Source organism: Sapajus apella, unplaced genomic scaffold (assembly GCF_009761245.1).
Source record: "Sapajus apella isolate SASKATOON/1434 unplaced genomic scaffold, GSC_monkey_1.0 scaffold192, whole genome shotgun sequence".
NCBI lineage: Eukaryota > Metazoa > Chordata > Mammalia > Primates > Cebidae > Sapajus > Sapajus apella.
Window position 1 is genome coordinate 1094773 of NW_022437132.1, and position 66808 is coordinate 1161580.

The window sequence follows — 66808 nt, forward strand, 5'->3', positions numbered from 1 at the left end:
CCTCGCCGGGCGGGGGTGGGCATGGGCAGACAGGGAGAAGTGGCCGTTGGCGGCGGGGCAGTGAGAGCCCCAGGGTTTGATTAGTAGGGACGGTTGATGAATGTGCTAAACTAGGTCTCCTTTGTGCTTGTGGGAGCGGGAGCCGTGGGTAGAGAGAGCCTTGGGTGGGTGTGGCCACCGCCTGCGTTCAGAGGCCCAGCGCAGCATCAAGCCAGGACGCCAGAGCGCCCCGTCCTTGGGTCGGTGGCCGACGAGGACCGAGCTGTCCTCCCAGTGCTGCCCACCCACCCTTGGTGCAGCCCTGGGTCCTTGCCCAAGTTGGGAGCAGGGCTGGCAGGGGGAGGACCTGGAAGCCCCGTGCGCTCTCGGGGAAGAGGCCCCTCTGGCCCCCGAGGGGTGTAGACCACCTTAGGCAGGGGCGCCCCCAGCCCGGCTTCAATGCCCGCGGACCCGGCTCCTACAGAGAAGGTCTCGGTTGAGGCCTCAGCCTTGGCCGGCCCCGCTGGACTCGTCTGACCTTGGGCGCCTCTGCCACTGGCGACTGATGGCAGCGGAGCTGTTGGGTGACACAGGGTGTTGGTGTTAATAAAAGCCATCACCGAGCAGGTGGCAGAGGTGGGGGCGAGGCCAGGGGTCTGGGGGCAGAGCTGTCTTGGGTGGCAGGGGAAGTGTCAGGAGCTGGGCGAGCCCCCGAAGGCTGGTGAGCAGACCACAACCGAGGCCCTAAGCCTTTTCAGGCGCGTGTGAGGCCCGAGGTGGGGGCTCCTGGTCACTGACTGTCCCACCTGGGCTCTGCCTGTCCCCGAGGGCAGGCTCCAAGTGGGGTTGGCGTAGGGAGGGCTTGGAGCCCCCCTCGGGGAGCCCTTGCCTCTGTTGGCCCGGAGCCACCCTGCGTTCTCATCCCTTCTCCCCTCCACAGCCGTCTGTACCTGGGTGAGCACACTGGCGGGGGGTGGTCATCTGGGGGCCCCTCTCTGGCTTGAGGACTGAGGTGGGGACACCCTGAGGTCTTTTTTGGGGAAGCCAGGCTTTAGTAGCCCCAGATGTTACTCAGCGTCACCTGGGTGGAGCCCCCTGGGGTCTCCCTGGCCACAGGACTGGGGCCAGCAACCCCTGCCTGCACGGGCAGTGCCTCCACGCGTGCCTCAGTTTCCCCATTACACCATATTGGTCTGTCATCTCGGTCACTGATGGAGCGAGGCAAGGGGCCGGATGCAGTCCCGGGAGAGAGGCTGTCGGCCCCATCCCGTCGTTGGGGGCCAGCGCGGCGCCTGCTGGGGCACAGACCTGTCCCCACCCTGCCCTGTCCCCAGCTCTGAGCGGCACCCGGGCCTGTCCCCAGCTCTGAGCGGCACCCGGGCCTGTTCCCTTGCCACAGCTTGCCGGTGGGGTCAGACGCATTAATGGCGGTGCTGGTGAGGCTCTGGGGCAGATCTTTCTAGAAGGCAGCAGGGCCCTTGCGGTGGGCCAGGCTGTGTCCCGTGGAGTCCCAAGTGGGCTGGCAGAGGTGACAGCGAGGCCCCTGCTCCTGGCCGTGTCAGGTGACATCATCTCCTGGGCACTGCTCTCCTCGTCTGTGAAGTGGGCTTGCTGCCCTCGTGGCCTCCAGGTGCATGGCAGGGACTCCTCATCCCCACCCAGTCACCGGGCCGGTGCAGGGCATGGTACCCCTCCAGGACTGAGACCCCCGCCCTGGGCCTCCAGCGCTCCATGGGCCATTGCTGTCTGAAGTCCCCGCCTGTGGCGCTGCCTTCCCACCCTGGCCAGGGTGTCCCCACCCACCCTCACAGCTGCGAGCAGGGATGCAGGTGCCTGGGGAGGCCCCCAGCACCTGCTTGTCCCCTTCTTGCTGCACCTCGGGCCCCCTGGAGGGAGAGAAATGGCCGGTGAGCAGGGGGAGGTCCGCACAGGCACAGTACGGGGAGTCGGCCTCTTGCAGCGTGAGTCGCGGTTGGCTGTCCGCTGAGTCAGGCTCCTCTATTGAGGAGTGGCCCCGGGGAGGGCGCACACTGAGGCGTGAAATCGGTCGTTCTGAGCCCTTGTCGGCGCGGGGGCGGGGCTGCCATTGTCTCTCTGTGCCCTGGTTAGAAGTCGCCCCCCACGGGCCCCTGCCGTCCTAGGAGGAGCCGAGCGTCTTGGGACCCTATGAAGGAGTCTGGGGCTGCACTTGGCTCTGGTGGGCAGGGGTGGGGGCCACAGATGGATGAGACCTGGGCCCTGCTGTGATACAGAGGCCTGGCCCCACTGATGCTGGGAGGCAGCGTCTAAGGGGGGTCAGTCCGCCAGGGTTGTGGCGTGAAGGCCCAGGAGGTGTGAGCATGAGGGGGATGGCCCCGGGCTGCTGGCCGTGGCCGGGCAGGCCCGCAGTGGTCATCGGCCCAAGGCCCCCGGAGCCCCTCTTCTCACGGCCACTCTGTGGGTACCTGGCCCTGCAGCTACCCAGAGCTCCCTGTGGCTGTAGCCCCAGAGGCTGTGGGGGTGCCGTGGCCCCTGCTCCTGCCTGCCCAGGACTTGAGCGCGGCTGACCCTGTGTTTGCTGTGTGGCCCTTGCTGGTTACCTAGCCTCTCTGTTCTGTGTCCTGGGCAGGTGAGGGAGCCTGCAGAGAGGAATAGGTACGGGTCAGTCTACCCTGGGGGCCGACTCCGGGTCCCGAGAGGCCACAGCCTCCTCCACTAGCTTTGCCATGGACCTGGAGGCTCAAGACTGGGCCCTGGTGTGCAGGGCAGTGGTGGGGGCGTCAGGGGCCTCCAGTGGGGCCCAGGTGGGGTGGGGCCCGGGAGGCAGGTGCAGGGGCACGGTGCAGAGCTGCTCGTCTCCCCAGGGTGCCTCGTGCTCTCAGAACGGGGTGCTGGTGTGGCCTGGGAGTGTCTAGTGAGCAGCCGTCCTGTGCCAGGCAACTCCTGAGCCACAGCCACACACAGCCCGGCCCGACCCAGAGGGGAAACCCTCTTCCAGATGCCCAGGGAGCAGACACAGCCTGTCAGGAAGGTGTGGAGGGCGTTGTGATGAGCCAGCCTGCATTAGCGCCTCGTTAAAATGCTCGGTAGCTTGTCCTGGGCTGCTGGGGGCAGGAAGCTGGCCGCTGTCTCTGAGGATGGCTCGGGGCACTGCCTTGGCTGGTAGCTGGGAGCACACTCGCCCAAGCCCACTGGGCCCTGGGCTCTGGTGCCAGTGCTGACCACACCCTCAGGGTGCTCCCGGCAGGTGCTGGGGTGGGAGGCCCTGGAGGCCGCCTCCTCTCCCTGGGAAGTCTGGTCGTCCGGAGGAGGGGCTGGACGATGTGGCTGCCACCTTCAGTGCCTGTCTGGGGACCCTCCCGCCTGTGGCTCAGCGGCTCAGCTTCCTGTAGGTTAGTGAGGTGGGGAGAGGCTGCGTCTGGCTTAGCTGCCCCGTTCCAGCTGAGGTGCAGCCGGTGGGCGGGGCCTGTCCGTGGTGCTGGGGCGTGAGGCTTCGCGGCCGCCTGCCGGGTATGGAGGTTGGCACAGGCATGGGGGCACCTCTCCCTCCTCTGGAAGCCTCACATGCCGGGGCCCCAGGCCCGCGTCCCCGACAGAAAAAACCCAGGACGCCCATTTAATTCCCTTTGTGTTTCAGGTAAAGAAGGTGGTTTTGGGCTGGGGGTGTCCCTGCAGTGTTTGGGGCGTACCGTTGTGCCCCAGCTGCAGGGGTGCAGCGCAAGGCCCCTGGGATCCCTAATCCTCAGCTCCAGGGAAGCCTGTCCTGTACATGCTGTTTTCTGTTTTGGAGACAAGGCCTCACTCTGTGGCCCAGGCTGTGTGCGGTGAGGCAGTCACGGTGCCCCATCTCCCATGTTCAAGCAATCCTTCTGCCTCAGCCTCCCCAAGTGCTAGAATTAGGGGTGTGAGCCGTCATCCCTGGCCTCATACTCTGTTCTTTTAGTCTGATAACCAAGACAGCTGTTAAGTGGCCGTCGGGTGGGCAGTGGCTGGGCACGGCCGCACCAGCATTCACTGCTGCACAGCGTGGCACACGGTTGAGACCTGGGAATGACCTGGCATCAGAGACCCTTTGGACTCCCCGTCAGTGAGGCCCCAGCCCTCAGGCCCACAGAGGGGCTGTCAGGGTCCCAGTGGTAGAGCTGGGGTCTGGTGCCGCTGCCCTCACTGGCCGGGTTTGGGACACGCTGCTTCTGGTGGGGGCGGCCGTCCATGGCCCTGGGGTCTGGAGGAGGCATGGGTGAGCCTGTGGCACCGTTTGGGGTTTTGGGGGGTGGGTTGAGTCACCCCTTTTGCTGCCCCGGCTTGGCAGATATGTGTTTTCTCCTTGGGCACAGCAGACGGGGCCCCTCTGTCCAGCATGGGCTGACCTCAGGGTGGTTCGGCTCCATGAGGTTCTGGGGCGTGAAGGACGCCCATGCGAGGTGGGAACCACGGCGCTACCTGCAGGGTGAGGAGGGCCTGAAGGGGCAGGAGGAGCGGAGAAGGTGTTGGGGTGTCTGTGGCCCGGGAGTGGGTGGGGGTGTGGCGGGCACCGGCTGACCGCCTTGGTGCAGTTGCTGGGGAGACGCGGGGAGGACCGGGGGGCACACGAGGCACAGGCCCCTGTGGAGAAAAGTTGTAGAAGCCAGAGGCGGTGTCTCGGGTGGCCAGGGCGGGCCTGGGGGCAGAGACTCAGAAGCCGCAGACGCAGACCATGGAGCGTGTGTTTGGAAGCTGGGCCGCCTCCCTCCCGGGCCACGCTCTTTCGTGATGCTCCGAAGCTTTTATTTTCTAACTTTCCGTGGAAATCTGGGTCACTCGAATAAGGAGGATGCAGATGATGGTCTCAGGGAGCCGTGCAGGCTGAGCCCCCGTCCAGGAGCCCCAGGTGGGGAGAGAGGCGCCTGGGCCCCGGCACATCCGGGCGTGGGGGTCAGACAGCACAAGCCTTTCCGGAGCCACCCTGCCTTCCGTTCTCCTCGCCAGATGCAGCCATGTCGCCCGGAGGCCATTGCCAGGTGGCTCCACCCTGGGGACACCCCTCCTGAGAGCACGGCGGCCGCCTCCCCGCCTTCACCCGGCTCATTGTTCAGGTGGCTCCCGGCTCTCCTGAGGCGTGCTGGCCTGCCCGCCAGACCCACCCACCAGCCCAGGGTTTCCTTTCTTTCTGGGAGGTTTGGGGCTGGGAGATGGTGGCCCTGCTCTCCTTGAAAGGGTCCAGTGGCCCCTGCCTGGGAGATTGGCAGCATCTGGGGCCCAGCTGGCTGTGTGGGGTGAGGGTGGCGGGCATGCCGGCCCGTGCATCCTGTAATGGAGGTGCCTCCTTCCGCGCTGCGGCCCCTTCTTGGTCCTCCTGCTGCTGGCGCTATCGGGTCGTGTTCCCATTTGTGGGTTAGAACTGGGCGACTCTAAGAGCTGAGGCCGACATTTCTTGTTTGTGTTTTGAGTCTCACTCAGACTCAGAGGATGATGAGGCCTGGGGAAGGGGCAGGCAGGCCTGAGAGGCCAGTGGGTGTCCGGGTGAGGGTGCGTCCTGCCCCTGGGACAGCTGGGGTATCCACGAGGGAATCCTTCTTATCCTAGAGCAGGGTCTCCACTGGCGGCTCTGTTCTCCTGTGTCTAGAGCAGAAGACAGCCTTGCGGCTGAGACTCTGCCACCGTCCACAGTGCCCCAAATCCCAGCCCCTGCGTTTGTCTCAGGCCCGACCCTGCCAAGGGGGAGGATGAGGCTGGAGGGGCTCCGGCTGGCAGCACCATCTCTTATCTGTTCTAGTCTTTTCCAGTTTGATTGAAAGGTAATTCGTCCACCACCTGACCCACTGAGAAAGCATCCACTTCGGTCGTTCTGTATCCTCGGGTTGTGTGGCCCCAGCAGGTGTGGGTCCCAGAAGGTTTCCCTCGCCCTGGGAGGAAAGCCTGTCCTTAGCTGTCCGAGACCTCTCCCGCTGGCCTGCTTTCCGTCTCCCAGGATGGCCTGTTCTGGACGTTTCCTGTACGTGGAGTCCCACGAGGCGTGCGCTCCTGCGGCGGCTTCTCTCCAGCTCCATCCTCGCCGCCGCGGCACCCTGACCCTTCCGCGTTGGACGCGCCCCTGTGCGGACGTCCGCGGTGTTGATTTGTTCACCGCGGGTGGACTTCTGGGCCGTTTTGCCCTTTGCTGCTGTTCACGGTGCTGCCGGCACGTCCCCGAACCACGTTCTGTGGAAATCCCGGCTCCATGCCTCTTGGGTGTAGATCTGGGAGCAGAGTTGCTGGGTCAGGCGGAAACCCTGTCTGGTCCCCGGAGGAACGGCCAGGCTGTTTTCCAAAGTGCTGCCCACCTGCTAACCTGCCTCTCACCCCCAGCTTTTGGGTCCCTGAGCGATAGTTCTGCAGGAGTGAGGGCTGGCAACCACACCCAGCCTGAGTCCAGGGCTGGGGGCGGCAGACACGGCCCTTCCTCTCGTCGCCCACCCTTTGGGGCATCTCGTGTCGGAATGGCAGCACCTGACCTGCCCAGTGAGCTTTAAATGGGGTCTCTGCAGGGGCCTGCGGGGTTTGAGCCTCCTGTCAGCAGCCTATCCTGGCAGGTGGGGACCTGCCGGCCGCCCACGAGTGTCGGGAACCTTGGAGTCCTGACGCACGGGTGTGGGGGCGGTATCGGCGCGGAGCTCGGAGCAGGCGGGGTGGCGCCCGGGCCGCGGGTGGGAGAAGCTGGCGTGTGTGTTTGCGAGGCATCCATCCCTCCATCCGTCCTCTGGAGAATTTCAACACCCACACTTGGAATAAAAAAAAATTATTAATGAGCTTGGTGCGGTTGCCATGGGAACCTGTTGCTAATGAATCTCTGGGGTTTCCTGTTACCTTTGCCGAGGAAGGCCGGAGCCACACTCCTCGCTGCCGCAGTGCTAGTGGTGGGGTTGCCGTGGCAACGCCTGTGGCTAACCCCCAGCTGCTCCCTGTTGACCGGCCCGGCCCGCATCACATAAAGCGGTTTGGCCCCTGCAGGCCTGCTTCTGGCTAGAGACCCCCAAGACCCCTCCCCCGTTTCTCAAAGGAGCCCACCCCTGCTTCAGGGACACAGCTAGACACGGGAGACAGAGGGGACACCTGAGGTTCCCGTCCACGGGGCCGGGGTGCAGGTGCCCAGTAAATACTTGCCAGGCCAGTGCGCGGAGCACGTGGGGCCTTGGGGCCCAGCTTGTTCCTCGAGGCTGCCTGGAGGTGGCTGCTTGTCCCCAAGGCCTGGCGGGTGCACCTCTGTCTGCCCCAGGCCCTCAAGTTGGGGGATGTTTTGTAAGGAGCCGCTGTGCCTGGGCCAGGGATGGTTTTTGTGGCGCCTGTTCCCTGAGAGATAGACCAGAATTCCCCTGAGGCATGGGGTTGGGAGACCAGGGGCGCTCCAGTTGGGGAGGTGCCTGTGGGACCCCCCACAACAGTCTGTGCTCACCTCACCCCATGAGGGGTCCCACCATGTGTAGTCTGTGTGGATGATGGCCACCCAGTAGGGAGTGTGGTCTAGGATGGGGCCCATGATACGGAGAGGCCCCTGGGCAGGCGGGGAGGCTGCCGGACTTGGGACTGTGGCTCCTTGGTGGCTCAAGCCACTCTGGGGGACCTGTCAGCTGCCCTGCCGGTGCCCAGGTCACCCCATAGCTGGGGAGATGCACCCTGCCGGCAGGGAGGGCTCCCTGGAGGTGGTGACCCCAGGATGACCCAGTGTGTCTGGCAGTGCCCCCCAAGGCCCTCACACATTGTGTCCAGCTCATTGCTCTCCGGACCCTTCCAGAGTCCCAGGACACTGTGCCCCACCCTGGGTGCCTTGTCGTAGGGGGATTGTGACACCCTCCCCAGCCTTCTTTGCCTCCCCTGGAGCCTGCGGCCTGAGGAGGGGTGAGGCTGAGGAAGAGTGAGGCCCGAGGAGGGCTGAGGCCGAAGAGGGCTGAGGCCCGAGAAGGGGTGAGGCCGAGGAGGGGTGAGGCCCGAGGAGGGGTGAGGCCGAAGAGGGGTGAGGCCCGAGGAGGGGTGAGGCCCAAGGAGGGGTGAGGCCGAGGAGGGTTGAGGCCCGAGGAGGGGTGAGGCCGAGGAGGGGTGAGGCCCGAGGAGGGCTGAGGCCGAGGAGGGGTGAGGCCCGAGAAGGGGTGAGGCCGAGGAGGGGTGAGGCCTGAGGAGGGGTGAGGCCCGAGGAGGGTGAGGCCAAGGAGGGGTAAGGCTGTCTGCATTGGACCCGTCTATCTTCCTCAGCTCCCTCCCCACTTTGGGGGCCTCGGGGTGTCCTGCTCTGAAATACCCTGGCCCATGGTCTCTAGGAGGTGGGCTGGGGCCACCCCTGCCCGTCTAGGGTGAGTCTGTCCACAGCGGAGTCTTGGGGTGAAGCCGAGGAGTGCTCTGACCAGGGTCCCAGTGGGTGGGCGGGGGTGCAACGTAAGCACACAGTCTTGGCAGCAGGCGAGGGAGGGAAGGTTCTGGATCATTCCAGATAACAGTACGCTGGGTGCACATCGGAGAGTTTGCCTGGCAGTGGCCGGTCTTCCTGCGGCGGTGTGGGCGCAGGGGTCAGGCTTGCCGGGGGGGTCTCAGCTCCGGACGCAGACGTGGACAGGCACTGGCCCGAGGCTTCCTTTGTAGCTGCGTTGGCTGTGGGGTGGCAGCATGGCCGGCAGGCAGGTCCTCCTGCCCCAAACAGCACTTGGTGAAGGGGTGGGTATCAGATGATGCCTGAGCTGTCCGGACACCCTGACCTGCCCTCCCACTGTCTGACATGGGTATCATGGGCAGGGCTGGTGGGGTGGGCCCCAGGAGGGTCAGGAGGTGTTCGCCTTGGTCCCCACCAGCATGGCCACAGCCCCCACGATGCTCCCAGCAGTGGCTTGGCGGGCGCAGTGTATGTTTTGACTTCTCTGGAAGCCCCGTGGGCAGCGGCCCCAGGCCCCAGCCTCTCCCCCTGAGAGATCTCCAGAGCTCTGCGGGCCGTGGTCCCGCCTCCGCCCCATCAGCTGGTTCCTGGGGTCCTTGTGCTTCCCCTCAGAGCTCTGAGAGGCCCCAGCCAACTCTTCGAGGCTGGCCACAGGCCCGTGGGGACAGCTGATGGCACTGTGGGTGCTGGGGGTGCGGGGCCGGCCAGGCCGTGCTTGTTCCCAGGGTCATTTGTCCGTCTGCCTTGCAGGCCTGGTCCCCAGCCCCAGGGTGAGGGGGACGCGTCCAGAGCCCAGGAGCGGCTCCCTCGTGAGGCCATCCAACGCTGCAGTCCTGTTGGGAAGCGCCGGGCTTTGGGGCTGGGCAGCCCGGGTGTTTTTCTGAGCATGTGAAATATGGCCTGCCTGCGGGTCAGGATCAAGGATGTTTTAATTCCTAATTTAGACTGTTTATGTGCAGGGCTCAAGTCCCGGTGGGGAGAGACAGTGTGGGCTGAGCACCCGCCACCCCGCCTCTCCAGGGCGGCCTCTCCAGGGCGGTCTCCGGCTTACAGAGAGCTCCCAGCCTGGGTGGGTGTGGGGTCTGCCCCTGGGCGTGCCAGAGGAAGGGCCTGAACTCTGACCTCTGCACCCTGACCCCAGGCCACCTGGGTGTGTCCAGACTACAGGGCCACTCAGGCCAGCTGGTCCCAGCCCACTCCCCCCGCAACAGGCAGAGCCCTCTTTGTGAGGGGCAGCCCCTCCCCACGCCTTCGGGCCTTTCTCTGGGATGGGGGCCTGAGGTCGCGCCACGGCCATTGGAGGTCAGGGCTCCCTGGGCCGGAGCCAGTGGGACGGCGAGAGAGGCTGGGCAGAGGCGTCTGTCGGCCTGGTCAGAGTCTACCATGAAAGGCCCGTAGAGACAGGAGGCAGGGGAGGGGTGGGTGCGGGAGGAGGGGGACGGTCACAGACCGTGAGCACCACGCCCCCCACCCCGGCCTGCGCCCCCCAACAAGCCTGGCGGCCGTCCGTCAGCCTTGGGATCTCGGGGTTGTGTTCCGACTTTAATTGGGGAACATCTCTCTCTGCCCAGTGTGAATGATCTGCGGGACTGGGCCGGCTTCCTTGTCAAGCCGACCGAGTGTCGGGGTCGTCCTCATGCCCCCACGATCTGGACTGGGGCTTCCGGTGCAGCGGCCAAGAGACGGGGCACGGTGGGTGGGGCAGGTCCCCACTGAGCGCCCTCTTTCTTGAGGGCTGTGCAGACTTCATTTCGTTTTTTTGGCTGTTGGCTCCAGCCCCGAAGCTCAAGGTTTAAGGAGCTGACCCCACGTTGTCTCCTCGGCCCAGCGGCTCCCATGCAGAGGGTCGGGGTGCCTGGTCTGAGGGCCACCTGCTGCCCGAGGGGACAAGTGCAGCCCGGCGCGGGTGCCCCAGGACTGGTCCAGAGGAGACCCAGCAGCCAGATGTTGGGACAGGGCAGCCCCTCCCTCCAGCTCTCCCCCCACCCGCCCCGCCCACCACGCCTCCCTCCCTCTCCCCGCACACCCTCAGTTCCTGGTCACGGCCACGGCCAGGCCTTCGTGGCTGCTCAGCCCCTCCCCTCCCCCAGCTCGTTCCCACCCACACTCTGCGGAGCCCCGGAAGCCCCGACCCTGCCCAGCTGTCTGCTCGCCCTCTTGTGGCCCAAGACCACCTTCTCGTGGGGAGGTCTCTGTGGGGCCCTCCCTGGCAGTCTGGGGTGTCTGTGGAAGTGGGGGGTGTCGTGGGGCTTTGGGGGCTGTCAGCAACCCAGGGTGATCTTAGGGGGTAAGAGGACAAAGCCCAGACCAGCCCGTGGCCCTGGGACAGGCTTTCCTTAGAAAGGCGCCGGAGCCCTGGACGGCAAGCTTCCCCAGCCCAGTGGCAGGGCTAGGAGCCTGGAGGAGGCCACCGTGAAGCTTCTGGAATCCATGTTTGAATGGAGATGGGGTGGCTTTTATTTCCCAGGCAGTAAATTCCCTTGGCCGCCATAGAAAAGCAGAGGAGCCTCAGGCTGCTTCTGCCCCTCGGAGCCAGTGGTCCCTCGTTTCCAGTTTGCCAAGGCCGTCTGGGACCGGCTCCATCCCTCCACACTCCTGGGCCGCCCTTCGGCCTGCGGCGACCACGCCCCCGCCCTGGAGTCCCTGCAGCTCTGGGCTGCCTCCTACCATCCATGCCTTTGCCCCTCCTAGGCTGGGCAGACGCTACCCCCACCCAGCTCCGTTTCTGAGCACCCACTGGATCTGAGGGCACTGTGGATTCAGGCCAGGCTGGCTCAAGGTCCTGGGGTCTCTACTGGCCTTGGCTGAAGTCTGAAGCTGGCCTGCAGGTGCCAGGGCATCCCCAGGAAGATGCTGGGTGGGTGGGGACCCGGGCTGCAGGTAATAGGTGTTGGGGGCGAGAATGGCCACATGCCTCGATCCGGCTGGCCCAGGGTGAGTCTGCTTTTCCCGCCTGGCAGTGCCACTGGAGCTTGGCAGGGAATGGGGATGGGACACCCCCACAGTGCGTCACCTTGGGGCTTCCCGGTTGAGTGGAAAGGCTGCTTGGGAGCCAGGCCATGCTGTCCCCAGCGCCCCAGGCTGCCCTGGGTCCCCTGCCTTGTCCTTAGGCTGCCTCCAGGTACCCTCCTTCACCTGGTGCACTGGGGCTGGCCTGCCTCCATGTGGGGTGGCCTTGGGGTCCCCAGCAGGACGCGTGTGCACCTGCGTGTCATCACACGAATCACCCACTCTGTGGAGGGAACCCCGAGGCGTGGGAGCCCAGGTAGCCCGCACTCGGGATCCTAGCAGGAGCTACCGGCTTTCCTAATTGAATGGTTTATTATGAAAGGGGTCTCTTCCCCATAACTGGCTTACTGCAGCCACAGGGGCAGAGCTGCTTGCATGGGTGTGTGGCGTGGAGGTACATGGGGTGGCCTGGGGCACCCTTTTCCCCGGGACACCCAGGGGCGGGGTGGACGGCTGCTGCCTGGGTGCATCCCAAGGGCTCCCGTCCGGGCCCAGGGCTGTGGGCCATGAGGACTCGGAGATACTCTCCTCCGAGGTGGAGCAGGGGCCGTGATCAAGGTCGGGACACTCCGTGGGGATCCTGGCAGTCACTGGCCATAAGCTGTGACTGTTCTTGGCAGCCAACCCCAGGACACCAGGGACCTGCCAGGTGGGCACTGCCTGGAGGGAGGGGAGGTGTGGGGCTGGAGTTCCAGGGTTGCAGACCTGCCCTGGGCATGTCGTGGCTGTCCCGTATGGCTGTGGGCCGAGGGGCCTGGGAAGCCCATGCCCTTGTGGATATCGGGGTGTCAAGGTGTGGGTGTTACCTGGACCAAGGCGGAGCTCCTGGTGTGTTGAAGTGGCTGATGGTGCAAAGTGGAGGTGCCCGAGAGGCCAGGGCTGGATGGGGGCAGCAGATGATGGGGTGCTGGTGGCCACGCTGGGAGGAACGGGGTGCAGTTTTGTAGGGGTTTGTGCGGGTGACATTGGGAGGCCCAGGAGGCGCAGAGGTGGCCAGAGCCCCAGGGTAGGGGGCCGTTCTGGGGCATCCGACGAGGTGCGCTCCCCAGTGGCCCCCAGAACAGTGGCTGCGCCTCTGGGCCGAGGGACCCTTCACCCCGGTGTGGATGGACTCCGGATTAAGCTCAAGGGCCTCTGCCACTGGGCTCTCTCTCACTGTTTACTTTTTTAGTATTTAACACGAGGAATTTTGAATAATTATTTACTAATTCACTTAACCACAATAATAAGCCCTTTGTGTGTGAGTGTAACGTGGTCTTTTATGAAAAAGGGTTATGTTTCTCAAAGCATAAAGATTCCGTGAGAAGAGGGGCTTTGTTTTGCAATTTTGCAAGACTCTGCTGCCTGGCCTGGTGGAAGCATGGGGGCGGGGGGCTGTCAGAGGGTCGAGGGAAGGAGGGTGGGACTCCCCGGCCGGCCGTGCGCAGAACCAGCAGGCTCACCCTGGGAGAATTTCCCCCTTCCTTCTGCAATGCCTCCAGCTGGAACGCTTTCCAGATGCAGGGACGAAAGCAGAGTCCCCCGGGAAGGGCAGCACTCCTTTCCTGGCAGCCTCAGTTTGCCCCTCCCTCTCATGGCAGCTGCTTGAAATCTCCTGGGGGGGCTCCTGGGTTCCAGGCCACCCCACGGCCACGGGCCCGGTGCCTCCCTCTCACTCTTCCTGGAGCCCACCCTTAATGGGGGCCAGAGCCCAGGACATGGAGGTAACTAACGCTCCACAGCAGCCAAGCGTGAATTGCTGCCAGGATGGGGGGGCTCCATCTCGGGGTGCTGGCATGAGGCTGTCACCAGTGTAGTCAGCCCAGCCCACCTGGCCCAGCCCAGACTCTATAGAAGCTGGGGTGTGGCCACGGGGAGGGAGGGCGGTGTCCCGTGGCTCTCCGAGGGAAGCCCCTCCTGTGCTCAGGGCTGTCTGGCCTCCTTCCCCAGCAGGGGCCGCAGCACCTTCCAGAATACAGCAGAACAGTGTGTGTCCAGCCCCCCGCTGGGAGAGGAGAGGCGCCCATTGTTAGTTTAAAAAAAAAAATGACTCAGACAGTTCACAGAGCCTTCCTTTTCCTGCCGGCTTCCAGGAATTCCGATCTGACTTAATGGATCCAGTTGTTGGTGGATCGATTCAGACATGGGCAGCTGAACGAGAGCCAGGATGGGCGAGTTGGCGCAGCCTCGAGGAGGCTCCCCGGGGCCCAGGTCTGCGGTCGGCTGGCGGTGGGCAGACAGGCGGCCAGCTGCAGGCACCCACCCCACCCCCACCAGCCAGGCCTGGCCATGGCTCCGTGGTGGGTCTCAGGGCTGCAGGGACTGTAAGGCCAGGTAGGCGGCGGTTCCCTGCATCAGGAGGCCTACTGTGTGCGCAGGTCAACACCCACAGCTCCGCGTGACGTGAGGCCCTGCTGCATGTGAGGTCAGTGTCCACAGTCCCGGTGACATGAGGCCGGTCTGTGTACGCAGGTTAATGTCCACAGCCCCCATGTGGTGTGAGGCCCTACTGTGTGTGTAGGTGTATCCACCATGGGAAGCCCTTCCTCTTGAGTTCTGGGGACCCCCAGGAGGACCACTCACCTCCCCGCAGGTCCATTTGGTGGATTTGCATTGTAAAGGCCGGCTGTGGGGCAGGGCTTTGAGGGAGTTGACAGGAGACAGGGTCTGGGGCCCTCAGACTTCCCTATTGCTGTGTCCTCGATTCTGCTGGGTGTGGCCTGGGCTGGATGCACCCCTGCCCCCTCCACCCCGTAGCCGCCAGCTCCTGAGCCCCACTCACTCTAGGTCCCGTCCTGCCCCACGTGTTCCAAGATTGTCTTTCCCTGTGGCTGTGCCTCGTCTGTTGACCCTCATGTCCGAGGACCTGCAGCATTCCCCGACACACAGTAGGTGCTCAGCAAATGCCTGAGGGAGGAAGAGGAGGAAACCAGGTCTCCTTCCTGGAGGAAGATCCTGGGAGTGGGTTTTGACGGCTGAGTAGGAGTGGTCCCAGGCTGGGGAGGTAGGTGGGTGGGGGTCAATACAGGCAGAGGACGAGTTGGAGCCGGGCTCGGAATAGCGCATTGAGGGGCCTGTGCCAATGGCCCCAACTGTGGCAGGCCCTGGGCTCCCATCCTCCTACGGGGAACCCCAGTGCAGGCGCTGCAACAGCCCGGTTCCTCCGTCCGCTCCTGGCCTGGGGCGGCCATGTTCCCAGGACGTCCTGGTGGCTGCTGGGGCACAGCTCTGTTCGGGGAGGTGCCTCCCGATCCCATCACCCGGGCCCGGGACACGCTGTATCTAGCGGGCTCCGAAGGCGCTTTCCACCTGTTCACAGATTGGCTTGTATGATGGCTCAGCTGGGTTCTAGCCCCGGGGAATTTCAGCCCATTAGACACAATCGCCGTGGGGTAGAGATGTTTGTGCCTAGCGGCTCTGGCTGTTGGTATGGCACTCAGCGCTCTAATTAGTGCCGGAAGGGAGCCTCCCCTGCCACGTGGGGGGCGGGCAGGGGCGTGGCACAGCAGCAGCGTCTCGGAGCTGCCCTGCCCACCCTTGGGTCCAGCTGCGCAGACGGCCGGGCATGGGTCTGGGAGGGCTGTCCCTGCAGAGTGGGGTCGGCCACCCCTGCACTTGGCAGCACCGCGGCCTCTCCCGGGACACCAGCTGCCAGCTCTTCCTGCCGGGCAGGTGTGGCAGTGACCTGCGCCTTGGGGGCTGGGGGGCATGGGGCCAGTACTTCCCACCACACTCGGAGGTGATGGGCTTGGGCTCCTTGTGGGGCCCCCATATTCGCATCTCAGAGTCCTAACCCGCCCCCAAAGTGCCTCAGAATGTGCCTGTATTTGGAGAGAGGCTTTAGAAGGTAGGACCAGGTGAGGCTGCAAAGGGTCTGAATCCGGTCTGACCGGGTCCTGGTAAGACACAGGCGCAGAGGGGTGTCGGCGGCGTCTGCAGGCCGAGGATCACGGCAGCCGCAGGAGGAGCCGACTCTGTGCATACCTTGGTCTCCAGCCCCAGCCTCCAGGCTGTGGGACAGTGAGTGTCTGTGGCTTCAGCCGCTGCCATCCCAGCAGACCAGCCTGCAGCCTTAGAGGGACCACACTGTCCCTCAGCGCCCTCTCTGTACCTGGCTGTACCAGGAGCTCCTTGGCAGGTTGGGCCCAGATGCCCCTGCCCCTGTCTCTACCGAGCTCCAGAAGTCAGCACTGGGCTGAAGAGATGTGGAGGGTGTGGCCGGGGAAGGCAGGTGTGGCTGCCAGGACGGGGGGACCAGACGGTGACATCTCCCCAGCAGGGCAGCCCCCGCTCCCCTCCCAGCCCTGCCGTGTCCCAGGGGGACTAAGTGAGGCTCTGTGATCCCTGCCAGGTCGCAGAGACCCTGTCTGGTGGTGAGTGAGTGCCTGTGGCCACCAGGCTGCAGAGGGCATGGGCTTCAGCCCGCCCTGCACGTGGCTCCCAAGAGCCACCCCTGGGCCTGGCCGTGGTCGTCCCAGGAGCAGGAGCTGTGTTCTCACCTAGCGCACCTCCGGGGCTGGTGGAAGGGGTGTGTGGCGGCCCTGTGGGCGGGGCTTGGCCTCTGGCTTCTGGGCCGGGTGAGTTGGGGGTCCCTGACCTCAGCCACTAGGCCGTGGTGGATGGAGGCCCTGGCTGACCAGGCATCGGGCTTGGCGGACGCCAGGGCCTCCCCGCTGTGAGGTGAGGGAGGTGGGAGAGCAGCAGCTGCTCAGTGCTGTCTCCGTCCTTTTTAATTAATTTGCTTATTTATCGTTGTTGTTTGAGACAGCCTTACTCTGTCGCTCATGTTGGTGCGGTCTCAGCTCACTGCACCCTCCACTGCCTGGGTTCAAGCGATTCTCCTGCCTCAGTCTCCTGAGTAGCTGGGATTACAGGCACCCGCCACCACCCCTGGTTAATTTTTGTGTTTTTAGTAGAGACAGGGTTTCACCATGTTGGCCAGGCTGGTCTTGAACTCCTAGCCTCACGATCCACCCTCCTTGGCCTCCCAAAGTGTTGGGGTTACAGGCGTGAGACACTGCACCCAGCCCATTCTTCTTTTTTTTTTTTTGATACTGAGTCTTGCTCTGTTGCCCAGGCTGAAGTGCAGTGGTACAATCTCAGCTCACTACAAACTCCACCTCCCTGGTTCAAGTGATTCTCCTGCCTCAGCCTTCCGAATAGCTGGGATTACAGGTGCCCACCACCATGCCTGGCTAAGTTTTGTATTTGTAGTGGAGACGGGGTTTCACCACGTTGGCCAGGATGGTCTTGAACTCCTGATCTCAGGTGATCCCCCCACCTCTGTCTCCCCAAGGGCTGGGATAGCAGGCGTGAGCCACCTCGCCCAGCTCCATCCCTCTTTTTTTAATAAACACCTGGTTGTCAGGTGGCACTGAGGGGCTGGCTTTGCAGGGACAGGGCGAGGGGTGTCATGTGGATGGACAGGCAGCCTGTGGGGTGCCCTGGGGATCCCTGTGCCTGCACACCGGCTGAGCCGGGCGCCCGCGTGAGCACAGGTGTCTGGTGTGCATCCTCATTGCAAAACACCGGGTGTTACAAGCACGCGCTGGCCTTCACACACAGATTGAGACCACAGCGTCACCGGCAGAGCATGCACAGGTGAGAGGGACTAGGGCCGCCGTGGGCTGGGGAGGAGGGTCTTACAACTGGGGGGCAGAGCAGGGGCGGAACGGGTGAGGAGGGGGTATGCCAGGTGCCTGAACCTGCGATCTCATCTAAAGGAGAGCCCCTCGTGGCGGGGTTGGAGGTGCCCTGGGGCACAGAGGTGGGCCCCATGTCCTGGCATCCTCGAGCCCCCTCTGGGCACAGACGTAGCCCCTGAGTCCTGAGCAGGGGTCGAAATCGCAGCCAGGGTGTGGGAGGCCGGGGAGGGGCTGCCCTGTGTAGCACGTTGAGTGAGGAGTGGCCCTCCCGCCTGCCTGGCCTTGGCTTTCCTGGGGCAGGGGTCCCCTCGGCCACCTGTGGAGGATGACGCAGGGGACACAGGTAGGGCCTGGACAGGGCAGGTGGGGCAGGGAGAGATGAGACGTCGTTTGGGGCAAGAGTGCAGAGTGTGCGGCAGAGGCTGGACGTCGCCGGATGGTTTGTGTCGCTGCCGCAGGGAGGCCTCTTCGGGGAAGAGGACCAGAGTGAGGTCAGCCCCGCTCCAGGCCGCCCCTGCCCTGGACCCCCCGGCCCAGCACACGGCCTGGCCGCCCGTGTGCTGAGGACATACCTGCTGGGCTATCTGCAGGGGCTCACCCCGTCCTCCCGCAGGAAGGAGCCTGGGCTGGACTGGCTTTCTGGACAGACCTGGGGTGGAGCTCCAGGCCACGTTCCCATGGAAGGAGCGCCTGGTCCCCTGGGGTCTCTAATTTGGGCCGTGGCAGCTGTGCAGTGGCGCTCAGGCAGTTATTTCTGGCCTGGAGAATTCCAGCCTGGAGAAGGCCCGTCCCGGGGGCGGTCTGTCCTCTTCCCCAGGGTCCTCTCCTAGCTCTGTTTCTGCTGCCCACGCCTTTCCCTTCCCCGCCCGGGGGCATGCGGAGCCCTCATATGGGGACCAAGATGGGCAGGGGTGAGGCCAGAGGAGAGGCTCTCTTGCCCGACACAGCCAGCCCTTCCGCCTCCTGCTCCCAGGACAAACCAGCCTGACCAGGTGGCCCCGACGCGGGGCAGCTGCTGAGCCCCCGGCCGCACCTGAGCCAGCCAGAAGTCTTGGGGCCTGCCCCGTGTTCAGGCAGAACACGTCTGGGTGCTCATGTGCCCACAGTACTTGCCGGCTTTGCCGCACGCTGCCACCAAGTGGCTGGCGGGGTCTCCGAGAGGCTTCTCGGCCCGCACAGCCAGGCTTCCTGCGGGCGTGGGGACGAGGGCTGGGACCATGCACCCTTCTACTCAGTTCTGCCTCGAAAAGTTCTGGAATCAAGCTCTTTATTCCAGCTAAGTAGGTAAATTAGGTCTCTTCCTAATTAGCATGGCTTTTAAAATGTGCACAGAGTTGGAGCTGATGGCATGTGCTCCAGCTCCGCGGCGGCCCTGCAAGCCAGCCGCTCCGTTGCCCCCAGGAGGTGGGGCGTCCGCCCTTGTCTCAGGCCTGAAGAAGGCGGTGCGTGTGCTCTTGGGAGCACAGTGTATGTGAGCCTGGCCCGTGCAAACACAGGCGGTGTACACACATCACACACCTGCACCAGACATGCAGCCCTCACACACACGTGCGCCCTCACACAGAAATGCACACAGGCCCCTGCTGCCGCCTGTCCCAGGCTGCTGTGTGCTTCCCGTCCTCCCTGTCCGCCCACACAGAAGGGCCTGACGCTCCCAGGCGAGAAGTTGCAGCCCAGGGGAACCTGGTGATTCCCCGGGGTTGGGGCAGGGGTGGGGTCCATGCCTGAGACGACTCAGGCAATGCGACCATTTCAGCCCCTCTGGTGGGTGGCAGGTGGGAGGCTCTGCAGGGTGGGAGAGCCGGGCCTCCGCCCACCTGCTGCAGCCCCGAGAGGACACAGAGGCAGAGGCCACTGTGCAGGGAGGAGCTCCGTTGAGATGGAATGTTCCGTCAGCCGGGAGTGAGCCGTTCACTCGTGGAGCGGCCACCTCTATCCCCTAGGTGGTGGCCTGTGGTAGGCGTGGGCTCCCTCACCCCTGCGTCGGGGGAGGTGCTCTCCCAGGGCAGCCCAGCCCCCACGCCCTCCTGTGACCCGTGGCGCCGGTTGAAGACAAACACTCCATGTTTGGCCACTGCCCCGGACTCCCTGCCCGCCACCGCCCTGTGAGTCAGGCAAGCCCAGGCGGCCAGCTCCGGCCTTGTTCCCTGGCCCAGGCCACTGGGTAGAGGCGCTGCCGCATCGGGGGCCTGGCTGGGCTGAAAGCTCTCAGCAGGCTGCATGCTGAGACTCAGAGCAGATGCGGGTCGGCTGGGAGAGGTCGGGGGTGAGGACCAGGACAGAGGCCGGGACAGCGGACGGTCAGTCAGTGTGGCAGGGACCCCTCACCCTGGCCCTCCTCCTCGGTCGCCTTCTGTTCCCTGCCCGGGATGGAGTACGGGTGACCTCTGTGGATCTGAGTCCTGGGCCCAGCCTGAGAGCTCCCCAGGGTGGCAGTCGGCCACTGTGGCGGTGGGCACTGCGGGTTCTCGGGAGGCAAGCCCACCCATCCCGTCCTGTCCCTGGACACCTTGGTCTCCAGGGCTGGTACAGGTGCCAGCCGGTGAAGGAGGCCTGGGTCCCACCTGTCACCCCCATCCCCCGTGACTCCCAACATCCGCAGCATCAAGGCCCAGGGTGGGACATGGTGGGACCCCAGGTGGCTGTTCCCAGGAAGTCATGTGTCAGGCCTAGAGCCCTGAAACCCGGTACCCCTACACCCCCATGTGGCTGAGGGAATCCTGGAGCTGCCTTCGGGAGCCGGCCTACCCAGGACCCCTGACCGGCCCTGTTGGGTCTGATGGCTCTGCATCCCCTCCACTTTACCCAGCACATGGGGGTCCTCGGGACCCCACCCCTTTCCCAGTTAAAACCCTTTCATCATTCCTCCTGGGAGGAGACAGACACGCATGAGGGCCGTCTCAGTGTGGAGCCCGGGATTCCTCCTGGCCCCTCCCCCAGACTTGACCGGGCTGCCTCCTCCCTTGTCACCATGGCGACGGCCTCTGGGAAGGAGGAGAAACTTCCTTCAGTCAGCGCATCCCTGGCCTCCCTGATCCTGGATCGTGTGGCTGCCTGGCCCTCCCCCTTCCTGCCACCTCACCCTCCCACTTCCCACCCGCTCCCGTCCCCCTAAGGCCCCAGTGGAGAACAGGACATGCGCCCGGTCGTGGCATGGGGGGCAGGGTCCGCGCTCGGGGCAGGCTCTGGAGCTCCTGGGCACCGTCCCATCCTGCTGCTTCAGTGTATTTTCCGTCATCTCCCCTGAGAGGCTGGGGGGCGGCCCTGGGGCGCAGGGTGCAAGAGCACAGGCGTATACACAGGTGTGCACATGTGACTTGGGTGCGGCTCCCCCGGTGGGGTCTGTCCCGTCCCGCTGCCAGGAGACCCCAGAGTCTGCAAACATCCAGCCCAGAATGGGTGCCTCACTATAGAGGGACCCTGAATTCATTAATTCTCTCTTGGATCAGTTCATCAACCCCCGGGGCCCCTGGAGGGGTGTCCGTGCCACCTGGGGAAGGTACATGGGCCTGGCCGGCCGCTTGGCTGCCCCAGTGCTTCACCTGATGCCAGGGTTGGAAGAGTGAAGGCTAGCGGGATGTGCTTGGCCCCTCAGGCCTTGGTGGAGCTGGTGGGGGAGACAGGACGGGGCCACACTCAACTCTGGGGTGTCACTCCTGCCCAGAGGGCCTTCCGGTGCTTCCAAAATGGTCAGGCCCAGACTTCTGCCTACACGGGGCCCTCCCAGAGCCCTGAGACTAGGGAGCAGACCCCGTCCCAGGCCCAGGTCTCCTGAGTGCTTGTCGGCTTTGGGTCGTATGCCTGAGGCAGAGGCTGGGCTCTGGAGGTGGGCGAGCGTGGGACCGAGGCTCGGGTGCATGGGGCCACCAGCCCCAGAGGACTCGGGGTGGCTTGGCCTGGACACCTGCGCACAGCAGCTGCCCTAATTTCAAGGGCTCCCCACCTCCGGGATGGGCTACCCATTTCCCGGCCCTCACCCTCATCCTCTGTGAGCCTGGGAGGAGGCATCTCTGTTCTCTTGTGGGCATCTGGACCCCCCTGGCAGAAGGCAGGTCTCAAGGGGCTGGAGGGTGCCAGGAGGAGTCACGTGGCTGGGTGGGCCCGGGGCATGTGGGGCTCTTCTGCCCAGCGAGCGTGGAGGCGTGTGGCAGGAGGAGGAGATGCTCCCACCACCCCGAGCCTGCCCAGGTGCCAGGTCTCAGTTCCCCGTCCACAGGGTGCTTTGAGTGGCAACTGCAGACAGGCGCAGGGCTCCAGCAAAAGGGAGCTGCCACGTAGCGGAAAGCGGGAAACGCAGGCCGTGGCGGTGGCTGAAGTGAGGTTCAGGCACCACGGATGTCACCATTGTATTTGCTTGTTTATTTGACAATCAGGTGATTTTAAGGAATTAACATTTTGAAGTGCACAGGTCAGCGACGTTTGAACCATCACCTCCGCCTAGTTCCCAAGCGTTGCCGTCACTTGCCCCAGGAGGATACCCCGTTCCCCCAGCCCTGGTGGTCTCCACCCCGATTTCTGTCTCTGGATTTACATGTGTGGGACTTCCCACGTCTCGTGGTCCTTCTGTGCCCAGGGCCTCCCGGCATCACGTTTCCAGGTTCACCCGTGGCGTGGCGTGGCGTGGCGTGGCGAGGCGTGGCGTGGCGAGGCGAGGTTCCTTCCTTTTCATGTTGAGTGATATTCTGCTGCACGGCTAGACCATCCTGCATTCCTTCATTGGTCTGTTGCTGGACACCAGGGCTGTTTCCACCGCAGGCCTTCAGGGTCACTGCCGCCATGGACACACGTGGGCCTGTCTGTTGTGAGTGCCCGTTTCTCTCGTCTCTGGTGTGTAGGCAGGATTGGCCTTCGTGGCCTCACCCATCGGTTACCCGGAGCCCGCTTAGACGTGCCCCGGGTGGGAGCTGTACTCCCACGTGGACCTGGCCATCTGCAGAGCCCACCCCCGAAGGCTGCCCTTCCAGGAGATCCCGGAGATGCTCAGAAAGCCTGGGTAGTGGGGCACAGAGGTCCGTGGTTGGCATGCATAGCGGCAGTAGGGGGGCGTGTGTGGGGTCAGGGTGTACATCCTGGGGGTCCCTGCTGCTTGGGGCTTCCCTAGAAGAACCTGCCTCCTTCATGGTATTTTGGATGAAATGAGCAGCTCCCTTGGGGTGTCCCATTAGGGCTGTGTAGACGCTGGGCCTGGGGAGCCCGGAAGGCAGGGGCCAGCCTGCTGTGACCGCACAGGCCTGGACTCTTGCGTGGATTTCACTTTTGCATTTGCACATGCAGTGCCTGGATTCGCCGAGTAGAAAGCCAGATGATGCCACGGCGGGGGGTGAGTGCCAAAGGTCGCTGTGGAACTGCGCCGGCGTCCCGAGTGTTCTCATCCTCCAGGGATTCCCCGGGAACTTTTCTGGACCTGTGTACACGCGTGCGCGCACACGCCCCTGGAGACGGCCTGCACTGCGGCACTTGTCATGAATGGGGTCCCGTGCCCTCCGCGACTCGCTCCTCCCACCCTGTGTGCCCCCGGCTCAGTCCTAATCCCCAGGGCACCGCCGCCTCCTTTCCAGTGGCCACATCATGCTTCCTGGCTGGGTTAACGTGCCACGTCAGTGGAGAGCACCCTGGCTCCCACGACTGTGACCACCACCGTGGCTGGCAGACTTTAGGGTGGTCATCCCACCCCCGTGAACTTGAGGGTCCTTTGGAGCCGCTCTGGTTGTGAGTGGGGGTGGACGTGGACACAGGGCCGGAGGGCGAGGCTCTGCGAGGGCCGTGCACCGTGGCATTGGGTGCCGACCAGGCGGCCAGTTCCCGGAGGTCTCCCGTGCCGCCCACTGACTCCCAGGGTCTGCGGCTGGCCCGGCCCCTCCTAGGTCCCTTGATGTGGGACGAAGCTGTTGCTTCCCTAATGGACAGTCCCTCGGAGCACAGGACCATCCCCTCCGCACTCCGGGCTGATTGCTCTTGCGGGAATGGGCTTCCCCCATGAATAAACATAGGTTTTCTCCTTGAGCAAATTGGAAAAGTAAGGTTGAGTGCTCCTGAGAATGAGGCCCAGGAGGGGAGGAGGCACCAGCACTGCGTGGGGGCCGTGGGCAGAGCGGGTGGGGAGGGAGCAGCCTCAGCCTTAGCACCCTCTCCCCAGGGCAGGGAGGGGTTTGCCCAGCCAGGGGTTGCTGTGGAGAGGGGAACACGTGCCTGAGTGTCCCAGCTGCTCTGTAGCTGGCTGCCCGTGACCCCTGCTGCAGTCTGTGCCCTGCAGGGCGTGGATTCCTGAGTGGGGGACTCTGGCTCACCTCACCCTGGGCTTCCCTTCCTGCTGTGGGTCCCCCCCCCCCCCCCCCGCCTATGTTCGCCCCTGCCCCTGGCTCAAGCCACTTGTACCCAGCTGTTCGGGATTTGGCCTAATGGGGCTCAGCTGGCTGAGCAGATTGCTCTGGGGGACCAAGGACAGTGGGGGCTCCCACCAATCCTCCCAGTCCACCCAGCTGCAGAGTTCTGCCGCCTCTGCACCAGTGTCAGGATACAGGCCAGCAGGGAGCCACAGCCCTGCTTAGAGGTCAGCAAGCCTAGGACTGACCAAGGCTCAGGGGTGAATGGGGCCACTCTTCTCTTTTGTGACAGACCAAGGTGGGGCACCACAGGGGACTTCTCCAGCTCCTGGAGTCTGGCCGGGGTGACACCTTCCCCAGGCGGCCCCCACTGGGCTGGGCTTGCTTACCCCACAGTGCAGGCTGAGGGCTCATAAAGGGAAAAAAACCCAGAGAGGGGCTCGAACAGGGCAACAGGGCTGAGGACCCCTCAGCGGTGGGGTCCTGTCTGTTGGAAGACCCCTCAAGCACAGCACCCACGTTCTCTGTCGGTCCCACACCAGGCTGGGTGCAGTGGTTCACACCGATAATTCTAGCACCTTAGGAGGCTGAGGCAGGAGGATCACCTGAACCCAGGAGTCAGAGGCCAGCCACTCTGACTGTAGAGAAGGGGCCAGGCAGCAGCCCCACCTGGAGACGTCCAGCCCCTGCCCTGGCTGGCACTGCCACCGTCCCCTCCCCGGTGATCTGAGGAGCCGAGGTCAGTGCAGGGCTTTGACCCCTTAATCATCTCATGAGGAGGCCATGCAGCCCCGCCTGTGTTCCTCTGTGGGAACGTCTGTCCTGTCCTGACCTTCCTCCTGCAAATGTGGAGGCCTCCGTGTGGTGGAAATGTGCCCTCCAGGGTCAGCAGGGCCAGGCGAAGCCCGAGTCGGGAGGGTAGATGGGGGATTTAAAGCCCAGGTGGTTTTGCAGGAGGGTCTGCGTGAAACCCATCGGCACCAGAAAGACGAAATAGCCCTATTGTACAGATGGGGAAACTGAGGCCCAGACGGTGGAGGTAGAGTTGGGGTCAGCCTCTTGCCCCACAGCCCTGGCCTGGGCGTTAGTCACTTGGCAGGGTGGGGGAGACCCTGGCCCAGGGTTACCGAGCCAGCAGGTCTGGGTGGGCCTGGGAGCTGGTGTTACCTGGGAGGGTTCAGGTTAGGGTGGTTTGGGCCACGCTGTCCCATAGCATTCGGGCTTCTGAGGACCCCTTGTCCCAACCCAGGACCCTGGAGACCGCCGGCGCTGGGGAGAGGGGTCCCATGACACTTCGGGGCTCACCCGGCACCCTTTGGGGGTCTGGCAGCTCCAGCATTTGCTGAGCGGCCCTGAGACTGGCTCCTGGCCCCCAAGAACCCTAGGTCTGCAGCGTCTTTGGCACAGAGGTAACAGTAGCTGCCAGGGTGTCCCTGCTCCCAGGCACTCCCCTCACCCAAAAGTGGGGTATGCAGGTCTTGTTGCCCACCCCAACACACACACAACGGGCAGTGCCTCTGGGGCTCCCCTCGCCCACACCCAGGGGCCAGGAGAAAATGGCACTTTCAGAGCCATGCTGGGAAGAGTGGTTTGTGACGTTTCTTTTCCTCCTCGGCTCCCCATCCCCGCCCCAATGAGAAATCAGGGATCGATGGAGCAGCTCCAGTGAAGCGCTGTGTTTCCAGCCAGGAGGCTGCTTCCTCGCCCCCTCATGGACATGCCCCCCCACGCCTAACCCCAGCCCTCCTGGCTCTGCTACACCCAGGACAGACCCAGGACAGGAGGCCACTTCAGCACCATGGACAGCAGCCGCGGCAGCACCGCCTGCTGTGTCCACGGGGGCTGGCATTTGAGGTGCCCTGGAGCTGGGCCCCTTGGAGGGCCCCCCAGATCCTGAGAGCTGAGAGGGCTTCCGTGGCCACAGGCAGTGCCCGCATGGGAAGGGGGGCACTTCTTGCCACAGAAAGGAGGCAGGGGGTGCCACGTTTGTTCCAGGGGCCCCGGGGAAGCTGCGGAGTGCAGCAGAAGCCTGTGGGGTTGAGAAAGAGCAGTTCTTCTCCCAGAGGCTGAGGAGCTGGTGCCCCTGAAGCATCCTAGGCAGGACTGGTTTTCTTTGTGGGTGCCAGCTGTGGAGGCCCAGCCCCAGACAGGGCCACAGGAGTGAGAAGGGGACTTAACTCCTACCCAGCCACTCAGAAGTGCACAGGCCTGAAGTCCTGAGGAAGGGGAGGCAGGGAGGCTGTGCTGGACCTGGCAGGTGCCCTAAAGAGTGTCTTTTTGAGGGAGGTGGCAGGGTCTTACTGTGTCACCCAGCCTGGAGTGCAGTGGCACAATCATGGCTCACTGCAGCCTCCACTTTCTGGGCTCAAGCGATCCTCCCACCTCAGCCTCCTGAGTAGCTGCCATCACACCCAGCTAATTTTTTTTTGTTAATTTTTTTGTAGAGATGGGATCTCGCTATGTTGCCCACGCTGGTCTGGGACTCCTGGGTTCAAGTGATCCTCCTGCCTCAGCCTCCCAAAGTGCTGGGATTATAGGTGTGAACCACTGCACCCAGTCCAAGAGCACTGATTTTGGAGTGTAGGACCGACGGAGAGGGTGGGTGCTGTGCTTGAGGGGTCCTTCGACAGGACCCCACTGCTGAGGGGGTCCTCAGCCCTATTGCCCTGTTCAAGCTCCTCTGGGGGTTTTTCTCCTTTATGAGCCCCCGGCCTGCATTGTGGGGCAAGTGAGCCCAGCCCAGTGGGGGCCACCTGGGGAAGGTGTCACCCAGGCCAGACTCCAGGGGCTGGAGAAGGCCCCTGTGGTCCTCCACCTCGGTCTGTCGGAAAAGAGGAGAATCACTGAGGTCCAGGGGCTTGGTCCAGGGAGATAAGGAGTGGGGGTCGGTGGGTGTGTTGCTGCTGCCCGGGCCTCAGGGTCTAATTGGATGCTCCCTGCCTAAGGGAGACCCCGTGGCCAGGACCACCTCACTGGGCTGCTGCCACCGGCTGCCCGCCTCTTTCCTGGCTGGGTCTGCAGCTGCCAGGCGCCGCAGCACCAGCCTTCCTCCCAGGGCTGCCTGCTCCTGGCTGCATGTGGGCTTGGCTTCCTCCGACCTGCAGTGGAAATTGATTCTGATTTGTAGAAGTTGATTTGAAACCTAAAGGAATTTTTAATTAAAACCCAGAAAAATCCATCTGTATAATTAAGCCTCCAGAAGTCACTGGACTCCATGCAATGCAGCCGGCAGACACTGCCTGTCCTCAGCTGCCCACAGAAGTGTGGCTGGGTCAGGGTGACGCATGAGGCTGGCCTGTTCACCCGGGAGCTGCCCAAGCCTCTGCTGGGCGCCGCGGGATGTCAGACCTGGGCTGGCTGCTCCCCTCTCAAAGCAGAGTCCCAGAGGGGCTGGGACCTGGTACGTCTGGCGGCCCCTCTCCAGGGCACGGAGGGCTGGTGGCCGGGGTGTGATCAGTTGGGAGGTGCCCAACAGCCTGCCTGCTGTGCCCTATGTTGTCAGAAGCCTCCTTGGGCCCCCCAGGCACTGCTACACCACTGTCCCCTCCAGAGCAGCAGCACAGGCACAGGGATGGGGTGCTCCCCATTGGAGGAGCTCTCTGGGGGTGTGGGGCTAATTTCGGGTGGGTACTGGGGGAAGGAGAGGCAGAGGATCTATGATGGGCAGGGACCCTGCAGACCCCAGAGCTCCGACCCGGCAGGCTGGCCTGGCTGTGTGGTCTCAGGCATACTCGGGGTCTCTGTGAGCCGGCACCTATGCAGCACTTCGGGTTCCGGGAGATGTGGTGTTGCTGTTGTCACCAGGCATAGCTCGGGAGGCTGTCTGCAGCAGGGGGTGCCTGCAGGCCTAGCCTTGCCCTTCTAAAACCTTCACCAGCTGTGTGTGTGATTTAGGGGGTGCACCTGGATGGGAGGGGCTCACTGGAGCTATGTCCCTGCTTGGAAAAGACAGTGCCCCAACCCCCACTAAACCAGATAGTCCTAGAGGTCGGGGATGGGCACCCAGGCTCCCTCCTGGCTTCCCTCGAGATCAGTCACACAGGCTTGGGGAGGGTCTCAGTGGCATGGCAGAGGGGGCAAAGGTGTCCAGGTAGGACCCTGGCTCGGGGACCCCTAGCCGGCCATCTTTGAGGAGTTGCCAGGCACTGGCTCCCACCCACCCCTGCCAGCTTCTCTGTGCCATGGGCAGCTCATGGGCACTGGCACTGCCTGGCCCTGACACCTGACACCATCCACTGCACTCTGCCAGCTGGGCAGGCCCAGAAATGGCTGGTCAGGGGTGCCTGCACCTTCCCTTCTGTCCCCACTGGGCCCTCTGCATCAGGGCCTGGGTGGGATCCAGTGCCAGGGAGGCCATGCCATACCCTTAGCTCAAAGTCCTGAGCTGGCTGGGGGCCAGCCGAGTGCAGGGAGGGTGTGAAGGACCTCGTGTCCAGGTAGCCCCCTAGCTTAGGGCACCCCTAGCTCCAGTCTGGACATTTCTGGTGGGTCTCCAGGGTGATCTTAGTGCAAACTCCAGGCAGGCCTGGGATAAATCGGGCAACGGCAGAAGGTATCTGGAGGCGAGTCTCAGCCTGAGTCCTGGAGTCCAGGCGCGGCTAGAAACCGCTTGCTTTAGTAGGGAAGTGTGTACTGGTTGGGGGCTGCCTAACTTGAAGGAGAGTGGGGAGAGATGGGACAGAGCGGTGGTCCCAGGCACCCGCAGGACAAACAGTCCCACCACTCCCATGGGTAGATGGGTACGCTGAGGCCTGGGATGCCCTGTGCCCAGGAGAGGTGGTGCCACCTGCAAGACCGATGCCTCAGCCAGGCTGATGTGGGGTGAGGGCTCAGGTCAGGGAACACCTTCCCCACACTTGCCTCTATGCTGTGTTCTCTCCTGGTGTGGTGCCTTTGAGTTCTTCCCTGCCAGCCTGTTCCGTTTAACCAAGAATACCCCTCCCCCTGGGGAATTATGGCCCTCAGAGATGTACAAGGACTTTTCCCAGCCACCCCTGTTGAAAGGTGCTATTTGCAGTAGTTCTGGGGGCAAAGGTGCCAGAGGCTAGGGGCAGAGCCGCCATCCACAGTTGCTCCCTAGCCCTGGCGCTAGGTCAGGAGACAGGAGAGTCCAAGGGGCCTAGCATGGCTTTCTAGGCTTCCACAGCGGGGCCTCGGTGCCTGCCCCCGCCACCTGCCTTCACCACCTTGAGTAAGTCATGCAAACCCCACCCCCACCGCGCCAGGTGCTCCAAGGCTGGCTATGACTGATCTGAGGCACTCTGGCCCCTGGGCCCGCAGTGGATGCACCACCAGTAGGCGGCAGTGCTTGCTGTGGCCTCGCCCACCCACAGAAGGGGACAGCGGTGTGGCCGTGCCAGCGTGCCAGCTGCCTTGGCGGGAGGCTGATTTCGGCTTCTTGCAGCCGTGTTGCAGAAGAGGCGCCTGTTACTGCTGAACCCATTAAGTATAATTACCAGACTCTTGGCGGGAACTCGTAATTATGGTGGCACTGGCATCAAATGCTGACCAGCCAGGAGGCTGGGGCCCTGGCTTGGTTGGAGGGAGGGGTCTGGGATGGGCTGCTGGGGTCCCTGGAGGAGGGGTTCCAGGCTGGACTGACAGCTAGGGACAGGGAAGGCCCTCATCCCTGGGCCCCTTCCCCTCCTACCGTGGCTGATCCCTGTCCTAGACAGTGGCAGCTGCCCTTGTGGTCGTCCCTGAGAGTTTGAGCGACTCAGCCCCCGACCCCAGTGTTGCAGGCAGTGCCTAGGACCTCACTGTAGTGAGCGTGGCCCTTGTTGGTCAGGGGCACTGCTGCCACTGTCATATATAGGTCCTTAGCAAACCTGCCAGTGGGGAGGGGGAGCTGGGGGCTCTGAGGCCTGTGACCTGTGCAAGGTGGTTGCCAGGAAGGACAGCCACCAAGATTCAAGCCCAGCCCCAAGTCCAGAGCCAGGGATAAGAGGCAGCCACTGGGCTGCCCACCTAACCAGCTATAGGGGCGGATGCCCAGCTCCCTGTCCCCTCCTCGGTTCCCAGGTGTTGGGGACGGTGGGGGCTGGCAGAGCTGGGGCTGTTCGCGGACAAGCTGTTGTTCTCCTAATGCTGACTTCCGTCTTCCTTAAGGAAGGTCCCTCTGGGCCCACCGCCATCCGGCAGGTTGTCCCTTTCTCCCTCCTCTGGTTCCCCGGTCAGGGTTGGGCCAGGCCGGCAGACAGCACACAGCCCTGGGAGACGGACCGGAAAGCCTGCCCCGAGTGTGCCACCACCCAGGCCTGGAGGGTGGGCTGGGGAGTCCTGCCCCGGTGGGGTGCATGGCCTTGCCCCAACATCCCAGGGCCCTCCCAGCTGTGCAGGGCACCCTGCCTGCAGCCCCCAGCGAGGGAGCCCTACGTGGGTAGCTAGGCCCTGGGAGTCTGAGCGGGCCTCACTGGGGCCTTACTCCTGATGCGAGCAGCCCACCCAGGGCTCCTGCACCCCGCTTTCCTGATAAGCCTTCCCGGGGACCTGGGGGCCAGGTCTGGGACGGTGACCCCCACTGTGCAGAGCCTGGCCAGGCAGAGGCCGGGGCGCCACCTGGTGGCTGCTTTCGGGAGGGGCGGGCGCCGGTCCTGCGGTCCCCATGCCAGGCTGGACACCCTCACATGCACACAGCCCTGCGGGGGGCACCGGCTGACGGGTGAGCATTTGGGAGCCCCGTGGGGGCGGATCCTGGACCGCGCCGGCGTGCTCCTTAACTCGCGGTGACACGTGGTTCGAGCACGTGAGCATGCTGGTCATCATGCTCAACTGCGTGACCTTGGGCATGTTCCGGCCCTGCGAGGACGTGGAGTGCGGCTCCGAGCGCTGCAACATCCTGGAGGTGAGGGGCGGGGCTGGGGGCGGGGCTCGGCGGAGCGGGGGCGGGGCTCGGCGGAGCGGGGGCGGGGCTCCGGGAAGGGGCTGAGTCCTCCCGCGGCCCCTCCTGACCCCTCCTCCCACAGGCCTTTGACGCCTTCATCTTCGCCTTCTTCGCGGTGGAGATGATCATCAAGATGGTGGCCTTGGGGCTGTTCGGGCAGAAGTGCTACCTGGGGGACACGTGGAACAGGCTGGACTTCTTCATCGTCATGGCGGGGTAGGCCCCGCTTCGGAGAGCTGGCCAAGGGGCCCCGCCCCACCGGGATCCCTGTGTCCCCTTGTAAAGAAAGATGAGAGGCGTGTTCCGGAGGGGTCCAGGTAGAGCCAGGGATCCTGTCGGGGTGTCTGGAGACGCCCCTCCTGGGCACGGGCGATGGAGGTGGTCTCTGTGTCACTAAGGGTCATGCTCCTGCTATCTTGGGGCCCATCTTGGCTGGTGCAAGGCCTTCCGGCCCTGCCAGCCCTGTGTGCACCCCCGCCCCCCTTGGCCCTGGGCCCCTCACTGAGCTGCCCCCTCGCCCCTCCCCCAGCATGATGGAGTACTCGCTGGACGGGCACAATGTGAGCCTCTCGGCCATCAGGACTGTACGAGTGCTGCGGCCCCTGCGTGCCATCAACCGCGTGCCCAGTAAGTGACCTCCCCACCTTGGCTTGAGACCGGGAGGCCTGCGTGTCCACCAGCCCCGCAGAGCACTCAAAAGGGCTCATGGGACCACAGGACTGGGAGGTGAAGGTTCCCAGCACCCCGGCCCCAGCCCTGGTCCCAGCACTGGGGTGGCCTCTGCCATTTACCACGGGCCCTGCAGGACTTGCTAAAGGTTTTCGGGGGAGAATCCAGCTGGGGTGTGGTGGGTAGTCAGCATTCACAGGGTCCCTGGCTCCCACATGGCCGGGTGACAGGGACCACTGTGAACCTCGGGTGCCTCGTCTGCCTGGCATTTAGGGCAAGGCTGGGGGCTAAGCACATTGCTGGTGGCTTTGCTGTCTGGCCCATCCTACTGTGGCTCACGCTGGTGGAGACACCTTTGTGAGTGCGGCTCAGCTCTCCTGGGGGCTTTGTGCAGCACTGCCTTCACTCCCACACAAGCAAGGGCAGAGTCTGTCCTGAGGACAACTCAGCCTCCCCAACCCTCCCACTGCCTTGCTCCCCCCTCCTGCCAGGAGCACCGCCCAAGGGAAGAGGGGAAGATGGCTGGCCCGGGCTGGGCCTCCATGTGACTGAGCCTGAACCTCACTGTCTCCTGGAATAGTGTACAGGGGTGCCTATGGCCCCAAGGGAGGCTCAGCGTGCAGTGAGGTGATGCACGTGTGGCTCTTGGCCCTGCGCCTGGCACACACTGTGTGCTGTCTGCACACCAGTCTGGCCCCACCTGTTGGAGCATAAAGCAGCCCAGCCCCTGCTGAGCAGCTGAGTTTTGAGAAGGAAGGCTAGAAACCCTCCAGGACTTGGTCAGCAGCTGTGAGGAGGGGCCCGGTGGAGAGGAGCTGCCTGTGTGCGCTGTGCCCTGGGAGTGAGGGGAGGCGGAGGAAGAGCTTCCGGAAGTCACACGCCTGCTTGCTTGGGAACCGTGCTGTCAAACCTGGGCCACCCACCTGCATCAGAGACAGGATGGGATAGTTATTTTTTTTAAAGACAGGGTTTCACCATGTTGGTCAGGCTGGTCTTGAACTCCCGACTTCAGGTGATCCACCTGCCTTGGCCTCCAAAGTGCTTGGATTACAGGCGTGAGCCACCACACCTGGCCCTATGGGATAGTTTTTTAAAGCACTCAGGGCTGCATTCAATTTCTCCAGCTCCTGGGGGTGGGTGCGGCCCCACGAGGCCGTATGAGGCCCTGCGTAGCTGTGGCCCTGCGTAGCTGTGGCCCTGTGTGTGCACGTGTGGATGTAACACAGCCTTTCCGGCTGCCTAACCTGGGTCCTGGTGGCCTTGGCACTCAGGGCTTGTCCTGCAGCACACCCCCGGGTTGGGCACTCCCTCCCCTGGGGCCTCCAGCTTCCTGAAAGGCAGGTAGGTTAGGCTTGTGCTGCTGGCCCCTGAGCCTTCCTTCCATCTGCCTGCCTAGATCTACTGTGCGGCTTAGATAGGGGTTGAATACTGTGTGACTGAGCCTGAACCTCACTGTCTCCTGGAATAGTGTACAGGGGTGCCTATGGCCCCAAGGGAGGCTCAGCGTGCAGTGAGGTGATGCACGTGTGGCTCTTGGCCCTGCGCCTGGCACACACTGTGTGCTGTCTGCACACCAGTCTGGCCCCACCTGTTGGAGCATAAAGCAGCCCAGCACACAGCCCCCTTCCATGGATGTTTACTTTTCAGGTTAAATTCCCAGAATGGTCCTAATTGTCACCAGCAGCCTGGCCTCCTGGGGATGTGCTCCTGTCCCAGAGAGGGAGCTAGGAAACTCTTCCAGACTGGATCATATGTTCCTCATAATGAGGACATATTTTGGGCTGCATCCCGTTCTGTTGACCTGGGGTCCACTCTCACCCCTGGATCGTCTGTGATTTTTGAGCCACTTGTGGTCTGACCAGGGCAGTGCTCACTGATCTTTCTGCTCTTGTCGGCTGTTCTGGCATTTCCGTGCCCCTCCCGGATCTCACTCACCCCCACGACCTGAGGAGCCTGTTTTGCCATTGACACCCCTGGGTGCTGGGTGAGACCTCAGCATCCCCAGGCTCCTGGCCCAGGGCTCTACCTGCTGCCTTAACCTGGTCCTTGCTTAAATTTGGAGGAAAGGAGGTCTTGGGGGAACAGGCCCGTGATGGAGCGAGGGGTGCATGGGGCTTGGCTGACCCACTTGCTAGATTAATCTGGAGTTCACGCGGCCCACAGCACCGAGGACTGAAGGCTTCAGTGCTGCCTCATGAAAAGCCACTGCCTACCCTCCCCACTGCCCCCAGCAGCCTCTCTCTGGGGTGGGGCTCTGCTTTGGCAGGATTCTCACTGGGAATCAGACAAAAAGCTTTCAGAACCCTGAGCCTGCTGCAGAGACCCCCCAGGAGACAGCCCACCACCCAAGGCTCTGGAGCTCCCAAGGCTGCTGCTGCCTTGATGGTAGCTTCAGGGTGCCATGGGACAAGCCTTGAGGGCCACTGCACTCTGGTCATTCCGAGGCCCTGAGATGCTTCGTGGTCAGGCCTGCCCCAGCAGTCCCCCGGCTCCGCCTGTCCACACCCCAGCACTCCAAAAGCAGCAGGACCAGCCGCCCTGGGCTGGTTGGAGGTGGAGACCTGGCTCCCCTCTGGGCGTGTCAGGCCCCTGGGTGTCCGTGTCCCTGGGGGCCGGCGGTGGCGGAAGGGGAGCCCCGATCACACGAGGGTGTAGAAAGTCACTAGGGGGCAACCCAAGCCAGCATGCGGTGGGCGTGGACACCCACTGTGAACAGTGGACAGGGCTCAGGGCTCCAGGGAGGGGCTGTGGCCCGGAGGACGCACCTCCAGGGCTTAGCAGTGCTGACCCTGGCCTTGCTGCCCACAGGCATGCGGATCCTGGTCACCCTGCTGCTGGACACGCTGCCCATGCTCGGGAATGTTCTTCTGCTCTGCTTCTTCGTCTTCTTCATCTTCGGCATCGTTGGCGTCCAGCTCTGGGCGGGCCTCCTGCGGAACCGCTGCTTCCTGGACAGCGCCTTTGTCAGGTAGCAAGGCCCTGCCTCCGTGAGGCCCCACACTGATGGCTCTACCCACATGGCTTCACCCTGCACGCATCACTGCCCCACATGGGTCCGCCCACCACCCGCTGACCTCACCTGTGGCGCCACCCATCACGCAGTTTCCGCCCCACGTGGCCCCGCCCACAACCCAGTTACCCAACCTTGTGGCTCCGCTCTCCACAGTCACCGCCCCACATGGCTCCGCCCTGCATGCAGTCACCGCCTCCTGGCTCCGCCCACCGGTCACTGCACTTTGTGGCTCCACCTAACGCAGAGTCACTGACCTACGTGACTCCGCCCACCGTGCCGTCACCGCCCACATGGTCCCGCCCTCAATGCAGCCACCGCCCCATGTGGCTCCACCCTCCACGCAGTTACCGCCCCACATGGCTCCGCCCACCATGCAGTCCCCGCCTACATGGCTCCGCCCACCATGCAGTCCCCGCCCCCACTGGCACCAACCCCCAGTCAGTCAGTTCACGCCCCTACCAGCACCTCGGGTTTGGCCCCACCTCCCTTGCCACCTTCCATCAGGACCCAGGACAAGTCACCCTAACAGCCTTCTCTTTCCTCCAGAGTCTTCTCAGTCCTTACCCCAGGGTCTCCCCTCAGTCCTCCACCCCGGGGTCTCCCCTCGGCCCTCACCCCGGGGTCTCCCCTCGGCCCTCACCCCGGGGTCTCCCCTCGGCCCTCACCCCGGGGTCTCCCCTCGGCCCTCACCCCGGGGTCTCCCCTCGGCCCACCCCCCAGGGTCTCCCCTCAGCCCTCCCCCCCAGGTCTCCCCTCAGCCCTCCCCTTGGGGTCTCTCCTCGGCCCTCCCCCTGGGTCTCCCCCGCACCCTGGGCTCTCCCCTCAACCCCAGGATCTCACCTCAGCCCCCACCCCGGGGTCTCCCCTCGGCCCTCCCCTTGGGGTCTCCCCTCACTGCAGGGTCCTCTCATTCCTCACCTGAGATTCCTCTCAGCCCTTACCCCAGGGTCGCCTCCCCTCGCCTCAGGGTTCCTTCAACCCTCGCCCCAGCGTCCCTTCATCCTTCACCCCAGGATCCTCTCAGCCTGTGTCCCAGGATCAGCTTCCCTCACCCCAGGGGTCCCTCAGCCTTCACCCTGGGTTCCCTCAGCCATTGCCCCAGGTCCCCTCCTTTCACCTGTGCCCCCTCCCCTTATCCCTCCTCCTGCGGTCCCCTCATCCCTCTCCCCAGGACTCAGCCCTCACCCCACGGCCGTCACTCCTCTCCCTGGGGTCCCCTCCCCTCACCCCTTCCCAGGAGGAGCCATGGTCTGAACATGCATCTCCCGTCCCTGTTTCCCTGTGTTATTCTTTGTCAGTTTCTCTGTCCTTGTCTCTTTGGTTTTGTTTTGTTTTTCTTTACTTTTTCCGTCTCCGTCTCCCTGTTCCTTTCTGTCTTTGTCTTTCCGCGGACTTGGGCTGAGAAGGGTGAGGTTCCTGCAGCACCACCGTGTCCTTGGCCTTGGCCCTGGCTGTGTCCCCTGATCCTGGTCATGACCCCTGGTCCTATCACGCCCCCTGATCCTAACCGTGCCCCCCTAGCTGTCATGGGTCCCCCGGCCCTGACCCTAATCACCTTCCTGACCCTGATCGTGTCCCCGAAGCTGGCCATGTCTGCTGCCCCTGATCGTGCCTCCGGGCGCCGGCTGTGCCCATCCCCCAGGAACAACAACCTGACCTTCTTGCGGCCGTACTACCAGACGGAGGAGGGCGAGGAGAACCCGTTCATCTGCTCCTCCCGCCGAGACAACGGCATGCAGAAGTGCTCGCACATCCCCAGCCGCCGAGAGCTGCGCGTGCCCTGCACGCTGGGCTGGGAGGCCTATGCGCAGCCGCAGGCTGAGGGGGCGGGCGCCGCGCGCAACGCCTGCATCAACTGGAACCAGTACTACAACGTGTGCCGCTCGGGCGACTCCAACCCCCACAACGGCGCCATCAACTTCGACAACATCGGCTACGCCTGGATTGCCATCTTCCAGGTGGGCGCCCAGAGGATGGGACGGGGCCCTGCTGCACAGCGGGGGAGCGGCTGTGGGACTTGCCCCCCAGCCCAGACCCCAGGGGCGTGGGGAGGAGGAGGAGAGGTGGTGCGGGCCCACGTCCAGCCACCACCCCTGCAGGTGATCACGCTGGAAGGCTGGGTGGACATCATGTACTACGTCATGGACGCCCATTCGTTCTACAACTTCATCTACTTCATCCTGCTCATCATCGTGAGTGTGGGCGGCAGCGTTCACCAGGATGGGCCCTGGCGTTGGCTGGCTGGGGGTGGGGAGGGCGACCCGCGTGGTCAGAGGGACTTCTGGCCAGCCTCCAGCTGAAGGGGCACACGGGAGGGAGGCAGAGCTTGTGGGCTTGGGGAGGTGCGGCTGGGGACGCTGGGAGGCCATGTCATCACCTACTCAGGGTCCAGGCCTGTGGGTGCTAGCTCAGGGCTAGAGAGCCAGGAACACCTCTGGGGGGTCCCTGCCCTCCCAGCACAGCGTTCCACGGTGTGTTCGGCCCCAGGCATGCTCCTCACCTGGTCCTCTCGGAGGCCCCAGGTATGCCAGCAGAGCCGGTTGAGTCAGCAGACATCTGTAGGGTCCTGGGTGTGCCTGGAGCCACCCTGCCAGCACTCGGCAGGTCACAGAAGCAGACACGCGTCCCTGCCTTATTCGCAGACAGCACATGAGGCGAACACGCCGAGGAGACTTGCTGTACACTGGCCTGTGCTAAAGAGGAAACACACCTGGGGTGCTGGGGAGGGGAGGGTGGCCCCCGTCAAGAAGGTCACCTGCAGATGAAGGAGGGGCCGAGTCACATGCACGAGCAGGAAAGAGGGTGCCCGGTCTTTTGTCCAAATAGGCACAAAGCACCTACTGTGCGATGCCTGCTTTAGATGTGGGGGCTCAGCACTGCACACCAGTGACCTGCCCACAGCAGGGCACCCCGCCCACTGTGCCCGTGGCGTGGCCCCCACTCACACAGGCGGCGCACAGTGGGGCTCCGCGGTGAATCAGGGACCTGCTCACTCACGGCCACCCGCCTGCCCTCCGCCGTCGCAGGTGGGCTCCTTCTTCATGATCAACCTGTGCCTGGTGGTGATTGCCACACAGTTCTCAGAGACAAAGCAGCGGGAGAGCCAGCTGATGCGGGAGCAGCGGGCGCGCCACCTGTCCAACGACAGCACGCTGGCCAGCTTCTCTGAGCCCGGCAGCTGCTACGAGGAGCTGCTGAAGTATGTGGGCCACGTCTTCCGCAAGGTCAAGCGGCGCACGCTGCGCCTCTACGCCCGCTGGCAGAGCCGCTGGCGCAAGAAGGTGGACCCCAGCGCAGTCCCAGGCCAGGGCCCCGGGCACCGCCAGCGCCGGGCAGGCAGGCCCACAGCCTCGGTGCACCACCTTGTCTACCACCACCACCACCACCACCACCACCACTACCACTTCAGCCACGGCAGCCCCCGCCAGCCTGGCCCCGAGCCGGGCGTCTGCGACTCCAGGCTGGTGCGGGCGGGTGCGCCTCCCTCGCCACCCTCCACAGGCCGCAGACCACCCGACGCAGAGTCTGTGCACAGCATCTACCATGCCGACTGCCACATAGAGGGGCCGCAGGAGAGGGCCCGGGTGGCACATGCCGCAGCCACCGCCGCTGCCAGCCTCAAGCTGGCCACGGGGCTGGCTGCCATGAACTACCCCACCATCCTGCCCTCAGGGCCGGGCAGCGGCAAAGGCAGCACCAGCCCCGGACCCAAGGGGAAGTGGGCCAGTGGGCCACCAGGCACCGGGGGGCACAGCCCCTTGAGCTTGGATAGCCCCGACCCCTACGAGAAGATCCAGCATGTGGTTGGGGAGCATGGTGAGGACCCCAGCCCTAACCCACGGAGAAGGCGGTGGGACCCAGGCAGGGTGGGCAGGGTCTCCAATATGTCATTCTTGCACCCACTGTGGGCACTCTCATGAGTCTAACTTGGAGTTTTGTGAAGCAGATCAGTCATGCCTCTGGAATCCCTAAGAAGGGAAAAGAGGCAGGTCCTGCCCCCATCAGTGCCATAGCAAGGCCCGGTGGCCCACAGCCCACAGCAGGAGTGGCGGGCCATGGAGGCAGGATTCTGAATCTGACAAGACTTGTCAGACCCTCCTGGGCCAGTATCCCATTGCCTCTGCCCGGCCCCGAGAGGTATCGTATGCCCATGTCCACAGCCTGGATGCTTGTCTGGAGGACTTGCAGAGCCTTTTGTGGGCATCGAGGCTGGCCACCTTTCTAGGTGGAGACACTGAGCAGGGGAGGGCAGGGGGGCACCATCAGGGAATCAGCAAGGTTCAGGAAGAGACAGGCTGACGTGGGGTTCTCCTGCGCGGGGCCTTGGCTTCAGCCCACCGTGGACAGACAGGTGAATTGGAGACTCCAGGACCCGCAGATGGTAGGGTTCCACACAGGCCTGGGTGCCCTTCTAGGTTCTATGCACAGATGTATAGATGCAGGCAAGCACGGGGCAGACATGAGCGAGGCTGCCAGGACACTGTGTGCCCTCATGCCCTGGTACTCAGGGTGTGCAGGCGAGAGTGTTGAGCACGTGCTTCTAACCCTTGAATTGTGGGAGTCCAGCCACTGTGTCATTAGGGGCACACGGGTTCCAAAGACAGCATGAAAATGTCGCAGGACAACTCAGTCATTTTTCTGTCCGTTTCGTGTTGGAGGTTGCGTCGGGTTACGCAGAATTCCGTAGCTAACTTTGCCTGTGTGCTGTCGCTGCTGGAACGTGGGTGGTGGTATATTTCTGTGGATGGCACAGCCCAAGGAAGGCAAACGTGTCTGCAACTAAGAGTGTCCCTCTGCTAGCATGTGAGCAGCAATGCAGCCGTGGCGTGGGGAGTGTGTGCCCAGGAGTGTGTGTGGATGTGCCCAAGTACGTGCCTGCACGTGTCTGGCTGCTGTCACCATGTCCTGGGGGGCTTTGAACAGTGGAAACCTGCTTTCTCAGCCCTGGAGGCCAGCGGTCCAGTGTCGCAGGGTTAGCTCCTCCGGGGGGTCTAGGGGAGGACTCTCCCCACCTCTCCTGAATTCTGGCAGTTCCCACTGCTCCCCAGCTTATAGACATGTCCCCCCGGCGTCTGTCTGTCTTCATTTCCTTTTGTTTAGTGGAACAGTCATGGTGTGGGGCCCTCCCTCCTCCCGCACAGCCTCCTCCCCCATCTTAACTCACTGCACCCGCGGAGACCCTGCTTTTAGGTGAAGTCCACTCGCAGGTTCTGGCGGTTGGACCCTGGATGGATCTTTTCCGGGGGGGACACGTTCACCCCACCGCTTGTGTGAGTGTGGGTTCCAGGCCCTGGTGGCAGCACAGCTAAGTGGGCCTGCCCCTGTCTGTGCCCTCTCCCACAGGACTGGGCCAGGCCCCTGGCCACCTGTCGGGCCTGAACGTGCCCTGCCCCCTGCCCAGCCCCCCAGCAGGCATGCTGACCTGTGAGCTGAAGAGCTGCCCATACTGCACCCGCGCCCTGGAGGACCCGGAGGGCGAGCTCAGCGGCTCAGAGAGTGGAGACTCAGATGGCCATGGCATCTATGAATTCACGCAGGACGTGCGGCATGGCGACCGCCGGGACCCCATGCAACAGTCCCCTGCAACAGACACGCCAGGCCCAGGCAGCCCCCGGCAGCGGGCACAGCAGAGGGCAGCCCCCGGCGAGCTGGGCAGGCCGGGCCGCCTCTGGGCCACCTTCAGCAGCAAGCTGCGCCGCATCGTGGACAGCAAGTACTTCAGCCGCGGCATCATGACGGCCATCCTCGTCAACACGCTGAGCATGGGCGTGGAGTACCACGAGCAGGTGCGGGGGGCCTGGGCAGGGCGTGGGCTCCCGCTCGTGCTCGTGGGGCCTGGGGAGTCTCAGGAGGCCTCCAGCAGCCTGAATGCTTGACCTGATGGTGGGACGGTCAGGCAGGGCCCGGGGAGGCCTGGGATGGTGAGGTAGGAGACCAGGTGTGCTGTCATCTGCTGGAGGGGACACCCGGGTCCTCTGTAGACAGCAGCTGACTAGGCTCCTTCTGAGATGCTGTGGCAGTCCCCTGACCCCTTGGGTCCTTGATGCCACCAAACCTGCCCCAGATCAGTGCTGAGGAGGGGTGGGAGCCGTAGGGGGGGGCCCCTGACCACCCCACCTCCACTTGCAGCCTGAGGAGCTGACGAATGCCCTGGAGATCAGCAACATCGTGTTCACCAGCATGTTCGCCCTGGAGATGCTGCTGAAGCTGTTGGCCTGCGGCCCTCTGGGCTACATCCGGAGCCCCTACAACATCTTTGACGGCGTCATTGTGGTCATCAGGTGGGTCCCCACCCCTCCCCAGGCCAGAGGGGCGAGGGAAGCTCCACTCTCTGGCCAAAAAAAAAAAAAAAAACAACTACAGAGCAAAACCCTGAGCGCAGGAGGAAGCACTGGCAACAGCAGAAGCCTTGACGGCAGGCTGTGGGCATCAGGTGCCTGCTGACCCCACTGGCCCAAGGGACTGTCCTGGGAGCCGTCCCTTCCCCAGACCCTATGCTTCCCCGCAAGCACTACTGGGTATGCACCTATTACATCAGCTGTATCTCAGATGGATGTTTCTGGAAACTAGCAGAGCTGTTCCCTGCAGGAACAGAGCACGCGTGCAGTGGCCTCCGGGCTGGGCTGTTAAGGGCTCAGGCCCTGCGGGAAAGACCAGCTTAAAAGGCTGAGTGATGCTGACTGTCGGGGCGGCATTTCTGCTACAAAATTAAACCAGAAAGGACAGGCAGAATTTGAGGGGAAATGCCCCCACCGTCTTCCCCTAGGAGGAAGCTCATCCCTTGAGTAGAGAGGGGTGAGGGGCCTCACACCCCTGGGCAGGGAGCAGGTGAGCAGAGCAAACGGGCCAGGTCTGGTTGTGGCAGGGCCAGGACAGAAGAGCACCCTCAGTGAAGGAGCGTCCCCGACCCGCCCAGAGCCTGTTCTGCTCTCCCAGGGAGGTCAGGGGCCAGATAGCCACCAGGGCCATCAGCAGATAGGTGGCTTTTGAGATGCTTCTACAGCTGCACCTTGATGCAGCCAGACCTGCTCCCATCTGTAGGATGCAGCACAGGCCGCTGTGGCTCCCGGGCGGCTGATCCTGCTTCCAGTGGGAGGAGGGACTGGGGTCAGGGATCGCAGCCCCGCTGACCCTCGCCCCACACGTCTGCAGCGTGTGGGAGATCGTGGGGCAGGCGGACGGTGGCTTGTCCGTGCTGCGTACCTTCCGGCTGCTGCGTGTGCTGAAGCTGGTGCGCTTCCTGCCAGCGCTGCGGCGCCAGCTGGTGGTGCTGGTGAAGACCATGGACAACGTGGCCACCTTCTGCACGCTGCTCATGCTGTTCATCTTCATCTTCAGGTGGGACCCCCACCCCTCGGCCCACCTGGTGTCTCACCCCAGGGCAGCTGGGAGGCAAAGGGCTGGGGCTACCCCCAAAGAAAAGGAACCCCCCCACCACCAGCCCCAGAGCATCTGCAGACACTCAGCCTCTGTGCCTTCGTTTGAGAAGCCCTGATCGGGCAGCTGCTGTGTGCCACTCACCAGAGGTACAGAGTCAGCCTGGGCCGTGCTCCCTCGGGCCTCGCAGATGGCAGGTTCAGAGCTGGGCCACCAGGTGGACAAGCTGGGCACTTGGTCACAGAGGAACAGAGTGCTGGGGGTGGGGGCGGGCACCGGGCTCCAGCTGGGGTGTTCTGAGCACCCACTGGGTGCCAGTCTGGCCTGGAGCTCAGGGTCAGGGTTGGCTGGAGGGTAGGCAGCCAGGAGCTGAATGAGGCAGGTGTCCCAGGTCCCAGCTGCTGCCCGAAGCCTGAGTGGCCTCCCGTGTCCGTCCCACCTCTGGTCTTGGTCTTCTCGCCCGTAGAAAGGTCACAGTAGTACTGAGTTGTGGGGCCAGGAAGTCTTAAGCCTGAGAGCTCAGGAAGGGTGGGAGGCCAGGAGACCCAAGATGGCCAGAGCTGGCCCTGCCCCTTCCTCCCCCGCCCTGTTTTGCTGCCCCCTCTCTCCCCATCAGCACACCCCTGCCTCCCCCCAGCATCCTGGGCATGCACCTCTTCGGCTGCAAGTTCAGCCTGAAGACAGACACCGGAGACACGGTTCCTGACAGAAAGAACTTCGATTCCCTGCTGTGGGCCATCGTCACTGTGTTCCAGGTAGGGCCTGGGGTCCCCGCAACAGTGCTGTGCTGAGTCTCATCCGCAGAGAGCTGGGTGTTCCGTCCTGCTGCTGCAGAGCGTTTCAGGGCTGGGCTGACCGCCCGGGCTCCACGCTGTCCCCCAGATCCTGACCCAGGAGGACTGGAACGTGGTGCTGTACAACGGCATGGCCTCCACCTCCTCCTGGGCCGCCCTCTACTTCGTGGCCCTCATGACCTTCGGCAACTACGTCCTCTTCAACCTGCTCGTGGCCATCCTCGTGGAGGGCTTCCAGGCGGAGGTGAGGGGCAGGGATGGGGACTTCCATGAGAACGGTGGGGGGCTGCCAGGAGGAGGGTGAGGAAAAGGAAGAGGGGCTTCCAGGTAGAGGGGAGGGGTGTGGAGGGCCTTCCAGGAGTGGAGTAGAGAAGGGAAGCTGGCTTCCTTGAGGAGGGGGGGCCCCAGGAGGAGGGGGAGGCCAGGAGCCCAGTGGGTGGGCAGGGGTCGGTCTGGAGAGGCAGATTTCTCCCCTAGCTGCCTGCCACGGCAGTGACATCAGTCTCTGGGCCCTCCTGTCTGCACCCCCACCAGGCCGGCCCAGCCTTCCGTCCGGCATGAAGGGTCCCCACTCTCAGGGCCCTCACGCCTGCCTTGTGCTTTGCGGGGTACAGGGCGACGCCAGCAGATCGGACACTGACGAGGATAAGATGTCTGTCCGCTTTGAGGAGGACTTCCACAAGTTCAGAGAGCTGCAGGCCTCAGGTGCGTGCGGTCAGTGCGTGGGCTGGGCTCTGGCCGTGCGTGGCCCCCTGAGGGCACGTCCTAGGTGGGTGGATTCCTGGTCCGGGAGCCTGGCGGCTCTAGGGGTCCATTCTTCCCTCTGTCCTGCAGAGCTGAAGATGTGCTCCCTGGCCGTAACCCCCAACGGGCACCTGGAGGGCCGTGGCAGCCTGCCCCCTCCCCTCATCACGTGCACAGCAGCCACGCCCATGCCCACCCCCAAGAGCTCCCCGTACCTGGACGCAGCCCCCAGCCTCCCGGCCTCTCGGCGTGGCAGCAGCGGTTCCGGGGACCCCACCCTGGGAGACCAGAAGCCTCTGGTAGGGACCGTCTCCTGCCCCAGCCCGCAGGCCCCTTCACATTCTGTCTCATTACGGCCTTCCCCAAGAACAAGTGAGGGTCCCACCCCCTACACCTGTAAAGTCCCAGTCCTGTGCAGAGACTAAGAAAGAGCCTTGTAGTTTCTGCGAGCGGAAGCCGGGACTGCTGCTCTGCGAGGCCAGCATGAAGGGGCAGACGCGGCAGTCTCTCAGGGTGCACGGCACGCAGCATGGGCAGACCCGAGCAGCAGGCCGGGGGCGGTGGGCAGAAACGTGGCCAGGAGAAGGCAGGTTGGACGGGGGGTCCATAGATGCCAGCGGTTGGTGTTAATAGTGATGCTTCCAGGCCACTGACTCCCGCCACCTCCCAGGCCAGCGTCCGAGGTTCTCCCTGTGCCCCCTGGGGCCCCAATGGCGCCTGGAGCAGCCGGCGCTCCAGCTGGAGCAGCCTGGGCCGTGCCCCCAGCCTCAAGCGCCGCAGCCAGTGTGGGGAGCGTGAGTCCCTGCTGTCCGGCGAGGGCAAGGGCAGCACCGACGACGAAGCCGAGGACGGCCGGGGCGCGCCTGAGCCCCGCACCACCCCCCTGCGGCGCGCGGAGTCCCTGGACCCACGGCCCCCGCGGCCAGCTGCCCTCCCACCTGCCAAGTGCCGTGACTGCAACGGGCAGATGGTGGCCCTGCCCAGTGAGTTCTTCCTACGCATCGACAGCCACAGGGAGGACGCGGCCGAGCTCGATGACGACTTGGAGGATGTGAGTGCGTGGCGCTGGGCCACGGTCCCCTTACCGCCCCTGTCTGGAGCAGGCTCTCTGAGTGGAGTGTCAGATGGGCCTCGGGGCGTGTTATTCACTGGGGGGACTCAGAAGGGGAGAGAAGCAGGCCAGGCCAGGGAGGAATCCAGCAGCGGCCAGGGATTCAGCCACAGCTGATCCCAGAGTCCCCCCCGCTGCCATCCAGGGCCCGTGCGTTAAATGACCCACGTCTGGCCTGCACACCGGGCTGCGCCGTGCACTGTTTGGTCACCCATAGGCTCTGAGCTCCTGCCGAGGCAGGGGCACGCATCCACGAGACTGTCAGGCTCCCTTGGGTGGAGGACTGCTCCCCAGAGCCACAGGCCCAAGAGCACCCACTTAATTGGCCCGGTGGACTCCCAGCATGGGTCACTGTGCCATCCCCAGGGTAGAGAAGGAGGAGGCTCCATGGCATGGGCCCCAGAGACCAGAAAGCCAGAAGCCAGCAGCCGGTGGGTGAGGAGTGAGGATGGAGAAGGGCCCAGGAGAAGGGCTGCTCGGGCTGGGAAGGGTGGCCCAGGTGGGCACGGGGCTCTGAGGACCCACCTCCTTGTCCCCAGAGCTGCTGCTTCCGCCTGCATAAAGTGCTGGAGCCCTACAAGCCCCAGTGGTGCCGGAGCCGCGAGGCCTGGGCCCTCTATCTCTTCTCCCCGCAGAACCGGTGAGGGGGCCCGGGTCGGGTGGGTAGATCCACCCCAGGGGACCCCCGCCTCCAGGTCCCCACTGGGCAGGGCTGGCACGTGCTGGACATCCCCGGGTGGGCACCCCTTCTCTGAGACCACAGGGACCAGGGCTGAAGCGGAGGCCTGGTCGGGGCTGGCCTGCAGCCCCATCCACTCTGCTGTCTATGGCGCCCGGCCCCACGTCTCAGCCGGTCCTGCCCACCCAGGTTCCGTGCCTCCTGCCGGAAGGTCATCACGCACAAGATGTTCGATCACGTGGTTCTCGTTTTCATCTTCCTCAACTGTGTCACCATCGCCCTGGAGAGGCCTGACATCGACCCCGGCAGCACCGTGAGTCAGCCAACCCTGTCGTGTGGGCCACCACGACCCCCAGGGAGGGGTGGAGTGGGCACAGCTCCCCAGCGTCCTCTCCCGGCAGGAGCGGGTCTTCCTCACCGTCTCCAACTACATCTTCACGGCCATCTTCGTGGCGGAGATGCTGGTGAAGGTACCTCGGGGCCTGGGAGTGCCCCTCGTTCCCAGGTCCCCGTTCTGCCCACAGCCCCACCCAGCTGCCTGCCAGCTCCCCAGGCCCCTCCCCGAGCCTGAGCTTAGTGCCACTGGCCCTCCCCAGGTGGTGGCCCTGGGGCTGCTCTCGGGCGAGCACGCCTACCTGCAGAGCAGCTGGAACCTGCTGGACGGGCTGCTGGTACTGGTGTCCCTGGTCGACATTGTCGTGGCCATGGCCTCGGCTGGCGGTGCCAAGATCCTGGGCGTTTTGCGCGTGCTGCGTCTGCTGCGGACACTGCGGCCTCTGAGGTGGGGGCAGGGGCACCCGGGGCTCCTGGGGACACTTGGAAGCACAGCCCTCTGACGCCACTGCTCATTACTGCTTTGGCAGTCCTGAGCTGCTCGCAGGCCGCCCAGTCGGCCCCACTTCGGGGCCTTTGCATGAGCTCTGCCAGGGCTGCCAGCTGCCGCCATAGATGACCCCAGTGCATCTCTGTGCCCTCCTCCAGGGTCATCAGCCGGGCGCCGGGCCTCAAGCTGGTGGTGGAGACACTGATCTCATCGCTCAGGCCCATTGGGAACATCGTCCTCATCTGTTGTGCCTTCTTCATCATTTTTGGCATCCTGGGTGTGCAGGTGAGTGGCCCGCCCGTGCCTGGGGGTCTGCCCCGTCGCAGACAGGGTCTGTCACCCCAGTGTGGCTTACAGCAGCGCAGCTGCGGGGCTGGAGGGTTAGCTCGGGCCTCACTTGCACCCCAAAGCCCCAGGAGGCCCTGGGTGGGGTAGGGCGCAGGAGCCGGGCACTCCGGGGTGACCGCCGCACCGCATCAGCTCTTCAAGGGGAAGTTCTACTACTGCGAGGGCGCCGACACCAGGAACATCTCCACCAAGGCCGAGTGCCGGGCCGCCCACTACCGCTGGGTGCGGCGCAAGTACAACTTTGACAACCTGGGCCAGGTGGGCCAGGCGGCCGGGGGGACGCCCTGGAGCCAGAGGGCCGGCGACCTCAGCTCCAGGCCTCGTCGGTGACCCTGGATCTGGCCCTTAGGCCCTGATGTCGCTGTTCGTGCTGTCGTCCAAGGACGGCTGGGTGAACATCATGTACGACGGGCTGGACGCCGTGGGTGTCGACCAGCAGGTGCGCACAGGCCGGTGGCAGCCCCCGGGGTCGAGCCAGGTCACCTCAGGGTCTCCCTGGAGTGGCCATCTTGGCCTCTGGGGACTTGCAGGGCCTCGGGAGCCGGGGCCATCCTGGGCAGGGCGCCTGGCGTGCGGGCGGGTGGGCACCCACTGCCTCTGTGCCGCAGCCCGTGCAGAACCACAACCCCTGGATGCTGCTGTACTTCATCTCCTTCCTGCTCATCGTCAGCTTCTTCGTGCTCAACATGTTCGTGGGTGTTGTGGTCGAGAACTTCCACAAGTGCCGGCAGCACCAGGAGGCGGAGGAGGCCCGGCGGCGCGAGGAGAAGCGGCTTCGGCGCCTGGAGAGGAGGCGCAGGAGTAAGGAGCTCCCGGTGGCGGTGGCGGGTCGGTACCTGTGTGCCCACCGGGCCCTCCAGCCCCGCATGCTCGCCGTCCAGAGGGTGCCAGAGCCCTGCCCAGCCCTGCCCACTCCCACCCTGGCCTCCCTGAATGGCTCTGCACGCCACCCGCCTTGCCTGGGCCTGCTTGGGGGCCGGGCTGTGGGGGGGCTGGCCGGAGAGGGCGACTGGGGGAGCCCACCATGGCAGGAGAGGAAGAGACACCCCCCAACCCCATCCCCAGTGCCCAAGGGGCAGGTCCACCCCCGATCCCTCACTCCACGAGGAGCCAGCACAGCCCGTGACACAGGCTGAGGGAGAGCAGAGAGGGCTCTCGCCCGAGCGTCCCCACGCCCTCGGCCCTCAGACCGTCTCCTTGTCTTTCCAGGCACTTTCCCCAGCCCAGGTACCGGCCCTGCCCCGCATGCCTCAGGCCCTGCTTCTGCAGCCGCTGCCCGGGGAAGGGCGGGCATCCCAGGCCCACTGGGGTCCTCTGAAGGGCGGGCACAGGTGGCCAGAGGTGCTGGGTGTGTGGCTTGGGGAGGGGCTGTGCTCACCTGCCAGGGCCCGGGCTGCTGAGTGCATGCTTGCGTGTGGCTCTGCCCGGCTTGTGGCTGCTGTGTGTCCTCAGGGGTCCGGCCCAGCTAGGCCGCTGGCCCCCTCAGGCTGCCCAGGCTGCACCAAGCGATTCAGTGACTGCATGCTGGCCCGCGGAGCGTAAGGGTCGGGTTGGGGGGTGTCTCCTGCTCTTCCAGGCCCTGGGCTAGTGGTCCCCACCCATGTGTGGTTCTGTGGCTGAGGCAGGTCCTGTGGGGTGGTGGGGGCTCCTCCCTGTGCGTGTAGGGACCCTGGAGGCCAAGTGTTCAGTGCAGACCAGTACCCGGGGTACGTGCTGATGATCACAGACGTCAGATGGGCTGCAGCCTGGCAGACCCGACACCGAACCCGTGGCCCTTTGCAGGATGGGGAGGGGAGGGACTTGGGCTGGTGGCCAGAGGGCAGGTCACACTCTCGTCTCTGCTCCAGTGAGGCCGGTGGGCCCAGACCCAGAGGTGGAGTGGGGCTGCCCTGCCCAGCCCTTCAGCAGTGTCTCAGCCTGAGGCCAGAACAGGAATAGACCACAGAGGCCCAGCCTCATGCTGTGCCAACGTGGGAGCCCCAGGAGGGTGGGGTCTGCACAGGCACCCAGGTGGGATGTGAAGAAGCCATCTCAGCTTCCATACCCACTCCTGGGGGCTCCCTGGGACGTGGCTGCATTGTTGAGGGGAGGTTAGTCAGTGGCCTGCCCCAAGGCCTGCTCCAGTGCAGGCCCCCCAGCCCAGCCAGCTTCAGTGAGCTGCATCTCACCTAGAACAGGGGCCCCTCCAGCCTTGTGTGAGCCCCCCAAGGAGGCAGAGCCAGCCCCATCTTCACATGTGAGCAGTGGGCCCCCACTTCTCCCCTACACTTGGCCACCTGGGAGGAAAACAGGTCTGCAGAGCCAGCAGCCCCGGGCAGCCCCCGCCCGCACTCACGGCTGCCCTCCCTGCAGAGGCCCAGCGCCGGCCCTACTATGCGGACTACTCGCCCACCCGCCGCTCCATCCACTCGCTGTGCACCAGCCACTATCTGGACCTCTTCATCACCTTCATCATCTGCGTCAACGTCATCACCATGTCCATGGAGCACTATAACCAGCCCAAGGTAGGCGCCTTCCTCCAGACCAGGGCAGTGGGAAGGCCCGGGGGCGGGGGGCTCCCTGCATGGCAGCCGATGCAGCAGGCGTGACCCAGCACAGGGCGCCCTGCCGGGCTCTCACTGGGGCTTGGTTGGGGGATGTGAGGTTTTGTTTGAACAGAGACCTCTTTTAACATGGATCGGAAGTCCCCTCCCTCTGCCCCGAGGGACCCTCCGCAGCCTGGCCATGAGGAGGGGCCTCACAGGAGACAGGCATGCCTAAGAGGACGAGTTTTTCCTTGGCTCGGACTCCCCCTGCGCCCCTCCCTTCCTCAGTGGATGGATGTCTCTCCCCATCCTTCCAGGGGGAGGAGCTGGCCTCGGGCAGCAGCGAGCCTTTGAGGCCGAACAGACTCGGCTCTATAGAAAGCCCAGCCTGCGCTGGGAGGGGCAGGGTCTTCCCTCAGCAGAGGCTCATCCTCGGGGTGGGGAGCTCCAGGGTCCATCCGGGCAGGCCTCCCAGCCTGGCCCAGACTGCATACCATAGGTACTCAGAGCTGGGCTCGGTAAGCCAGTGTCCCCACGCTCCCAAGGTGCTCCGGTCAGTAGAGGACAGGGGTGGGTGGCCAGGACATGGCCGCTGGGGCACACAGATGGCTGCGGGGCGTGAGGAAGGCCGGCGCCTCAGGGTGGCTTTCCAGAGGCAGTGGGGTTCAGCTGGGCCTGTGGATGCCGGAGGGTACCTTCCACTCTCACCTCGTCAGACGCTTTGGGAGCACTGCCTGTATGCTGGGCTAGAGGAGGGGCAGAGAGCCTGCTGGTGCCCGAGGAGGAGCTACTGAGCCGACCTGGGAGCCTCCGGGGCTGGCCAGCAGGGCGCTCACGGTGTGCAGGGCGGGGGCCAGGGAGAGAGGTAGTCCCGGCCTCACCTGAGCCAGCCCACCTCCACCCCCAGTCGCTGGACGAGGCCCTCAAGTACTGCAACTACGTGTTCACCATCGTGTTCGTCTTCGAGGCCGCACTGAAGCTGGTGGCATTTGGGTTCCGTCGGTTCTTCAAGGACAGGTGTGTGGGGTGGGGCTGTCTTGGGGCCCAGGGCTCTAGGGGCTGGGGCAGGCGAGGCCGCAGGCATGTCCCTGGAGTCTGCAGAAGTGACGGTGCTGAGCTGAGGCGGGGACCGGCCGTGCAGGTGGAACCAGCTGGATCTGGCCATCGTGCTGCTGTCACTCATGGGCATCACGCTGGAGGAGATTGAGTTGAACGCGGCGCTGCCCATCAACCCCACCATCATCCGAATCATGCGTGTGCTCCGCATCGCCCGCGGTGGGTACCCGGATGCTGCAGGAGGAGGGTGGGACCTGGCCTGGGCAGGGCATAAGAGCAGGGGCACCCAGGGTCCCCACTGACGCCCAGCTTCCGGCTCTAGTGCTGAAGCTGCTGAAGATGGCCACGGGCATGCGCGCCCTGCTGGACACCGTGGTGCAAGCCCTGCCCCAGGTAGGTGGAGCCCACAGCACCCTCACACCCCGAAAGACGAGGCTGCAGGGAGGGCCTCACCGTCCCCCCACTCATCTCCCTCATCCCTCGGGCGTGCAGCTGCTGCACCCGTGTCCCTGCTGTGCGTGCAGTGCGTGGCTTGGCCGCGCTGAGCGGTGGATCCAGCCGCTGCCCTCTGGGCCGCAGTTCTCTGGCAAAGACTAATCGCTGGGACACCTCCCTGGTGCACTTCTGTAGGCAGAGAGCCATGGGGAGCCGGATGGATCTGTGCAGAGCGCAGCAGGTGGCCAGTGTGTGTGTGTGTGTGTGTGTGTGGGCACAGGACCACACTCAGGATGCAGGTGTCGGCCACGGGCCCGTGTGACCCTCGGAGCCCACGCAGGCTCAGCCTCCTTGCTCCTGTGCGTCTGGCCCCTGCCCACATCCTTTTTGGCCTCCAGAGGCGAGAGACCCAACGCTTTGCCCCATCCATAGTCTCCAGTCCGTCTATCCGACCCGTGCGTCCGTCCATCCACCAGCCCAGCCCCATGCCCAGCCACCGCTCCCCCACAGCTGCGCACGCGCCTGCCACTGCCTCCTCTTCCCAGCCCTTTCCCATCCCTGCGCCAGCCGTCACATGCTCCCCGCATGTCTTCTGGCTCCCACCTCAGCTGTCCCCGCTCATGCTGTCCTCAGCAGCACGCCTGGCTCCACTCGAGTAACACCCGTGAAGGCCTGAGGAACCAGCGTGTGCTCAGCTGTGCGGAGGGTCTCAGAGCAGGGCCAGGCCTGGCCAGCCTTGAGGGGTGGGCCGCCCAGCGAGGCAGTGTGTGCAATGCTGGGGCTGGTGGGGTGGCTCACAGGAGAGCTGTGGGCAGGGGAGGGGTGAGGTTCCAGGCCCACCTGCCGGGACCCTTTAGCTTCGTGCTGGTCTGGGCCCCACCATGGGAGCTCTGAGGTAGCCCCCAGGGGTATCCTGCCAGGCCTTGGGGAACCTGCTGGGCAGAGAGACTGGAGTGGGCTCAGGGCCAGAAGCTGATGCTCAGGGCCAGGGCCGAGGAAGGGAGAAGCCAGCACGGAAGGGTGGGCCCTGTCCACCTGGTGAGGCCGTTGGAGCCCCCAGAGGGGCATGGGGCTGAGGCACAGCGGTCCCTGCCCTGCTCTGGGAATTTGCTTCCACTTCGCCTGGGCCGGGAGTGCCCGGGAGAGGGTGGCCAGGTGGGGCCTGGCGGCCAAGGCGCCAAGTGCCCTGCAGGGTGGGCTGAGGCTGCCCCACCTCCTGCCTGACCCAGCTCTGCTTCTCTCTCGTGTAGGTGGGGAACCTGGGCCTTCTTTTCATGCTCCTGTTTTTTATCTATGCTGCACTGGGAGTGGAGCTGTTCGGGAGGCTGGGTAAGCGGCCCCCGCCTGCCACTCCAGGCACATGTGGGGTCCTGGCAGGCTGAGGCTCGTGTCAACGCAGAGGCATGCACCCAGCTATGACATACGTGTGCGGGCGTGCACACAGGAGCACAGACACAGGGATGCCTGCCACACACAAGAGCGAGTACACGTGGACACAATGCGCACACATACGTGGAAACGCCACCGGCCCCAACGCCACGTGGTCCCAGGAGATGCATGCTGGCTATGTCCCCTTGCCTGGTGGCTGTAGCCTCCACCTGGGCCTCAGCCTTGGCCTGGGCTGGGCAGGGCAGGTGGGGACCCTCCTCAGACAGCCCAGCCCCACCCCTGCCAGGTCCCTCCCGGGTCCTTCCCCAGGGCCCTGTCCTGACAGTGGGCGTGGCATCGCCATGGCCTGTGTCTGTCCACCGAGCAAGCTCAATTCCAGTCACCCGGCTCCTCCTTAGCCCCCAGCACGCACAGTCACAGACACAGACACTAATGACTCTTCCAGGGCCCGGGGTCACCACAGCCAGCCCAGGTGTGGCAGCGGAGGCCTCGGCCCAGGGGCTCTGGCTCACACCAGGGTTGGCCCCTGCCAGCCCGGTTGGACCAGCACGGCCTCGTCATCTACGTCCTCTGGGCCCCCCAGGGTGCATGTGGGGACCAGGTGTGTGTCCCACCCCCACCCAAGCAGGCGAGGCTGACGGGGGCGCACCTCCCTCCCACAGAGTGCAGTGAGGACAACCCCTGCGAGGGCCTCAGCAGGCACGCCACCTTCAGCAACTTCGGCATGGCCTTCCTCACGCTGTTCCGCGTGTCCACGGGGGACAATTGGAACGGGATCATGAAGGTACCCGGCGGCCCCAGCTGTTTTTCAGGCTCTCCCGGGGACAGGCCCGGGTCCGTCCCGGCCGGGCAGGGGGAAGGGGCGGCGCCCGCAGGTGGTGTGGACCCCGGCCGGCAGCTGCCCCCCACCGCAGGACACGCTGCGAGAGTGCACCCGCGAGGACAAGCACTGCCTGAGCTACCTGCCGGCGCTGTCGCCCGTCTACTTCGTGACTTTCGTGCTGGTGGCGCAGTTCGTGCTGGTGAACGTGGTGGTGGCCGTGCTGATGAAGCACCTGGAGGAGAGCAACAAGGAGGCCCGTGAGGACGCAGAGCTGGACGCCGAGATCGAGCTGGAGATGGCGCAGGGCCCCGGGGACGCGCGCAGGGCGGATGCGGACGGGCCTCCCTCGCCCCAGGAGAGTCGGGGTGCTGGGGATGCCCCGAACCTCCTGGTTGCGCGCAAGGTGTCCGTGTCCAGGATGCTCTCGCTGCCCAACGACAGCTACATGTTCCGGCCCGTGGCGCCCGCCCCGTCGCCCCGCCCTCGCCCGCTGCAGGAGGTGGAGATGGAGACCTATGGGGGCAACGCCCGCTCAGGTGCGGCTGGCGGCGGGAAGGTGTGGGCTGGGCGGGAAGCAAAGCAGGGTGGGTGGGAGGGGGAAGGGCCCCAGGCGGGGAGGAATATGGGGGCAGGTGGGAGGCAGGGCGGGTCTGGCCAGAGCTGGCAGGAGGGAGGGTAGGTGGGGAGGAGGATGGGGACAGGCAGGAGAGAGCGGGGAGGCTAAGGGCAGGTGAGACGCAGGATGGGCTGCTGGGAGGGAGGACTGGGGTGGGTGGCTTAGAGGGAGGGCAGGTCAGGCTAGGCTGGACGGGAAGGAGGATGGGCAGGAAGCAGGACGGCGCTGGGTTTCGGGGGGATGGCGGTGGGTTTCGGGGGGACGGCGCTGGGCTTCGGGGGGACGGCGCTGGGTTTCAGGGGGACGGCGCTGGGCTTCGGGGGGACGGCGCTGGGTTTCAGGGGGACGGCGCTGGGTTTCGGGGGGACGGCGCTGGGTTTCAGGAGGATGAGGGTAGGCGGAAGCTGGGCAGAAAGGCAGGGGCAGAGCTGCCAGCTTAGGTGCTTCCCTGCCTCAGGCTCGGCCACCTCTGTGCACTCACCGCCTGTGGAGTCCTGTGCCTCCCTCCAGGTCCCATTGGCTGTACCGTCTCCAGCCAGGAGCAGCGAGTCCTCCCACACCCTGTCCCCCCGGGGCACAGCGCACTCCCCCAGCCTCAGCCGGCTGCTCTGCAGACAGGTAGGAGAAGCCTTGTCCTGCAGCGGAGGCTGGTTGGGGTGGGGGCTGGCAGGGACGCCTTCTGTCATCTGAGGTACCAGCAGACGAGGACTAGGCCCAGGGAGGGTGGCACTGGGTGCTTGGGGCTCCGAAGTTCTCTGCCTGTTACTTGCTGGGTCTTGGGGTGTTGGGCCCAAATGGGCCCTCAGGCCTGTGAGCTTGTGGCCACAGAGCACCTGGCTACAGGGACCTGAGTCTCCTTGGACCCACAGCCTCAAGCCTTATGGTGGGCAGATAGCGGTTTCTTAGGCCTCATGGTGGGCAGTCCTGGCTCGTGCCCCAGCCTCCCCCACCTGCACCTCAGCTCCTGTTCGTGCCTCTCCCTACTCCTGCACCGTGTGGGAGCACTTAGGAGAACCCCATCCTGGGGCTGCCCAGCTGGGCTGCTGGTGTCCAGGGGCACGGAGCTGGCCTCAGCCTCGGCTCTGTGCCCGTGGGGGTCACCTGCCCACGACATCACTTCCTGAGGAGCAGTGGGTAGAGGCTTTCCCATGGAGCCTCACAGGTCAGGGGTGAGAGTGGGATGCCCTCACCAGTGCCTTCCAGCCCAGCCCCGTCTCGGGGGTCAGGTGCCACCCAGGAACCTGCCCACTTTGGCCTCTTCAGGACAGGATGGCAGGGGGTCCCCAAGCCCTGGCCACTGGCAAGGCCCTCCCAGGGTCCAGCTCCTCACTTTGACCCCCCTGACAAGGCCCTCCCAGGGTCCCTCTGCTCACTTTGACCCCCACTGACGAGGCCCTCCCAGGGTCCCTCTGCTCACTTTGACCCCCACTGACGAGGCCCTCCCAGGGTCCTGCTTCTCACTTTGACTCCGTGCCCCTGCAGGAGGCTGTGCGCACAGATTCCTTGGAGGGGCAGATTGATAGCCCTAGGGACACCCTGGACCCTGCAGAGCCTCCCGAGAAACCCCTAGTGAGGCTGGCGTCCCAGGGGGGCTCCCTGCAGTCCCCCCAGTGCTCCTCGCGGCCCACCAGCGTCCGCACCCGGAAGCACACCTTCGGACAGCACTGCGTCTCCAGCCGGCCGGCGGCCCCAGGCGGACAAGAGGCCGAGGCTGCCGACCCGGCCGACGAGGAGGTCAGCCACATCACCAGCTCCGCCTGCTCCTGGCCGCCGGCGACTGAGCCCCATGGCCCCGAAGCCTCTCCGGCACCCTGCAGCAGCGAGCGGGACCTGCGAAGCTTCTACAGCGTGGACGCCCAGGGCTTCCTGGACAAGCCGGGCCGGGCGGATGAGCAGTGGCGGTCCTTAGCGGAGCCGGGCAGCGGGGAGCCTGGGGAGGCGAAGGCCTGGGGCCCTGATGCTGAGCCTGCTCTGGGCGCGCGCAGGAAGAAGAAGATGAGCCCACCCTGCATCTCCGTGGATCCCCCTGCAGAGGATGAGGCCTCCTCAAGGCCCCCTGCCACGGAGGGCGGCAGCACCACCCTGAGGCGCAGGACCCCGTCCTGTGAGGCCGCCCCTCACAGAGACTCCCTGGAGCCCACGGAGGGCTCGGGTGCCGGAGGGGACCCTGCAGGCAAGGGGGAGCGCTGGGGCCAGGCCTCCTGCCGGGCCGAGCACCTGACTGTCCCCAGCTTTGCCTTCGAGCCGCTGGACCTCGGGGGCCCCAGTGGAGACCCTTTCTTGGACGGTGGCCACAATGTGACCCCAGAACCTAGAGCTTCCTCTTCAGTGGCTGTAGCACCCCTGGAACCCCCAGAAACAGAGCCTGCCATGCCCGACAGTGACCCCCCAGAGAAGAAGCAGGGGCTATACCTCACAGTCCCCCAGTGTTCTCTGGAGAAACCAGGGTCCCCGTCAGTGACCCCTGCCCCAGGGGGTGATGCAGAGGGCCCCGTGTAGCTCAGGGCTTGGTGCTGCACAGGGCTTTGGCACTAGGCTCTGGGGGCCCCGGCGGGGTGGTGGCCCAGGCAGAGCCGTGCGTGGACCCTGACTTGGGTCCTATCGTGGGCAGGGGCGGCAGGGGATGGCAGTTGAGGTGGACGCCGGCAGGCGCTCCTTCGCTGCCCAGTGAAGCAGGGGGAGGTGCTGGGTCCCGCGAGCCTGCGTCCGTTCCGGTTCAGGTTCCTCTAAGAGTTTTGCTGCCAGCCAAGGCTGTGTGGCGGTTGTGTCAGTGTTCCATCATGAGAGAAGCCACATCTGTGGGACAGAGACCAGGCACCCGCCAGAGAGGGGAAGGTACCCAGCTGCGTCCTCTCAGGCCACGCGTTGTTACGGGACACTCGCTGGGGGCCTGTGCCCTTGCCAGCAGAAGGTGCGGCCACTGCGACCCGATGTCACCTTCACTCACAGTCTGTCCTTGTCTGCCTGTCACGCCCTCACCACTCTCCCCTTCCAGCCACCACCCTTTCCGTGCCACCCAGGCGTTCCCAGAACCGTCCGCGACTCTGGGGGATGCCAACATCACTAAGGATGTAACGCGCCCAGCCATCACTAGGGGCTTCATGGTGGAGGAACGCGCCCGGCCCCCATGCGAATCGGGCCTCCCCTCCGTCCAGGGGCTTTGGCCGAGAGATTCCAACTGACACCTTAGTTTTGTGTGCTTTTAAATTCAGGTTCAATGTTGCAATAATCTAATGCAGAAGACTCAGCTTCTCAAGTCAAGGGAGAGAGAGGGGCAGAGCAACGGAATAAATAATAACTTATTTAAGAAACGCTCTTGGACTCCTGCCATCATGAGTTGGGGTGGGGGAGGGAGCACCACCCCCAGACTGACACAGCAGGCACTTGGCCACCAGGACGCAGGAGACCAGCAGAAGGAAGAGGCCGGGGAGGAAGAAGCCAGCCAGGAGGAGGAGCCTGGGAGACCCAGACCCTGAGACCTCTGATGCCAGGATGTGGCGGCGGATCCAGTTCACATAGGCAGGGACGAGGGTGTAGACCCCCGGCCTGTCGGGGCGGCCACAGCCCTCACCCCAGCTCACAATGCCGGCCTGCAGCCAAAAACCATTCACCTGGCAGACCAGAGGCCCTCCGGAGTCATCCTGAGGGCAGAGAAGGCAAGGATTGGGAGCCAAGCAACTGGGGAGCCCCCTCCCTGGGCTGCAGGCACCCCCATCCTCCATCATGGCCTGGTGGGCTCACCTGGCAGGCATCCCCAGGGCCCCGGGCACACAGCATATCGGGCTGAAGGACGCTGCCCTCAGGGCTGAGGTAGTCTTGGCTGCAGGCCTCTCTGTCCACCACGGAGACTTCCACCTCTTGCAGGCTGTATGGAGGTGGCAGAGGCTCTAGGGTGAGGGGACAGGCGTCAGGGAAGGTTGGGGCACCAGCCCCTGCGTTGGGGGAATGGGGGCCTTCTCCTGAGTCCCATACCAGTGACCCTCATCACTGGCATGTGGGTTATGATGGCATTTTGGTCACTGCTATGGATCCACACAATAAGTTTTGAAAAGAGACAGCCAACAGGAGTGGCCTTGGCTGGGTGTAGAGGCTACCAGGAGCAGGTGGTGGCATAGGTGTCCCTTGAGCCAGCTCTCTTTTGGCTGCCCTGCCCTTCCTCCGTCCCAGCGTCCCCCCAGGGCCCCTCACCTCCTTCCTGCGTATAGCCCCAGCCGGTCACCCAGCACCGGGTCCCAGGGCAGAAGTCAGCCGAGGCTTCCGGGAGGCAGACGGGCAGGATCCAGCTGGAGAGGGTCACAGGGACGCTGAGCTGCACCAGGGCAATGTCCCCGCTGGACCCCGGCGGTCCCGGGGGGCTGGAGTGCAGGATGATACGCCTCACGGTGGAGAAGTGGGAAGACAGAGTGATCTTCAGTTCTCCCAGGTGCACCTGGTAGTCGGATGCGTTCAGGGACCTGGGGGGAGGGTGGCCGAGTTTTGGGGGCATCAGTGCCCTGAGGGGTTGGCTGCAGAGGTCAGCGTCAGCCCCGCCCATACCCCACTTCTGCGGGCGTCCAATGCCCACCTCTCCTCTCCTGAGCTTAGGACACAGAAGCAGTTCTGGGTGTTGGGGACAAAGCCTGGACCATGGCCTTGCCCTCCAGAGCCCAAGGACCGTGGTGGCACCTTGGGGATCCTGCCAGCACCCAGGAGGGAAGCCAGCAACACTCCCGGCACCCGGAGGGGCTAGGCAGGAGGCGGATTGTACGTTCAGCTCCGCTTGAAGAGACGGGCTGGGAGGGACGGAGGGAGCTGCCTGCCCTGTGAGGTGAGCCAAGACAGGCAAACCTCACAGAGCGTGGGCAGTCAGCTCCCCCGTCCACTAACGGGAAATACTGAAGAGTTCCCAGGCCTCAGAGTGAGTCAAGACCAAGTGGAGGCCTCTGCCCCGCCCCGTGACCCACTCAGGCCTGGACGTTCAGACTTCGCCTGCCCACCCAGACACTCACCCGGAGAAGCAGTGGGCAGCCGTGAGCACCCACTGGGGGCTGAGCAGGGACCCACCACACACGTGCACCCTCCGCAGGCGGAGGCTGGCCTGCCATGGCCATGCGCCGGCCGGGGCCACGTGGCCTCCCACAATTCGGCCTCCTGCATCCGAAACCTGCCGGCCACATCCTAAGCCAAAGGAGGCAGGGGTGGCTGGTCGGGATCCCAAGAAGCCCCCTGCCCTCCCTTCAGGAAGCCTTCCCTGACCACAGTTCCCTGACTTTCCTCTTCAGTGCCCCCGTCTGCCCGACTGTCCCCAGAAGCATCATGGGTGCAGCAGAAATGGCACCCCAGGAGCCGTGAGTGTGCCCAGTGCCCAGGCTGCAGTTTCTAAGCACCACGCCCCACAAACTAACCAGGGCTGCCGAGGGCACCTGGGAGGCTAAAAAGGGGATCAGGGAATGGTGGAGTCCCCGAAAGGCCCAGGATGCTGGGGGCGGCTGCCTCGTGGGCCCCGGGTTTCCTTCAGGAGTGATGGAGATGTCTGGAGCTAGACGGAGTTGGGGGCACACGGCACTGTCCAGGGTCCCCAGGGCCTCTGAATTGGACCCTTGCTAATGTAGCTTTATCTTCTGTGAACTTCACCTCAGTAAATTAAAAAGAAGTAAGAGGAAGTCAGCTCGAGGGCCACTGGCCACGTCTGGGCCAGCCTGAGCTGGAGAATTAGGAAGGAGTGTGGCACACGGCTGAATGGAGCAGGAAGCTGGACGGAGACAGACGTAGGTGTTTAGAGAGAGGGGTGGGGTGCACTGTGCTCTCCCGCACAGCGGAGCCCCCTGGGGGGACCCGTGCCTTGGTAGGACACTGTGGGGAGGAAGCTTGAGGAGGGCCGGGTGGTCTTCATGGCCTCAAAGCATCTCCCAAGATACGAGCTAACTGCAGTGGTCGGGGAGACTGCCCCCCTCAACTGAGAGATGTGAGCAGAAACCGCCATGGCCTCCTGGTCCCCGGTGGGACCCCCCGGGAAAAGGCAAAGTCACCTTGAGGTTCTTCTGCCCGGCCTCACCTGCACCCACCCCCACACCCCTATGGGAGACCTACCTGGCTCCAAAGCCCTGAGGGACACACCTGCGGGAAAGAGACGGAGGGCCGGGGGTGGAGGGGGGCTGCCGAGGGGAGGGGTGTGCAGGCCCCTGCGAGGCGCCCGCCAGGCCTCAGGGTGACACTGGGATGGGGCCCATTCCTTAGCTGAGAAGCCCGGCCTGGTGAGGCTGGGCAGCCACTGTCTCACTGGCCCAGGGGTGGGTGGGACCAGCCGAGGGCCATAAACAGCAGCAGGAGGCCGGGAGCGTGGCCTCAGGCGTGGGCCTCCTCCCCACCCTCCAGGTCCTGCTCAGGGGAGAAGTCAGCAGGGTTCTGGGGCCTGGGGCTGCCGGCACCCCAGCTCCTTCAGCTCCCACCCGCACCTCTTCCTGCCTCCGTCCGCAGGCACTGATGGCTGGACCTCCAGCCAGAGCTACAGTCTCTGCCATGGAGGCACGGGGCGCCCCAGGGTGGGGACTCAGCGTGTTTCTTCATCTCGGGCAAGCCCCCAGCTTCACCCCCACCCCTGCCAGGGGTCCAGGCAGGAAGCAGATGCCCCCCCATCCCCACACCCAGGACAGGTTACCCACCAGGCACCACCAGGAGCAGCAGAAGGCCACGGGCCCTGAGGGCCATGGTGTCTGCCACTGCAGGGAGAAGTAGGAGGGCCCGCCTGACCCTTGGACCTGCTGGGCGTGGGGGTAGGGGTGGCCGCGCACCTGCTGTTGGGCAGGGCAGGAGGCTGGAGGAGGCCGGAGCGCCGCAGACGGCCCCACCTGTTCCTTCTGCATACCTGGAGATGAGGGTGGTCACCATTTATCCCTGTGTGGACGCCACAGCCCTGGCACCCGGTGGCCAGCCTGACTCACAAGGCATAGTAGGGAAGGACAGAAGGCAGGTGCTGCTTCGCACCCTAGCTCTGCTCCAGGGCGAGAGCTGAGAGAGAGGTAGGTGTTCCTATGGTGCCACCTCCTCCAGGAAGCCCTCCCTGACTCTCTCTCTGCTTCATCCTTGGAGCCAAGTCCTTGGGGTTCTTCAGGAGTGTCCCAGCCCAAGGCCCAGCAGCCCCATGGAGACAGCTCAGGCCCCCATGACAACCCACCCTTCGAGAAGTCCCTGTCCCCACATCTATCAGCAGGTCCCATGCTCACGCCACAGATCAGATGGGCACGATCTCCCGGCCCAGCCCTGGTGGGCCCTTCCTAACCGTCCTGGCTGCCCCGGCCTGATGACTCAGCTGATAAGGGGCCCTGGGCAGTGCTCAGGACTTCCCTGCCCCCCTCGCCAGATCCAATTCACAGGCCAGGCCAGAGGGTCCGTCTTAGGTCGGGGATCCCCTCTTCGATGTGGGGAAACTGAGGCACGGGGGGAGTTGCCTGACACCCCACCAGGATGTGGCCTCCCGGGCACAGACTTGGCCTCCTGCACGCCGGCACCTGGGGCAGCCACGGCTCAGAGCTGCGGGTTCAGTGTTCGCCCTCGTGACAAAAATGACACCAGCCCCTCTCTCTGCATTCGGGACGGCAGAGCACCCACCACGGGGCCCCCTCCTCCCTCACAGCAGTGACACCTGGAGGGGGTGTCGGGGGAGGCAGGGCAGCATCATCCATAGAGAGAAGTGGGACTGAGCCTCGAGTCCCTGGCCCAGGGCACCCCTACCCAGGACAGTGTCACCCAGTGCAGGGGGAGCCTGAGGGGCAGGGTCTTATGGAGCCGGGTCCTCCAGTCCTGACGCCCCAGGGCCGTCCCCAGGTCCCCCAGGGCCTTCACCTGTCCCAACCTGGTTCACCTGCAGCACCAGGGACCCCATCTCTCCACCTGTACCCCATCTCTCCGCCTGTACCCCATCTCTCTGCCTGTACCCCAGCATGCCGCTCCCCGCAGAGCACGCCACACCGCCCAGATTGCAGGCCCGAACCCTGTGACATGGCATCATTCCCTCCCCATTTGACAGGAGAGCCAGCTGAGGAACAGGGAGAGGGGCCTGGCCCTGGCGATGGCTCCCGAGTGGTGGGGTCTCCAGTAGCCTAGGACCCGGGGAGACCTGGGGTTGCTTCTGTCTGCAGTGGCCTGGGCACTGTCCCCTCGGTGGATACCCTGTCTGACCACAGAGGATGGACCCCTGCCCCCCCCATCCCCCTTACAGCCCCTGTGACGGGGAACCAGGGCCTCCTGTCAACAGCCACGTGGGTGACCTTGGAGCAGGTCCCCAGTCCCAGTGGAAACTCAGGTGGCTGCAGCCCCGGCCAGCAAGCAGCCTGCCTGCCACGTCCTGAGAGCCCCTTCCTGCCGAAGCCCATGCTCTCTTCTGCCACTGTTGCTGGACCAAGCCTCGCTGAGCTTCCCAGGGACCCTAGATCTAATTCGGGAAGCCCTGGGGCTGGAGCCTGCCCGGCGCCGCGCCCAGTGACCAGGCCCTGGAGTCCCCCATCCCTTATGCCAGAAGCCATGTCCTGAGGGACCACGTAGCTTCCCTTCGGGGTCTCATTCCTCCAACTCCTACCCCACTAAACCTCCACTGGAATTGTGGAAATGTGCTTCTAAGCAGAGCCCTTAGAAGGGCTGAGAGCAGGGACTGGGGGTCACCCGCTGTCCGTGCTAAGTGGGATAAGACACAGCACTGGCCAGACACGAAGGGCCCACGTGCTGGTGTAGAGAAAGACCTCAAAAAGTTTTAAAAATCTGAAACTCAGGCCGGGCGCGGTGGCTCACGCCTGTAATCCCAACACTTCGGGAGGCCAAGGCGGGCGGATCACGAGGTCAAGAGATCGAGACCATCCTGGCCCACATGGTGAAACCCCGTCTCTACTGAAAATACAAAATTTGGCTGGGCATGGTGGTTCATGCCTGTGGTCCCAGCTACTCGGGAGGCCAAGATGGGAGGGTCTCTTGTGCCCAGGAGTTCAAGGCTGCAGTGAGCCCAGATCACGCCTGTCCACTTCAGCCTGGACGACAGAGAGACCCTGTCTCCAGACAAACAACTGGGCAAAGCAGAGGGGCGGGGGAAGGGCGTCGTGGGAAACGCAGGGGGAGGGGCTCCCGGCCAGCGTGCTCTGTCTTGACCCTGGTGTAGGGACCTGGCTGCCCTTTACAATCATCTTTCCAGTTGCCCGAGTGGTTCTGTGTGACCCGAATGCTGGAGGCATCGTGCGGGGAGAAGCTGGCCCCGGGGACCAGGGCGCTCAGGAAGCCGCGCCCCACGGTGACAGGCTGCGCTTTGGGGGGCTGGGACCCCGCAGCTCCGGCAGCTTCCTCAGCACACCTGGGGCCCTCCTCCCCCAGCGACACCCACAACCAGAAGCACAGCGACACCCACACCAGTGATTTTCATGCACTTTAATGAGATGCAGCCCTCAGGGGGGTCAGCGCCTACCACCTGCTACGTGGGCAGGGGGCACCGGAGGGCTGGTATCCGGGCTTGGGCTCAGGACCAACCAGGGGAGGGGGCTCAAGATGGGGAAGGGACTCGGGACAGAGCAGGGTGCCCAGGACAGGGAGGGGCACTGAGGATGGGGCGGGGCAGGTGTGGGGGCAGATGCCACCTGAGTAGGAAGCAGTGGTGTTGGAGACAGGCGGGGAAGGCTCTCCAGTGACCCGGGTCACCACCTGCAGGCCTGGCTCAGGGCTTCTTGGGCACGTATTGGTGGATCCAGTCCAAGTAGTAGGTGACGCGGGTGTAGATGCCGGGCCGGTTGGGCTGGGCACAGCCCTCGCCCCAGCTGACCACGCCTGCCTGCAGCCAGGTGCCATTCACCTTGCAGACCAGGGGCCCTCCGGAGTCGCCCTGAGAAAGTCAGGGGTCAGCGCTTGCCAGCCAGGCCCAGGGGTGGGAGCTGTGGTTTGAGGGGTGGGGCACACTCAGGGCTCACCTGGCAGGAGTCCCTCCGGCTGTTCCCGGCACACAACATGTCATCACGGACGATGTGGACGGCGTCTCCCGTGTAGAGGCCGGTATGGTACTTGACGTCACAAACCTGGTTCTCCACAATGGGAACCTTCACCTGCTTCAGGGGAAACGGCGGTGGCAGGGGCTCTGTGGGTGGGGAGGAGGGTGCAGCCTCAGGAAGAAGCCGGCAGCACCCACCCGGATCCCAGAGGGAGCCCAGAAGCTGAACCCGGGCCCTGCCTCCCACCGTTCCCAACACAAACCATCATAATTCACGTCGCCCCAGCCGGTGACCCAGCACGGCGTCCCCGCGGGGAAGGTCTCCGAGGCAGGGGGCAGGGTGACCGTGCGGACGTGGCTGGAGATGTTCACGGGTTCCTCCAGCTCCAGCAGGGCGATGTCTGCCCCGTTCTCGGCAATGTAGAACTGGGGGTGCACGATGAGCCTGCTGACCCGCAGCAGCTGGTCCTTGTAGTAGAGGTGCTGCTCCCGCAGCTGCACCCTGAGGTCGGCCAGATCCTTGACATCCCTGGCAGCGGAGGCTCCACTCAGGCCCTGGGCAGCCCCCAGGAGCACCCGGGAGCCAGGGCACACCCAGCCCCACCCACCCCCCAGACCCCAGGAGACTCACGGGCCCAGGCAGTGCGCCGCGGTCAGCACCCACTGCGGGTGGATGAGGGAGCCCCCGCAGAAATGAATCCAGAACTGGCCGTGGAATCTCAGGCTCACCTGCCAGGGCCACCTGCTCCCGGGGGCCTCCTGCCCCCCGACGATGTCCGCTCGTGGCAGTGCCTGGCCTGGGGCTGGGGCAGGAGCCAGTTCAGGACCAGGAAGCAGCCCCACGCCTGGACCAGAGCTCCCCTGTGTGGGGGCCAGCCTGGCCTCCCCAGAACCCTCCCAGGCCCTGGCCTCTGGGACGTGGTGAGGGGCAGGGCGGTCCCCGGCTGGGACTCACCAGGGGCCGCGTGGGCCAGGCTTGCCAGGACGGGCAGCACCAGCAGCAGCAGGCTCAGCATCTGAGGAGCAAGAAGGGGCGGCATGAGCCCCGCTGGAGGACAGGGCAGGGCCGGGGCTGCAGAGTATGGGGTGCAGAATGAGCGGGGCGGGGGGACCGGGGCGGGTCCAGGGTCCAGGCCTGCTGGCCTGGGTCTCGGCGCTCTGGGTCTGAGGCTGGGCCGCTCTGCTCCAGGTGACGCTGATGTCAGGGTCTCTGAGAGTGGGGACTTACCCCGGCCGCTCCCTGTTCCTTCTACCCAGTGGGCTCTCCCCTCCCCATTTATCCCTCCAGACCAGGATGGGGCGGAGGAGGGGCGCTGCACCCTCCCATCCAGCGGAGGAAGTGGATGATTCAGACCTGGGGTCCCCATGTGACACAAGCCCTGATGACCTCTGTGTGTGGGGCTGCCAGGCCGGCCCTGCCGAGGGCTGAGCACTGGAGGCTTGCAGCTCCACCTGTCAGCTGTGGATCCCACACCGGAACGCACCACCTTCCTGCTGGTGGGATCAGCTCCTGCCCCTGCCCCAGTGCCAGGAGGCCTTCAGGCGCAGCTGCACCCAGGTCTGGCTGCCTCATGCTACAAGACCAGTCACCCCACAAGCTGTTTCCCCAAGAGGGACACGGGAAGAGGAACCCATGTCCATGGGCCACCCTCCAAGAGGCAGGAGGTGCTAAAGGGGTGGGGACAGGACTGGAGTCTCCCTCCTACAGACTCCAAATGATGGAGGGGGCAGCCCTCTCCTACTCCCCTGGTGGGGGGCTCACATGAGACCCCCTTGTCAGATGAGGACACAGCCTTGAGAGGGACAGCACCGAGTGTCCTTGGCCAGGAAGGGGCCCTGCTCCCGACCTCCCGTGTGAGACCCAAGTCCTCCTACGAGTCACCAGTGTCCACCTCTGGGCTGTCTGTGTGGGTCCCCTGGTCCGCAGGTGCCTCATCATCCTGGGATCTGAGCTTTATCCGCAGAGGGAGGAGAAGGCAAGAGTGCAGGTGTGACGCCAGGAACCCAGCCCAGCTCCCCGCGGACTCCCTCCAGCCCGTCAGTGCTGACACTGTCCCTGTAGGTCCACCCACCCCACCTCCCGACTTCCCCAGGCCCGCCGGCCCCCAGGGCCTCCAGCCCACTTCCTCCCTGCCTGAGCCCCAGGACCCCCTGCCTGGCCCCTGACCTTTAACATAGGGCCCACTCAGAGCTCCTCCTTCCCCACCCTGCCTGGGACCACCCTGGTGTGGGGCCGACTCTGCACAGTGGGGCCCTATCCAGGTGTCCCCAGGGGCCAGGCGGGTGGCCCAGGCCCCTCCTGCTCACAACCCTGCTCCTCATCCGTCTTCTCAACAAACTTCCCAGAGGTCTCCATGTGCCCCATCCCGGTCCCATGAAAGAGGCCCACAAGATGGGGCCTTTGGGAGCGCAGGACATGAGGGGTTCGGGTGATGAGTGACACCAGGGATGGGGGCGGGGCGGGGACACAGGAGACACCAGGGCTGATGGTGAAGAAGAGACTCGGGAGACACCAGGGCTGAGAGAACCCAGGGACATACGGGGACACAGGGCTGGGGCATGCCGAGGGCTCTGGCACTCCAAGTCAGGGGCCCTCCTCGGAATGCTCCGATTGGGTCAGGCCCAGGAGGTGGACCAGTCAGCAGCATGGGGATGAGGGTGCTTTGACTGGCTAACACTGGGCCAATCAGGGCAAGTCCTGGGCACCCTGCCGATCCTGGCCCGTCACCTGGGGGTGCTGCAGGGCTGGGGCCCATGGGAGCAGTGGATGGACCCTGCCCAGGCGCCTCTCTGGAAGCACCGCATCCCACCTCTGTGGTCCAGCAGCAAGAAGCTGAACCCACATCACGTACAATCAGCAACAAAGGTGACAGCAAAGCTCACAACTCACAACCACAAGGGAAAGGACCCTTTGTGCTCAAAAAGGTTCAATCTGGTTTAGAACAAAAATGCAAAATAAAACCAGCAATCATTTGGTGGCTCCAGTTTACGGAGGTTTCTGAGACGGAAGTGGCCGGCATTGCCGGGAGGTGGTGTCCCCGGGGCTTGGGAAGGGATGCTGTGTCCGGGGTGTCTGTCAAGGGCCCTAAGACGGTGACCTTCGACCTTGCAGTGATTCCGCCTAAAGCGGGCAAGGATTCTTTTTGAGGCGATAAAAATGCTCTAACATTGGCTGTGGTCATGGCCGCTCTGCTCTGAATGCACTAAACCCCTGGAACTGTGCATGTCGAGTGGGTGAATTGTATGCCATGTAAATTGTATCTTCAATAATGTGCTTTAAAAAAGAAAGGTCAGGCACAGCGGCTCACGCCTGTCCTCCCAGCACTGCGGGAGGCCGAGGCCGGAGGGTTACTTGAGGCCAGAGTTCGAGACCAGTGTGGGCAACATAGGGAGATCTCATCTCTACACAAAATTGAAAAATTAGCCAGGGGCGGTGGTGTGCACCTTGACTCCCAGCTACTTGGGAGGCTGGGCACTTGAGCCCGGGAGGCGGCGGCTGCAGTGAGCCATGATTGCGCCCCTGCACTCCAGCCTGGGCGACAGAGTGAGACCCTGTCTCAAACAAAGAAGAAAAGAAAAACACTAAAACCCACAGGACCAGCTCATCATAAGCACTTCAGACAGACAGGATCCTTGCAGCCTCCCAGAAGCTGCCATCTAACGCAACGTGGAAAGTAAAGGTTCCTCTTCAAAGTGTCCTTTCTTGTTAAAGAATAAATTGTAAGTGTGCTGATAGCTCTTTGCGAAGCTCCATCCTGTGCAGCGTTAGACACGCCATGCTTACAGGCACGTAGGACATTCTGTGTCCTTGTACTTTAACCAGGATCTCTGTGCTGGACGTGCTCACGGGCATGTCCCAGCTGGCAGCCTGTGCCCCTCACCTGTTTAGAAAAGTTTCCAGTCATCAGCCAATCAGGTTTTAGTTTAGATTGTGAGGTCTGGCTCCAGCTAACGGAGATCACACTCAGCAGTGAGGATGACCCCAAATGTGTAAGGGATAAATGTGTGTGTTTTCCGTTGCTCACCGTACTCTCATGGCACGGTGGCTAGCAAGGGTCCCCTTCCTGCAGTCCAGGAAGTAAAAATTGCTTTGCTGAGAGATCCATTGTCTCGGTGCTGATTTTTCTTTGTGGCACTGAGCGTCTGTTTCCAACGCACCATGTGGCGGACAGCCCCATGCAGCCCTGGTGACTGCTGAGCGGAGAGCAGAGTGGTCATCACCCTGGACTTGTCCTGTCCCCTTCCTCCTCCAGGGCATTGGTAGCTACACAGCTCCAAGCTGAGATCTCTCAGAG

The 66808-nt window shown here is 64.3% G+C and overlaps 3 protein-coding genes across 6 annotated transcripts; 1 reads left to right on the top strand and 2 right to left on the bottom strand.

The window, feature by feature from the left end:
- Window positions 1-29726: 29726 nt before the first annotated feature.
- CACNA1H (calcium voltage-gated channel subunit alpha1 H) lies at window positions 29727-55887 on the top strand. Of its 4 annotated transcripts, XM_032269468.1 has the most exons (34): window positions 29727-30135; window positions 30257-30390; window positions 30704-30801; window positions 33652-33811; window positions 35499-35814; window positions 35956-36048; window positions 36883-37672; window positions 39200-39642; window positions 39986-40137; window positions 41009-41194; window positions 41871-41988; window positions 42116-42271; window positions 42642-42732; window positions 42862-43070; window positions 43442-43822; window positions 44422-44522; window positions 44751-44874; window positions 44963-45031; window positions 45158-45342; window positions 45543-45669; window positions 45865-45990; window positions 46082-46171; window positions 46341-46533; window positions 46942-46959; window positions 48085-48236; window positions 49165-49274; window positions 49399-49532; window positions 49636-49706; window positions 50999-51077; window positions 51800-51921; window positions 52052-52496; window positions 53034-53194; window positions 54059-54463; window positions 54738-54892. In XM_032269468.1, exons 1-34 carry the CDS (start codon window positions 30043-30045, stop codon window positions 54795-54797), a joined length of 6192 nt encoding a protein of 2063 aa, XP_032125359.1. In that variant the 5' UTR covers window positions 29727-30042; the 3' UTR covers window positions 54798-54892. The 4 variants fall into 4 exon arrangements, with proteins under 4 accessions (XP_032125359.1, XP_032125358.1, XP_032125356.1 ...); XM_032269467.1 differs by having other exon boundaries at window positions 29728-30135; window positions 49636-49710; window positions 51057-51077; window positions 54059-55887; XM_032269465.1 differs by having other exon boundaries at window positions 29729-30135; window positions 54059-55887.
- TPSG1 (tryptase gamma 1) lies at window positions 55767-59312 on the bottom strand. Its single transcript, XM_032269469.1, has 6 exons — window positions 59218-59312; window positions 58646-58672; window positions 57565-57733; window positions 56765-57030; window positions 56318-56463; window positions 55767-56217 (listed from the first exon to the last, which is right to left on the bottom strand). The coding sequence occupies exons 1-6, from the start codon at window positions 59261-59263 to the stop codon at window positions 55876-55878; spliced, it is 996 nt and encodes a 331-aa protein (XP_032125360.1). The 5' UTR covers window positions 59264-59312; the 3' UTR covers window positions 55767-55875.
- A 2636-nt stretch (window positions 59313-61948) lies between these two features.
- Window positions 61949-63768, bottom strand: LOC116543664 (tryptase alpha/beta-1). Its single transcript, XM_032269418.1, has 5 exons — window positions 63469-63768; window positions 63145-63316; window positions 62777-63042; window positions 62497-62660; window positions 61949-62411 (listed from the first exon to the last, which is right to left on the bottom strand). Exons 1-5 carry the CDS (start codon window positions 63551-63553, stop codon window positions 62247-62249), a joined length of 852 nt encoding a protein of 283 aa, XP_032125309.1. The 5' UTR covers window positions 63554-63768; the 3' UTR covers window positions 61949-62246.
- Window positions 63769-66808: the final 3040 nt, after the last annotated feature.

What these genes read in the sequence shown, in the direction of transcription:
- LOC116543664 (XM_032269418.1), bottom strand. Translation starts at nt 63,553, where the DNA reads ATGCCGCCCCTTCTTGCTCCTCAGATGCTGAGCCTGCTGCTGCTGGTG. An exon ending in GGGCGACGTGAATTATGATG is followed by an intron (nt 62,661 to 62,776) that starts GTTTGTGTTGGG and finishes CCCCACCCACAG; the next exon opens with AGCCCCTGCCACCGCCGTTT. An exon ending in GCCGGAGGGACTCCTGCCAG is followed by an intron (nt 62,412 to 62,496) that starts GTGAGCCCTGAG and finishes TGACTTTCTCAG; the next exon opens with GGCGACTCCGGAGGGCCCCT.
- TPSG1 (XM_032269469.1), bottom strand. Translation starts at nt 59,263, where the DNA reads ATGGCCCTCAGGGCCCGTGGCCTTCTGCTGCTCCTGGTGGTGCCTG. An exon ending in GGGCTATACGCAGGAAGGAG is followed by an intron (nt 56,464 to 56,764) that starts GTGAGGGGCCCT and finishes CCCTCACCCTAG; the next exon opens with AGCCTCTGCCACCTCCATAC. An exon ending in GCCCTGGGGATGCCTGCCAG is followed by an intron (nt 56,218 to 56,317) that starts GTGAGCCCACCA and finishes CTCTGCCCTCAG; the next exon opens with GATGACTCCGGAGGGCCTCT.
- CACNA1H (XM_032269465.1), top strand. Translation starts at nt 30,043, where the DNA reads ATGCTGGTCATCATGCTCAACTGCGTGACCTTGGGCATGTTCCGGCCC. An exon ending in CTGTTCATCTTCATCTTCAG is followed by an intron (nt 41,195 to 41,870) that starts GTGGGACCCCCA and finishes GCCTCCCCCCAG; the next exon opens with CATCCTGGGCATGCACCTCT. An exon ending in TCGATGACGACTTGGAGGAT is followed by an intron (nt 43,823 to 44,421) that starts GTGAGTGCGTGG and finishes CCTTGTCCCCAG; the next exon opens with AGCTGCTGCTTCCGCCTGCA.